Source organism: Pristiophorus japonicus, chromosome 1 (assembly GCF_044704955.1).
Source record: "Pristiophorus japonicus isolate sPriJap1 chromosome 1, sPriJap1.hap1, whole genome shotgun sequence".
Classification (NCBI taxonomy): Eukaryota; Metazoa; Chordata; class Chondrichthyes; family Pristiophoridae; genus Pristiophorus; species Pristiophorus japonicus.
The window spans coordinates 6170656-6242538 of NC_091977.1; the positions used below are offsets into that span (position 1 = coordinate 6170656).

At 48.7% G+C, this 71883-nt stretch overlaps 1 protein-coding gene across 3 annotated transcripts; it reads right to left on the reverse strand.

The window, feature by feature from the left end:
* Positions 1–4886: 4886 nt before the first annotated feature.
* On the reverse strand, positions 4887–56446 carry fbxo4 (F-box protein 4). Of its 3 annotated transcripts, none has more exons than XM_070877147.1 (7): positions 55686–56446; positions 46968–47194; positions 38824–39041; positions 37015–37090; positions 15609–15802; positions 11866–12041; positions 4887–8509 (listed from the first exon to the last, which is right to left on the reverse strand). In XM_070877147.1, the coding sequence occupies exons 1-7, from the start codon at positions 55860–55862 to the stop codon at positions 8429–8431; spliced, it is 1149 nt and encodes a 382-aa protein (XP_070733248.1). In that variant the 5' UTR covers positions 55863–56446; the 3' UTR covers positions 4887–8428. The 3 variants fall into 3 exon arrangements, 2 of the variants coding, with proteins under 2 accessions (XP_070733248.1, XP_070733257.1); XR_011592854.1 differs by lacking the exon at positions 4887–8509 and adding an exon at positions 14548–14703 and having other exon boundaries at positions 11966–12041; XM_070877156.1 differs by lacking the exons at positions 4887–8509; positions 37015–37090 and adding an exon at positions 14548–14703 and having other exon boundaries at positions 11906–12041.
* Between the last annotated feature and the right edge of the window lie 15437 nt (positions 56447–71883).

Below are 71883 nucleotides of genomic sequence, written 5' to 3' on the forward strand. Positions count from 1 at the left end.
GGGTTATGGGGAGCGGGCAGGGAAGTGGAGCTGAGTCCATGATCGGATCAGCCATGATTGTATTAAATGGTGGAGCAGGCTCGAGGGGCCTTATGGTCTACTCCTGCTCCGATTTCTTGTGTTGTTCCTCTCTGCTCTTGCACAGTGCGAACTGATATATTGTGCAAAACCAAGCTGGGCTTAACTCAAAGGATCAAGGAGCAAATTGCTGCAATGCCAGAAGTCACATGGCTTTGCCTCATCAATGCTCGGTGGCTAAATAGGGTTGTTATTTTGTTCCTTCTGCTGATTGCACTGAAAACCGACCGCATACTAAATCCCGCATCACCATCGTGTGGCCTGGCATGGTCATAACACACAACTGTGCACTGAGCTGAGTCTATTGACAATATCCTTCCTGATAGTAGTTTGAAAGCTGTATTGTTTCTGTCCTCCCATCAGGAAAGGGTATTTTGCATCTGAATGATTCAAAGTTTCCTCTCTCGCCTCCTTAACACGTTAAGAGGTGCCTGCGGCCTTTTCTCTGTAACATAGTAATTTAACTGTACTGTCAGCTCAGTAATCTCAAGGCCAGACTGGAGCAGTCTCCTGAAAGGAGACTGGGCAGCCACGTACGGGGCATGCCCTGAGGAATTTAAACTGTTTCATAGGCGCAAGGATGAACTCTCGATTCAGGCCGATTGCCTACTGTGGGGAAACCGCGTAGTCATGCCCCAGATGGGCAGAGAGGTGTTTATCAGAGAACTTCACAATGAGCACCCGAGCATTGTCATGATGAAGGCAATTGCCAGGTCACACGTTTGGTGGCCAAGGATAGGTGCAGACCTGGAACTTTGTGTTCGCAGATGCAACACGTGTGCTCAGCTGGGCAACGCACCCAGGGAAGCCCCCCTGGCCATGGCCCGCCAAGCCACGGTCACGCATCCATGTGAAATACGCAGGTCCTTTCATGGGAAAAATGTTTTTGGTTGTAGTAGACGCCTACTCCAAATAGATTGAGTGTGCCATTTTAAATTCAAGCACATCCTCTGCCACGATAGAAAGTCTACGGGCAATGTTCGCTGCCCATGGTCTACCGGATATCTTGGTCAGCGACAATGGCCCGTGCATTAATGATTTAGACGAGGGGATTAAATGCAGTATCTCCAAATTTGCGGATGATACTAAGTTGGGTGGCAGTGTGAGCTGCAAGGAGGATGCTATTAGGCTGCAGAGTGACTTGGATAGGTTAGGTGAGTGGGCAAATGCATGGCAGATGAAGTATAATGTGGATAAATGTGAGGCTATCCACTTTGGTGGTAAAAACAGAGAGACAGACTATTATCTGAATGGTGACAGATTAGGAAAAGGGAAGGTGCAACGAGACCTGGGTGTCATGGTACATCAGTCATTGAAGGTTAGCATGCAGGTTCAGCAGGCGGTTAAGAAAGCAAATGGCATGTTGGCCTTCATAGCGAGGGGATTTGAATACAGGGGCAGGGAGGTGTTGCTACAGTTGTACAGGGCCTTGGTGAGGCCACACCTGGAGTATTGTGTACAGTTTTGGTCTCCTAACTTGAGGAAGGACATTCTTGCTATTGAGGGAGTGCAGCGAAGATTCACCAGACTGATTCCCGGGATGGCGGGACTGACCTATCAAGAAAGACTGGATCAACTGGGCTTGTATTCACTGGAGTTCAGAAGAATGAGAGGGGACCTCATGGAAACGTTTAAAATTCTGACGGGTTTAGACAGGTTAGATGCAGGAAGAATGTTCCCAATGTTGGGGAAGTCCAGAACCAGGGGTCACAGTCTGAGGATAAGGGGTAAGCCATTTAGGACCGAGATGAGGAGAAACTTCTTCACCCAGAGAGTGGTGAACCTGTGGAATTCTCTACCACAGAATGTAGTTGAGGCCAATTCACTAAATATATTCAAAAGGGAGTTAGATGAAGTCCTTACTACTCGGGGGATCAAGGGTTATGGCGAGAAAGCAGGAATGGGGTACTGAAGTTTCATGTTCAGCCATGAACTCATTGAATGGCGGTGCAGGCTAGAAGGGCTGAATGGCCTGCTCCTGCACCTATTTTCTATGTTTCTATGTTTCTATGTTTCACAAGCACTGAATTCCAGAACTTCATGGCAGGCAATGGAATCAACCATGTTAGAACGACACCGTTCAAGCCGGCCTCAAACGACCAGGCTGAATGAGCAGTGCAGATAATCAAACAGGGGATGCTCAGATTCCAAGGGGGTTCCTTACAAAGCCGCTTATCACGCCTCCTGTCGACCAATAGATCCCGACCACACTTGCTCACAGGAGTTCCACCTGCAGAGCTGCTAATGAAAAGGACGCTCAAAACCAGGTTATCCCTTATAAACCCTACTATGAAAGAAATTGTTGAGAGCAGGCGTCAGTCACAATGTGACTACCATGACAGGAGTGCGAGGGCGCGATGTATTGATGTCAATGACTCTGTTTTTGTCCTTAATTATGTTGCAGGGCCCAAATGGCTTGCAGGCACTGTGGTTGCCAAAGAGGGGAATAGGGTTTTGGTAGTTAAACTTACCAATGGACAAATCTGCCGCAAACACGTGGATCAAACTAAAAGGAGGTTCAGCAACCCCATAGAAGAAGCAGAGGAAGAACACGATATAGAGTTTTCTCCACCACAGGTGACCGCACACCGGAACCAAAGGGAGGAGAGCCCAGTCACTGTGAGCAGTCCGGACAGGCGTGAGGCACCGCAAACAGCAGACACTCAAGCCAGCGCCCAACAATCGGAGCCCCAACTCAGGCGCTCTACAAGGGAGCGTAAACCACCAGAGAGACTCAACATGTGATCCCAATAAGACTTTGGGGGGAGGTGATGTCATGTATTCAACTATCATTGTAACCCATGTATAAGCTGACCTAAGTTGTCCACCTTAAGAACATTGACCACAAGGGGGTGAACTTGTGGGAGACACTCCTAACCTGGACTTTCAGGCATAAAAGTTACCTTCATCACTTGAGGTCTTGGTAATAAAGGTAACTGGTCACAGAGTGACCTTCTCTCAAGTATGGGCCTCGTGTGCATTTATAATGTATAGTAAGGACATATTAAGGTGGGCAGAGGAAACGTTACAAGGATACGCTCAAAGCCTCCCTGATAAAGTGCAACATCCCCACTGACACCTGGGCGTCCCTGGCCAAAGACCGCCCTAAGTGGAGGAACTCCATCCGGGAGGGCGCTGAGCACCTCGAGTCTCATCTCCGAGAGCATGCAGAAATCAAGCGCAGGCAGTGGAAGGAGCGTGCGGCAAACCTGTCCCACCCTCCCTTACCCTCAACGACTGTCTGTCCCACTTGTGACAGGGACTGTGGTTCTCGTATTGGACTGTTCATCCACCTAAGGACTCATTTTAAGAGTGGAAGCAAGTCTTCCTCGATTCCGAGGGACTGCCTATGATGATGATGATGATAACTAACAAGAAAATAATGACGAAAACTTTATTAGATAATTCTACAAACATTAGTGTTGGATCAGATCACTTCAGTTCAGTACAACACGCTGGGCCAGAAGTGTTGACTGGTGCTGCCCTGCCCGACACTGCAGGCGTCTCGATGTTCACATCAAGTGGAGATTAACATGTGACTGAGTCCTCGCGGCTTCACCCCGCTCTCGCTACATCACCGATGTCAATACTGTTTACCCTTAATCCCACCCTGTATGGACACCATTCTAGGCTGGGGCCCAGTGTGTCCGCACCATCTGGCCCCCCTCTTAATCCATCCCTGGGTGGGTAGTCCGTGATAGGGGAGGGAATAAATGGGCTGTGGGAGGGGATTAAATGGGTGGGTAGTCAGTGATAGGGGAGAGTGTACATGGGCTGTGGGAGGGGATTAAATGGGTGGGTAGTCAGTGATAGAGGAGTGTGTACATGGGCTGCGGGAGGGGATTAAATGGGTGGGTAGTCAGTGATAGGGGAGTGTGTACATGGGCTGTGGGAGGGGATTAAATGGGTGGGTAGTCAGTGATAGGGGAGAGTTTACATGGGCTGTGGGAGGGGATTAAATGGGTGGGTAGTCAGTGATAGGGGAGTGTGTACATGGGCTGTGGGAGGGATTAAATGGGTGGGTAGTCAGTGATAGGGGAGTGTGTACATGGGCTGTAGGAGGGGATTAAATGGGTAGGTAGTGTCAGTGATAGGGGAGTGTGTACATGGGCTGTGGGAGGGGATTAAATGGGTGGGTAGTCAGTGATAGGGGAGAGTGTACATGGGCTGTGGGAGGGGATTAATTGGGTGGGAAGTGATAGGGGAGTGTGTACATGGGCTGTGGGAGGGGATTAAATGGGTGGGTAGTCAGTGATAGGGGAGGGAGTAAATGGGCTGTGGGAGGGATTAAATGGGTGGGTAGTCAGTGATAGGGGAGAGTGTACATGGGCTGTGGGAGGGGTGGGTAGATGCCAGTAGCAAGTCTCCAAAATCAACTCAAAATGTCTACTGGAAAATCAAATCCAGAGCTTTCGACATTTGAGGTCCCAGGACTAATTTTCCGACACATGTCAGCCACTGTCACTCAGCCTCTGAAAATAAGGCTCTGTGCCTAAATGCAGGAATCTTTGTCTCCTGCATTCAAATAGTGATAGTCTTTCCAGGTGATCCCACCTCCAAGTTAACCCTTTCTGTGTTCCCACTTTCAGATAAACATGAATCAATAACACAGTCGATGCAAATGAATAAGAGACTTGTCATGTATGTACATGCTGTTTGTAGCCACCAGATGGTGTCATTATTGGAGGCCACTGAACAGCACACACATGGTGCTGCTCTGGTATAAAAGGCCAGCCATTTTATGAGTCAGGCACTTTGGGCCAAAATAAAACAGAAGCAAGGTCGTACCTTGCTTAGGTAAACAGTACTCAGTGTGAACCTTTATTGCATACATAACAAGACTCAACCACTCCAACCATATATTACAGAATAAACAAAGAATGCAAAGATTCAAATGCAGACTTTCACGGGCCATCACAGGACATGGGCATGATCCTGGAAGTACCAAGAGGATGCTGGGCACAGAGTAGGAAGCTGGATACAGAGAGGGTGGAGAGAGGGTGGGGGAAGAGGAGAAAGGGAAATCTGGCCGAGGATCCAGTGCAACAACAACCTGTGTTTATATAGCGCCTTTAACATAGAAAAATAGGTGCAGGAGTAGGCCATTTGGCCCTTCGAGCCTGCACCGCCATTCAATAAGATCATGGCTGATCATTCCTTCAGTACCCCTTTCTTGCTTTCTCTCCATACTCCTTAATCCTCTTAACCGCAAGAGCCATATCTAACTCCCTCTTGAATATGTCCAATGAACTGACATCAACAACTCTCTGCGGCAGCGAATTCCACAGGTTAACAACTCTCTGAGTGAAGAAGCTTCTCCTCATCTCAGTCCTAAATAGCCTACCCCTTATCCTAAGACTGTGTCCCCTGGTTCTGGACTTCCCCAACATCGGGAACATTCTTCCAGCATCTAACCTGTCCAGTCCCGTCCCGTCAGAATCTTATACATTTCTATGAGATCCCCTCTCATCCTTCTAAACTCCAGTGTATAAAGGCCCAGTTGATCCAGTCTCTCCTCATATGACAGTCCAGCCATCCCTGGAATCAGTCTGGTGAACCTTCGCTGCACTCCCTCAATAGCAAGAACGTCCTTCCTCAGACTAGGAGACCAAAACGGAACACAATATTCCAGGTGAGGCCTCACTAAGGCCCTGTACAACTGCAGTAAGACCTCCCTGCTTCGATATTCAAATCCCCTAGCTATGAAGGCCAACATATCATTTGCCTTCTTCACTGCCTGCTGTACCTGTGTGCCCACTTTCAGTGACTGATGAACCATGACACCCAGGTCTCGTTGCACCTCCCCTTTTCCTTGTCTGCCGCCATTCAGATAATATTCTGCCTTTGTGTTTTTGCCCCCAAAATGGATAACCTCACATTTATCCAATTATACTGCATCTGCCATGCGTTTGCCCACTCACCTAACCTGTCCAAGTCACCCTGCAGCTTCCTAGCGTCCTCCTCACAGCTCACATCGCCACCCAGTTTAGTGTCATCTGCAAACTTGGAGATATTACACTCAATTTCTTCATCTAAATCGTTAATGTATATTGTAAATAGCTGGGGTCCCAGCACTGAGCCCTGCGGTACCCCACTAGTCACTGCCTGCCATTCTGAAAAGGACCAGTTTATCCCGACTCTCTGCTTCCTGTCTGCCAACCAGTTCTCTATCCACATCAACACATTACCCCCAATACCATGTGCTTTAATTTTGCACAACAATCTCTTGTGCGGGACCTTGTCAAAAGCCTTCTGAAAGTCCAAATACACCACATCCACTGGTTCTCCCTTGTCCACTCTACCAGTTACATCCTCAAAAAATTCCAGAAGATTTGTCAAGCATGATTTCCCTTTCATAAATCCATGCTGACTTGATCTGATCCTGTCACCGCTTTCCAAATGCGCTGCTATTGCGTCCTTCATGATCGATGTTGTGTTCCCAGCCTTGGTCCCCCTGGAGCCATGTCTCCCTTATGTCAATCACATCGTATCCATTAACTGCTATCTGCGCAGTTAATTCATCCACCTTATTCTGAATACTCCTCGCATTGAGGCACAGAGCCTCCAGGCTTGTTTTTTTAACACACTTTGCCCTGTAGAATTATGCTGTAATGTGGCCCTTGGTGCGAGTTAAGATACGGGTCAGCGAGCACAGTGAGTGATGGGTGAGCCGGACTGGGTGCGAGTTAGGACACGGGTTAGTGAGCACAGGGGTGATGGGTGAGTGGGACTCGGTGCGAGTTAGGACACGGGTCAGTGAGCACAGGGGTGATGGGTGATCAGGACGCGGTGCGAGTTAGGACACGGGTCAGTGAGCACAGTGGGTGATGGATGAGCGGGACTCGGTGCGAGTTAGGACACGGGTCAGCGAGCACAGGGGGTGATGGGTGAGCAGGACTCGGTGCGAGTTAGGACACGGGTCAGCGAGCACAGGGGGTGATGGGTGAGCCGGACTGGGTGCGAGTTAGGACACGGGTCAGCGAGCACAGGGGGTGATGGGTGAGCGGGACGCGGTGCGAGTTAGGACACGGGTCAGCCGAGTTTTGGATGACCTCAAGTTTATGTAGGGTAGAATGTGGGAGGCCAGCCAGGAGTGTGTTGGAATAGTCAAGTCTAGAGGTAACAGAGGCATGGGTGAGAGCTTCAGCAGCGGGTGAGATACAGGGAGAAAAGGAAATTCAAGTTCTGCCTCTCGGCCACTGGTCAATAAACAACACAAATAGCAGACAAGTATCAAATGTAAAATATCGGGGAAAAAAGATTAAAGAATTGCTTCCTTCCGCAGTTCGTTTTAATGAAGACATTTCACCGGATAAACTCAAATAGAAATGTTCATAAGCCATTAGTATAGATTCTTAAGACAGTGTAAATTCTGTGGGGGCGGTGGGAGAGGAACACAATTATATTGCACAGCACTTTTGGTTTGAATTTGCAAATTCTCCTTTTTTTGTCCCTTGTTGTCAGTGGGTCACGATACTCTCCTGGGGCCAAGGTGACTACGCTCTGCCCAATGTTGGTGCATCCAGCCTCCAGCCATGGCCTGAGTCCTTACCAGAGCCACGGAGCACAGTGGGAAAGGAAAGGAAGGGGAAATCAAGCCCGTTTCCTATATTCCATGGCACCTCGACCAGGCCAACATCCGCAGCATTGAAGCACGGATCACGCTGGGCGGGCCACATTGTCCGCATGCCAGACACGAGACTCCCAAAGCAAGCGCTCCTCTGGGAACTCCTTCACGGCAAATGAGCCAAAGGTGGGCAGAGGAAACGTTACAAGGACCACCCTCAAAGCCTCCCTGATAAAGTGCAACATCCTCACCGACACCTGGGAGTCCCTGGCCAAAGACTAGTCCGCCCCAAGTGGAGGAAGTGCATCCGGGAGGGCACTGAGCACCTCGAGTCTCATCGCCGAGAGCAAACCTGTCCCACCCACCCTTTCCCTATGATGATGATGATGATGATGATGATGATGATGATGAAATGGTGCATTGTATTGGATTCACACTGCAAATAAATACTGCTCAAGGGAACAGTACAGAAGGCCAGCTAAACACACACCAGAAATATTCATCGATACTACTTCATAATCCAACATGGAAGGAAAATCAACACAGACACACAAGACTGATTGATGACCAGTGCATCAGTGAAGTGCACCATCACGCCAATACCCATCCACCTCGTTACGATATGATGCAGTGTCACGAACAGTTTGCCCTGACGGAGCTGGGGGATTCATTTTATATGAATATTTTTGGAAGAAAATAATTCAGGAGCTGCTTAGATCCAGGGTCGTTCCCCACTAAGGGGCTCTCCTTCTCCATCAACCTCCCAGCTGCCACACAAATGGTTCACAATCGACCAACGTCCCGAAGAATCCATTCGATGCCCTCGAGAAATCCGACAAGGGATTCTGCGTCAGTATCACGTGCCTAATCAAAGAGGTAACCGGGACACGGAGACAGCTGTTAGTGCACACACTCTGATGGCAAAGATACACTCTTTTAATCCCTTGACAATCAGCATCATTTGGAACCTGCCAGCAATAACTGTCTTTTTTCACCAAGGGGGACTTGACAAGGTGGATGCAGAGAGGATGTTTCCACTGATGGGGGAGACTAGAACTAGGGGACATAATCTTAGAATAAGGGGCCACCCATTTAAAACTGAGATGAGGAGAAATGTCTTCTCTCAGAGGGTTGTAAATCTGTGGAATTCGCTGCCTCAGAGAGCTGTGGAAGCTGGGACATTGAATAAATTTAAGACAGAGATAGACAGTTTCTTAACCGATAAGGGAATAAGGGGTTATGGGGAGCGGGCGGGGAAGTGGAGCTGAGTCCATGATGGGATCAGCCATGATCGTATTAAATGGCGGAGCAGGCTCGAGGGGCCGTATGGCCTACTCCTGCTCCTATTTCTTATGTTCTTAAAAGCAAATTACTGCAGATGCTGGAAATTTGAAATAAACACAGAAAATGCTGGAAATACTCAGCAGGTCAGGCAGCATCTGTGGAGAGAGAAACTGAGTTATGATCAGGACCCGCTGAGTATTTCCAGCATCTGCTGCCTTTATTTCTCCCCAGGTAACTGTAGTAAGACAGTTGCTTCATCCCTCATATAAAACACTAGTTTGTTCCAGCTGGAGTATTGTGTCCGATCCTGGGCTCCACGTTAGAAAGGATGTGAAGTGCTTTGGAGAGGGTACAGCAAAGATTTAGGAGAATGGTTCCCGGAATGAGGGATTACGTGGATAGACTGGAGAAGCTGGGGTTGTTCTCCTTGGAGCAGAGGAGGCTGAACAGAGATTTGATAGAGGTGTTCAAAACCATGAAGGATTTACATAGAGTAAACAAAGAGAAAGGTTTCCATTGGCTGAAGTGCCGATAACCAGAGGACACAGATTTAAGACGATTGGTAAAAGAGCCAGAGGTGACATGAGGGAAAACTGTTTTACGCAGCAAGTGGTTAGGATTTGGACTGCACGGCCTGATAGGGTGGGGGAGGCAGATTCAATAGTAGCCTTCAAAAGGGAATTGGGTAAATACTTAAAGGAGAAAAGAAATGCAGGTTTATGGGGAAAGAACTAGTGGGACTAACTGGATCGCTCTCCAAAAGAGCCGGTGCAGACTCGATGGGCCGAATGGCCTCCTTCTATGCTGTACTATTCTATCAAATCTCTGATCTCCGTAGAATTTTAAAAAATGTATTCTCAGGATGTGGGCATCGCTGGCAAGGCCGGCATTTATTGCCCATCCCTAACTGCCCCTTGAGAAGGTGGTGGTGAGCCGCCTTCTTGAACCGCTGCAGTCCGTGTGGTGAAGGTGCTCCCACAGTGCTGTTAGGGAGGGAGTTCCAGGATTGTGACCCAGCGACAATGAAGGAACGGCCGATATATTTCCAAGTGACTGGGAGGGGAACGTGGAGGTGATGGTGTTCCCATGCGCCTGCTGCCCTTGTCCTTCTAGGTGGTAGAGGTCGCGGGTTTGGGAGGTGCTGCCGAAGAAGCCTTGGCGAGTTGCTGCAGTGCATCTTGTAGATGGTACACACTGCAGCCACGGTGCGCCGGTGGTGGAGGGAGTGAGTGTTGAAGGTGGTGGATGGGGGGCCAATCAAGCGGGATGCTGTGTCCTGGATGGTGTCGAGCTTCTTGAGTGTTGTTGGAGCTGCGCTCATCCAGGCAAGTGGAGAGTATTCCATCACACTCCTGACTTGTGCCTTGTAGATGGTGGAAAGACTTTGGGGAGTCAGGAGATGAGACACTTGCCTCAGAATACCCAGCCTCTGACCTGCTCTTGTTGCCACAGTATTTATGTGGCTGGTCCAGTTAAATTTCTGGTCAATGGTGACCCCCAGGATGTTGACGGTGGGGGATTCGCCGATGGCAATGGCGTTGAATATCAAGGTGAGATGGTTCGACTCTCGCTTGGTGGAGAGAGTCATTGCCTGGCACTTATGTGGCGTGAATGTTACTTTCCACTTATCATCCCAAGCCTGAATGTTGTCCAGGTCTTGCTGCATGCGGGCATGGATTGATTCATTATCTGAGAAGTTGCGAATGGAACTGAACACTGTGCAGTCATCAGTGAACATCCCCACTTCTGACCTTATGATGGAGGGAAGTTCATTGATGAAGCAGCTGAAGATGTTTGGGCCGAGGACACTGCCCTGAGGAACTCCTGCAGCGATGTCCTGGGTCTGTGATGATTGACCTCCAACCACCACAACCATCTTCCTTTGTGCTAGGTATGACTCCAGCCAGTGGAGAGTTTCCCCGATTTCCATTGACCAGTTTTACTCGGGCTCCTTGATGCCACACTTGGTCAAATGCTGCCTTGATGTCGAGGGCAGTCACTCTCACCTCACCTCTGGAATTCAGCTCTTTTGTCCATGTTTGGACCAAGACTGTAATGAAGTCTGGAGCCGAGTGGTCCGGCTGGAACCCAAACTGAGCATCGGTGAGCAGGTTATTGGTGAGTAAGTGCCGCTTGATAACACTGTCGACGGCACCATCCATCACTTTGCTGAGGATTGAGAGTAGACTGATGGGGTGGTAATTGGCCGGATTGGATTTGTCCTGCTGTTTGTGGACAGGACATACCTGGGCAGTTCTCCACATTGTCGGGTAGATGCCAGTGTTGTAGCTGTACTGGGACAGCTTGGCTAGAGGCACGGCTAGTTCTAGACCATTACAGATACAGCTGTGACGTCCAAAATCCGGAAACCTCGGGACTGAGGCTGTTCCGGATATTTCCAGATTTCGGAACATCTTTGCCTGGGCCGAGGAAGGTAGGTAGGGGAGGTTGGTCGGGCCGAGGTGGGGGGAGGTCGGGCAGCTGGAGGCAGGGGAGTCTGGATTTCGGAACATTTTTCTGGATGACCCCGTCATAGATCGGCCCGGTGTCCGGATTCCGGAACTCTGGATTTTGGACGTCACACCTGTGCTCGCTTTGGTATTACAGATTTACTTAACTAACTGAACTTAAATTCCCCAGCTGCCCTGGTGGGATTTGAACCGACGTCTCTGGATCATTAGTCCACTCCTCTGGATTACTGGTCCAGTAACATAAGCACTGTGCTACCGTTCCATTAAAATCTCTGTAAAATGGAACAGTTCATTCTCCTGCAACAAGCAAAGGGACACCTCGGAACGTCCCTCTAACCCAGGACATGTCTCCCAGTGATGAACTCTCTGAGCATTGGTGCAGGAGTGTGGTACCAGAGCAGCTGGTCGTGTGATTTCGGTGTAATAGCTTGATTCAGGAACATCACAAGGGTAATGTGTACTTACCAGCCAAGGTCTGTCCAGCAGGCTTAACTGCAACTGGTGAGATACATAAACACAAGGTATCCGTTGGACATCAGGCTGGGAGATACAGCACAAGACCAGGAGTGGGCGGCTTGGAGAGCCCAGAGCTGGGTCCATCATAGCCTGAATCTGAGACAGCTCCTCTTGTCTCTTGTGCTCTGAGGGGGGGGGGGAAAGAGTACGAGATAAATACATCCCAATCAAAGAATGTTATGCTTTACATGGTATTGCACAAAGGCAGTTATGCTAAGATGCAGCATTGCCAGCTGAACCCCGGACACATATCATCATCACCATAGGCAGTCCCTCAGGATCGAGGAAGACTTGCTTCCACTCTAAAAATGAATCCTTAGGTGGCTGCACAGTCCAATACGAGAGCCACAGTCCCTGTCACAGGTGGGACAGACAGTGGTTGAGGGAAGGGGAGGGTGGGACAGGTTTGACGCACGCTCCTTCCGCTGCCTGCGCTTGGTTTCTGCATGCTCTCGGCGATGAGACTCGGGATGCTCAGCGCCCTCCCGGATGCACTTCCTCCACTTAGGGGCGGTCTTTGGCCAGGGACTCCCAGGTGTCGGTGGGGATGTTGCACTTTATCAGGGAGGCTTTGAGGGTGTCCCTTGTAACGTTTCCTCTGCCCACCTTTGGCTCATGACTCATCGACCTGGGAGTTAACGCCCAGACATTCATGCTCTGTGTAGTATGTCGCAAGACTGTCTTAATTCAAACCAAACTAATGCTGAGAACACTATGAAATGCTGTACTTTATAGATTAGAGACTTGATGCTCCAAGTTAAAACTATGCCAGGAAGAGCAACAATTACACAAGTTTGGTTCGAACGTTTGTTGGAGCGGTGCGGACTGCGAGGTGAGGAATGGGAGACTCATTTAATACTCAACCTCGCACTGCACCAGAAACGGTCCAGTGTCGGCAAATGTCAAGTGACACATGTACTCGTATAGAGCACTGCCTCAGTGTCAGCACGACCCAGCCCACACTGCGATATGTGTGCGCACTGGGTCCGTGCAGCAGAGCAGGTCTCCAGTCGTCCTGTGTTAACCCTTGCCACTGGACCAAGACCTCGCTCTGTCAAGCCCCGTGTGGTGGCTGGTGTGCAACGGTCACCCCACGTTAAAAACATCCACGCACAGGCATCTTCCACCCTTCAGGATGTAGTTCGGGATCTGGAATATTGGGTCCTTCATTGAAACACCTGGGAACTCATCCCTTTTTGGCGTGGAAGCAAGTCATCCTCGATACGAGGGACCGCCTATGAGGACAACGACTACCTGGGAATGACAAGGTGATCTCACCTGCCCGCTCAGGGTCAGGATCAGCAGGAGGCCAAATGTAGAGCTGGGCTGTCTGCTGCAGGGACATCCGCAGTTACCATGGAGACATGCAGGGGCTTGAGCAGACACTGGAACCTCAAACTAACAAACAGGCAGACGCTGCAATCTCACACTGGACTCAGAAAATGGACGTTGATTGCGTAATTGTCAAACTATCTAAAAAGCCGCTAGCGGACACGGAAGAATGTTGTTGATTCCCCGGTATTACGCGGCTTCTCTTGCAGTTGTTGCGCGGTGAAGATCATGTCTGTTGTACCCCGTGGTGGACGGAATCCCCACTGCGACTCCGGGAGGAGCTCTTCAGCCACAGGGAGAAGACAGTTGAGGAGGATTCTAGCGATTACTTTCCCAGTGGCCGACAGGGAGATTCCTCTGTAGTTGCCGCAGTCGGACTTGTCCCCCTTTTTAAAAAGATGGTCATGATTACGGCATCCCAGAGATCTCCAGGTATTGACGACTCCTTCCAGAATCCCCAACATCGAAGCACTGACCACCTCCGCTGGGCAGGGCCACATTGTCCGCATGCCCGACACAAGACTCCCAAAGCAAGCGTTCTACTCGGAACTCCTACATGGAAAGCGAGCCCCAGGTGGGCAGAGGAAACGTTTCAAGGACATCCTCAAAGCCTCCTTGATAAAAATGCAACATCCCCACCGACACCTGGGAGTCCCTGGCCAAAGACCGCCCTAAGTGGAGGAAGTGCATCCGGGAGGGCGCTGAGCACTTCGAGTCTCATCGTCGAGAGCATGCAGAAATCTAGCGCAGGCAGCGGAAGGAGCGTGCGGAAAACCAGTCCCACCCACCCTTTCCCTCAACGACTATCTGTCCCACCTGTGACAGGGACTGTGGCTCCCGTATTGGACTGTTCAGTCACTTTTAGAGTGGAAGCAAGTCTTCCTCGATTCTGAGGGACTGCCTATGATCATCATCATAGGTGCTCCCTCGATCGAGGATAACTTGCTCCCACGCGTTCACAGATGTTTCAATGAAGGACCCGATGTTCCGGTCCTGAACTCCCAATTGAAGGGTGGAAGATGCCTGTGCGTGGATTTTTTTAACGTGGGGTGATCGTTACACACCAGCCACCACACGGGCTTGACAGAGCTAGGTCTTGGTCCAGTGGCAAGGGTTAACCAAGACGACTGGAGACCTGCTCTGCTGCACGGACCTAGTGCGCACACATATCGCAGTGTGGTCTGACCCGTGCTGCCCCTGGGCCCTCGCCTCTTCTGGGCCCCACACCCTCATTCGCTGCTCCTCTGACACGATCTCTCGCCGCACATCCGCCCCGACCTTCCCGCTCCTTTGCTGTACCTGGGCCCCATCGATGTTCCTGCCCACACTCCAAACGGCGGCCTGGGTTTTAATGACGTCACCCACTCGCCCTCCTTGAAGCCATCGCGCACTTGTAGCAGTCTGCTCTTTTATCCTCACGCCCTGCAGTGGGGTCCTCTCGCAGGTCGGGGTGGCCTATGATGATGATATGATGATTACACGGCTGTGGCAAGGGTGCGCTGCATGTTCACATCCCGTCACTGCACCAAACACCCGCAGCAGCCACGTTCCCTCAGTGACAGGACACCAGCAACCCAATTTATTATTTAAATGGAGAAAGATTGCAAAGTGCTGCAGTACTGCGGGACCTGGGGGTACGTGTGCATGAAACACAAAAGGATAGTATGCAGATACAGCAAGTGATCAGGAAGGCCAATGGAATCTTGGCCTTTATTGCAAAGGGGATGGAGTATAAAAGCAGGGAAGTCTTGCTACAGCTATACAGGGTATTGGTGAGGCCACACCTGGAATACTACGTACAGTTTTGGTTTCCATATTTACGAAAGGATATACTTGCTTTGGAGGCAGTTCAGAGAAGGTTCACTCGGTTGATTCCGGAATGAGGGGGTTGACTTATGAGGAATGGTTGAGGAGGTTGGGCCTCTACTCATTGGAATTCAGAAGAATGAGAGGTGATCTTATCGAAATGTATAAGATTATGAGGGGGCTTGACAAGGTGGATGCAGAGAGGATGTTTCCACTGATGGGGGAGACTAGAACTCGAGGGCATAATCTCAGAATAAGGGGCCGCCCATTTAAACTGAGATGAGGAGGAATTTCTTCTCTCTGAGGTTGTAAATCTGTGGAATTCACTGCCTCAGAGAGCTGTGGAAGCCGGGACATTGAATAAATTTAAGACAGAGTTAGACAGTTTCTTAAACGATAAGGGGATAAGGGGTTATGGGGAGCGGGCGGGGAAGTGGAACTGAGTCCATGATCGGATCAGCCATGATCGTATTAAATGGCAGAGCAGGCTCGAGGGACCGTATGGCCTACTCCTGCTCCTATTTCTTCTGTTCTGATGAAAGAGACACACTAACTTCTCCTGGCTTCAGCATTTGCCACGTAGATGAAGCCATCCACCGCCCTGCAAACGTTCTGGACCTGAGGAATGATGCGGTAACGTGGCCCCTGCCTCTGTGCACCCTCTGGTTCCATATCAGCAACTCCTTCCTGCACAAAGAGCTTATTAATGGCTGCGCTCTCCTCCATTCTCGCGCTCTCTCTTTCCTTCCTGAAGGAGACGGAGATAAAAATAAAAGCTGTTAATGTATTTAGTATTACCCGATTTATTTACAGCACATGACCAGGCCATGCGGCCCAACAGGTCTATGCTCCACACATAAGAAATAAGAGGAGTAGGCCATGCGGCCCCTCGAGCCTGCTCCACCATTTAATACGATCATGGCTGATCTGATCATGGACTCAGCTCCACTTCCCTGCCCACTCCTCATAACCCCTTATCGGTTAAGAAACTGTCTATCTCTGTCTTAAGTTTATTCAATGTCCCGGCTTCCACAGCTCTCTGAGGCAGCAAATTCCACAGAGAAGAAATTTCTCCTCATCTCAGTTTTAAATGGGCGGCCCATTATTCTAAGATCAGGCCCCCTAGTTCTAGTCTCCCCCATCAGTGGAAACATCCTCCCTGCATCCACCTGGTCAAGCCCCCTCATAATCTTATACTTTTTGATAAGATCACCTCTCATTCTTCTGAATTCTAATGAGTAGAGGCCCAACCTCCTCAACCTTTCCTCATAAGTCACGAGCCTCGTCCCACATTACTTCATCTCACAATTAAGATTATTCAACGTTATCTATTTTTTTTTTTGTTGCAAGAACCATCTGACTTGCTGTGCCCGAGTGATGCCCATTACTGGGGTGATGAGATCCGAGCAGTCGTGCAGCCAATGCTGTCCTCCCAAAAGGGCTGTGAAAAAGGAAAATATACTGTCAGGGAGAATTAGCTCACAATTCCATTTCGCTGCGGCTGACTCCCAGGTAACCAGAGATAAAAAATCACCGGCTGACAGATTAAATGGCATCTGTCCGACGGACTGACAGCAGAAAATTGATCGCTGACACCAGAAGCATTATTTAGTCAGCAGTTGCTCCCAGGCGATGTTAAAGCCTGCTGATACACACATCTCAGTATTGGGCTGGCAATTCAAACGGCCAGGTTACACCATCGGGGCCTCCACAAAGACACAGGTGTGGATTCTAACCAACTGCACAAAAACTTCTTTTAAAAGGGAGATAGATAGATTTCTAGACAAAAAAAGACATCAAGGGGTATGGGGAAAAAGCAGGAATATGGCGTTGAGATAGAGGATTAGCCATGATCATACTGAATGGCGGTGCAGGCTCGAAGGGCCAAATAATAAAAACATAAGAAATAAGAGGAGTCAGCTATTTGACCCCTCGAGCCTGCTCTGCCATTCAATAAGATCATGGCTGATCTGATCATGGACTCAGCTCCACTTCCCTGCCCGCTCCCCATAACCCTTTACTCCCTTACCATTCAAAAATCTGTCGATCTCCACCTTAAATATATTCTATGTCCCAGCCTCCACAGCTCTCTGGGGCAGAGAATTCCACAGATTTACAACCCTCAGAGAGAAGAAATTCCTCCTCATCTCAGTTTTAAATGGGCGGCCCCTTATTCTTAAACCATGCCCCCTAGTTCTAGATTCCCTCACGAGGGGAAACATCCTCTCTGCATCCACCTTGTCGAGCCCCCTCAGTACCTTATATGTTTCAATAAGATCATCTCTCATTCTTCTGAACTCCAATGAGTATAGGTCCAACCTACTCAATCTTTCTTCATAAGTCAAGCCCCTCATCAACTACTGCTCCTATTTTATATGTTTCTCACCTACAATACCAATGTCTTTCCAGAGTGAAGTCAGACTGGAGCCAGTCTAGTATGAAAGAAGTTCTAAAGCAAAATACTGTGGATGCTGGAATCTGCAATAAAAACAGAAATTGCTGGAAATCTCAGCGGGTCAGGCAGCATCTGTGGAGAGAGAAGCAGAGTTAACGTTTCGGGTCGATGACCCTTGGTCAGAACTGGAGAGTGTTCGGAAAGAACGGATTCTTAACAAGCACTGAAAGGGGGAGGGGAAGGAAGAGCGAAAGGGAAGGTCTGTGATAGGGTGGAAGGCAGGAGAGATTAGAGAGACAAAGGGGATGATGGGCCGAATTCAAATGGTAATGCCAGGAGTTAGAAAAACATTAGTCGAGATAGGGTGTGAAGGGCGGGATAATGACCAACTGCCATAGAAACATAGAAAATAGGTGCAGGAGCAGGCCATTCGGCCCTTCGAGCCTGCACCGCCATTCAATGAGTTCATGGCTGAATATGCAACTTCAGTACCCCCTTCCTGCTTTCTCGCCATACCCCTTGATGCTCCTAGTAGTAAGGACTACATCTAACTCCTTTTTGAATATATTTTGTGAATTAGCCTCAACAACTTTCTGTGGTAGAGAATTCCCAGGTTCACCACTCTCTGGGTGAAGAAGTTTCTCCTCATCTCGCTCCTAAATGGCTTACCCCTTATCCTTAGACTGTGACCTCTGGTTCTGGACTTCCCCAACATTGGGAACATTCTTCCTGCATCTAACCTGTCTAACCCCGTCAGAATTTTAAACTTTTCTATGAGGTCCCCTCTCATTCTTCTGAACTCCAGTGAATACAAGCCCAGTTGATCCAGTCTTTCTTGATAGGTCAGTCCCGCCATCCCGGGAATCAGTCTGGTGAACCTTCGCTGCACTCCCTCAATAGCAAGAATGTCCTTCCTCAGGTTAGGAGACCAAAACTGTACACAATACTCCAGGTGTGGCCTCACCAAGGCCCTGTACAATTGTCGCAACACCTCCCTGCCCTTGTACTCAAATCTCCTTGCTATGAAGGCCAACATGCCATTTGCTTTCTTAACCGCCTGCTGTACCTGCATGCCAACCTTCAATGACTGATGTACCATGACACCCAGGTCTCGTTGCACCTCTCCTTTTCCTAATCTGTCACCATTCAGATAGAAACATAGAAACATAGAAAATAGGTGCAGGAGCAGGCCATTCAGCCCTTCTAGCCTGCACCGCCATTCAATGAGTTCATGGCTGAACATGAAACTTCAGTACCCCCTTCCTGCTTTCTCGCCATAACCCTTGATCCCCCGAGTAGTAAGGACTTCATCTAACTCCCTTTTGAATATATTTAGTGAATTGGCCTCAACTACTTTCTGTGGTAGAGAATTCCACAGGTTCACCACTCTCTGGGTGAAGAAGTTTCTCCTCATCTCGGTCCTAAATGGCTTACCCCTTATCCTCAGACTGTGACCCCTGGTTCTGGACCTCCCCAACATTGGGAACATTCTTTCTGCATCTAACCTGTCTAAACCCGTCAGAATTTTAAACGTTTCTATGAGGTCCCCTCTCATTCTTCTGAACTCCAGTGAATACAAGCCCAATTGATCCAATCTTTCTTGATAGGTCAGTCCCGCCATCCCGGGAATCAGTCTGGTGAACCTTCGCTGCACTCCCTCAATAGCAAGAATGTCCTTCCTCAAGTTAGGAGACCAAAACTGTACACAATACTCCAGGTGTGGCCTCACCAAGGCCCTGTACAACTGTAGCAACACCTCCCTGCCCCTGTATTCAAATCCCCTCGCTATGAAGGCCAACATGCCATTTGCTTTCTTAACCGCCTGCTGTACCTGCATGCCAACCTTCAATGACTGATGTACCATGACACCCAGGTCTCGTTGCACCTTCCCTTTTCCTAATCTGTCACCATTCAGATAATAGTCTGTCTCTCTGTTTTTACCACCAAAGTGGATAACCTCACATTTATCCACATTATACTTCATCTGCCATGCATTTGCCCACTCACCTAACCTATCCAAGTCACTCTGCAGCCTAATAGCATCCTCCTCGCAGCTCACACTGCCACCCAACTTAGTATCATCCGCAATTTGGAGATACTGCATTTAATCCCCTCGTCTAAATCATTAATGTACAATGTAAACAGCTGGGGCCCCAGCACAGAACCTTGCGGTACCCCACTAGTCACTGCCTGCCATTCTGAAAAGTCCCCATTTACTCCTACTCTTTGCTTTCTGTCTGACAACCAGTTCTCAATCCATGTCAGCACACTATCCCCAATCCCATGTGCTTTAACTTTGCACATTAATCTCTTGTGTGGGACCTTGTCGAAAGCCTTCTGAAAGTCCAAATATACCACATCGACTGGTTCTCCCTTGTCCACTCTACTGGAAACATCCTCAAAAAATTCCAGAAGATTTGTCAAGCATGATTTCCCTTTCACAAATCCATGCTGACTTGGACCTATCATATCACCTCTTTCCAAATGTGCTGCTATGACATCCTTAATAATTGATTCCATCATTTTACCCACTACTGAGGTCAGGCTGACCGGTCTATAATTCCCTGTTTTCTCTCTCCCTCCTTTTTTAAAAAGTGGGGTTACATTGGCTACCCTCCACTCCATAGGAACTGATCCAGAGTCTATGGAATGTTGGAAAATGACTGTCAATGCATCCGCTATTTCCAAGGCCACCTCCTTAAGTACTCTGGGATGTAGACCATCAGGCCCTGGGGATTTATCGGCCTTCAATCCCATCAATTTCCCCAACACAATTTCCCGACTAATAAGGATTTCCCTCAGTTCCTCCTTCTTACTAGACCCTCTGACCCCTTTTATATCGTAAGGTTGTTTGTGTCCTCCTTAGTGAATACCGAACCAAAGTACTTGTTCAAACTGGTCCGCCATTTCTTTGTTCCCCGTTATGACTTCCCCTGATTCTGACTGCAGGGGACCTACGTTTGTCTTTACTAACCTTTCTCTTTACATATGTATAGAAGCTTTTGCAATCCGTCTTAATGTTCCCTGCAAGCTTCCTCTCGTACTCTATTTTCCCTGTACAAATCAAACCCTTTGTCCTCCTCTGCTGAGTTCTAAATTTCTCCCAGTCCCCGGGTTGCTGCTATTTCTGGCCAATTTGTATGCCACTTCCTTGGCTTTAATACTATCCCTGATTTCCCTAGATAGCCACGGTTGGCCACCTTCCCTTTTTTATTTTTACGCCAGACAGGGATGTACAATTGTTGTAGTTCCTCCATGCGGTCTCTAAATGTCTGCCATTGCCCATCCATTTCCCTGCCCACTCCCCATATCATTTGCTTCCTTATCGCTCAATAATCTGTCGATCTGTGCCTTAAATATATTCAATGGCCCAGCCTCCACAACTCTCTGGTGCAGGGAACTCCACAGATTTATAACCCTCAGAAGAAATTTCTCCTCAGCTCAGTTTTAAATGGGTAGCTCTTTATTCTGAGAGTATGCCCCCTCGTTTTAGTTTCCCCTATGAGTGGAAATATCCTCTCTGCATCCAACTTATCAAGCCCCCTCATTATCTTATATGTTTCAATAAGATCACCTCTCATTCTTCTGAACTCCAATGTGTATAGGCCCAATCTACTCAACCTATCCTCATAAGTCAACCCCCTCATCTCCTGAATCAACCTAGTGAACCTTCTCTGAACAGCCACCAATATCCTTCCTTAAATACGGAGACCAAAACTGTACGCAGTACTCCAGATGTGGCCTCACCAATACTCTGTACAGTTGTAGCAGGACTTCTCTGCTTTTATACTCTATCCCCCTTGCAATAAAGGCCAACATTCCATTGGCCTTCCTGATCACTTGCTGTACCTGCATACTAACTTTTTGTGTTTCATGCACGAGTACCCCCAGGTCTCTCTGTACTGCAGCACTTGGTCATTTTTCTCCATTTAAATTATAATTTGCTTTTCTATTATTTATGTAGGTAGAATGTGGGAGGTCAGCCAGGAGTGCGTTGGAGTAGTCAAGTTTAGAAGTAACAAAGGCATGGACGAGGGTTTCAGCAGCAGAAGAGCTGAGGCAGGGGCGGATGGAGGCGATGTTATGGAGGTGGAAATAGGCGGTTTTAGTTATGCCGCGGATGTGTGGCCGGAAGCTCATTTCAGGGTCAAATATGACACCTAGGTTGCAAACAGTCTGGTTCAGCAGTAACAGATGCTCGGGAGAGGGATGGAGTCAGTGGCTAGGGAACACAGATTGTCGAGGTAAAAAGGAGGCTTCTCTCCTTCAAGGTGGACTAACTGATATAGTTAATCGACACTTTGAAGGAGAGAAACCTCCTTTTTGCCCCAACATTTGGCGTCACAAGCAGGATGCAGGCCCTCTGACCTGGGCTATGTGAGAGCTGAATGGCAGTATGTTTTGTACCACCTGCAGCTGTAACATTGACGGGGAAGGAGGTAATCTGTACAAAAGAATTAGAAAGGGTAATGTGTAGAAAAAAGTTATAGCAAACCACGGGAGGACGAAAACCAAGGTTGGGGATAGGTGCATTGCCTGAAAAAGAAGGAACACAACCTAAGGGGGGGAGGACCCAGCGATCGTTAGAGGAAAACTAAGGTGTATGTCTCGAAGCGTGACACGGTAATAACACGGAGAAGCCTTTATTGATCGTGCGTAGCGCAAACAGAGAAGGAATACAACCTAAACAGTGGGGTGGAACCCCAGGATCCTAGGAAAACTGGCCAGTGGGATAAAATGCTAGCTGAGATAAATGGAAAATTAATACAAAGAAAAATGCTGGAAAAACACATTGAATTTACAAAGGACAGCGTGTTTTTATCAAAAGATAAAAATGCGACCTTGAAAGCTGCAGCTGCTAGGAAGAGAAACAAAGATGTTTAGGAAAATGGACTGGAGGAAGATCATCGAAATACAAAACCTAATTTGAAGAAAGGAGATTTAAATTGGCTGTGAAAAAGATATTGGTTCAAATATAAAAACTTACGAGTTAAACCCTACACAGAAGTTTTGTGCTGAGAAAGAGAAACGAAGATGTTTAACTATGGAATAGGGGAAGGTCATAAAAAAAAAAAATTACGTAGTTTGGATTCAAAAGGGGAAAAAAATCTCAGGTATGTGAACTCAAAAGGAAGGAAAAAACTGGGATTAGAGAATTCTTTAAAAAGGTGGAACTGGCACGGAAGTTTAGATTTTGTGCCAAGAGAAATAAAACACAAGATTTGCCCAGTGAACGGGACCATAAAAAACAAAATGCTGGAATGTATACAGCTTGTGTGAAAATTGAATTTCCGTAAACAAAATAGCTATTAAAAATGTGTTGTCTCGTTTTAAATCAATTAAAAAATCTTTGGCAAGTGTTTGAATTGGAAGTTTAGAAAATTGGAGTTTAATCTAAAATGCTGTCTTTCCCAATGAGAAGGTTTTATGATGACAACTTTACTAATGATTTCTGCTGTTTTAACGGATTCCTAATTTCTAAGCAAGTTTTGAAAGCACAAAGACTTGGGAAAAATTTTTCGGATGATTACGCAAAGTCACGTAATGACGTCAGGCCTTACAAACCTGTAAAGGAGTTAAGCTGTTCCATTGACAGCTGTTTCATACTGGACATTATTAATTTGGATTTCTTAATAAAAGAAAGACGACTCACCTGACAGACAGAGGAAATGGTGGGATAGTCAGAATAAAAATAAAACAAACCAAGCCTCTTTAATATTACTCGCCTGCTACAGAGGACAGACAGATACTCAAACAAAACAAATTCAAGAGTTAGAAGCCAAGATAAATAAGCTGGAAGAGATAAAGACAGGACCATCAACTATGGTAATAGAGCCAATGTACCCCACGGTGGGTAAGTGTACTCCACAAACCCAACCTAACAGTAAACCAGACTGGGCTAATGAGTGCGGAGTAGAATGGCCCCCGGCACATGATAATGACTACTTATCAGCGGCACCAATACACACGACCACCATTCCCACCAACGGATGTAGAGCAGCCCACATTACCATACAGGAGGTACCCCTCAGCCCACAGGAGACACAAAAATTCTATTGAATAAGTTACCAACCCCGAAAGCAAAACAGTAGAAATACAGGTAGAAATACAGAATTCTGACAAAAGATTGGAGTAGAATACTGAATGTGACTCAAAAGGCAGGTGAAAGGGTAGGGGAGTACGGGGAACGAAAGTGGATGGAATACAAAGACCACCCTGGGGCCGATGACCCCAACAAAAGTTATACAGCATTCTTGAAAATGTTTAAGGACAGGCTAGGAGAGGCACATCAAAAAATAATTAAGTTAGGATTTAAGATAGGTAGTGGTTACGATGAAGCTTTGGAATGTCAAAGAATTAAAGTCAGAACAAAGGGAGAAGAATAGCAGCAGAGACGAAGGGGGAGGAGACACACCCCTGCGCAGCTCGCCTGATGTTTTAGCTGCAATAAGGGAGGAGGCACAGGAAGGCGAGGCCCACAACAGGCAAAGAAGGGAACACCCTTTTGCAGTATGTGGATGATATCCTTATTGCCTCCAGCACAGAACAACACGCACTAGCTTCAAGTGCAGTGCTAGGAACTCTAGAGTGCAGGATTAAAAATAAATCCTCGGAAGGTGCAGATGGGAAGGAACGAAGTTATATCTAGGATACATGGCAGATGCCGAAGGCAGAAAGGAAGCAATGCAATAAATGCCCAGGCCAGGAACTGTGAAAGGTGTCAGGCAGGTACTAGGGCTATTCAACTATTGCAGAAACGTCGAGATCAGAAAATTGTGGTTGTAAGGTTGAAACAAGCTCTCACAAGTGCTCCAGCCCTGGGATTACCCGACCAGAATAGGCCTTTCCACATCGATACCCACCACAGTAAAGATCATTACATGGGGACAGGCCTAGGCCAGTGGCATAGTAATGTCGGGACACATACCCAGCATACTGTTGTAGAATTGCTTAACACAGGAAGGCTAAAAACGGTATCCGACGCGCAAAGGGCTAGGTGGGAAGCAAGGCTCTTATCCGCCCTGGCCCCCCCCCTCCCCCACAACGGGACGGTAACAATAAAAGACAACTGTAACAACCCTGCAGGTCATTACGCAGGGAAAGGAGCATCAGTGTAGCCTGACAGGAGAAGACGAGGGGAAGTAGTCAGGCTTGAAGAGGCAGACATGGATCTATATGTAGATGGGTCTCGGTGCTATACCAACGGGACACCACGGACGGGATAGGCCGTGGTAGATAGCAACGGACAGGTCAAAAGGGAAGGACGGTTAGAAGGGGGTCCATCAGCTCAAGAGGCTGAATTAGTGGCTCTCACCGAGGCTCTGAGGCTGGCTAGAGGAAAAAGAGTAAACATCTATACAGACAGACAATATGCTTTTGGAGTAGCGCATGACTCTATGATAGCCTGGAGCAGACAGGAATACATGACCTCAGGAGGAGGGCCGATTAAACATGAGGAGATTGTTAAAAGATTAGTGGAAGCCACCTTCCTACCCCAAGAGGCTGAGATCAATGTCAACAGGGGAATGCACGGGCAGATAAAGCAGCCAAGCGAGTGGCAGAGACAGGTACACTGGCCGGTGAAGCCCAAGTCAGAGCATGTACAATCGGGCCTGAGGGAGGAAACATGCTTAACATAGAAACATAGAAAAATTGGTGCAGGAGTAGGCCATTCGGTCCTGTGAGCCTGCACCACCATTCAATAAGATCATGGCTGATCATTCACCTCAGTACCCCTTTCCTGCTTTCTCTCCATACCCCTTGATCCCTTTAGCCGTAAGGGCCACATCTAACTCCCTCTTGAATATATCCAATGAACTGGCATCAACAACTCTCTGCGGCAGGGAATTCCACAGGTTAACAATTCTCTGAGTGAAGAGGTTCCTCCTCATCTCGGTCCTAAATGGCCTACCCCTTATCCTTAAGACTGTGTCCCCTGGTTCTGGACTTCCCCAACATCGGGAACATTCTTCCCGCATCTAACCTGTCCAGTCCCGTACAGGGAGAAGCCACTCCACAGGCAAAGGAGGGGTGGAAGCAGAGGGGGGCCTCAGCAGGATATGGAGGAAAGACGGGAATATGGTGGCCCCGGAATGCATCCAGGGGAGCCCATTAAATTTATACCACGGGAATGTCCAACATGATAAGCTCGATGTCCAGATGCTGGTGGTGGAAGGGAATGGGCAGAGATAGAGGACCACTGTAGAAGGTGCGTGACATGCGCAAAATACAACTTGGGGGGGGGGGAAAGTAAAGATCAGAATGGGATATCATCCCTGACCGAAAGGACCCTGGGAAAACTTAGATAGATTTTACTGGACTGTTACCCAGCAACAAGTGGAAGACATTCTGCCTAGTTATAATAGACTAGTTTAATAGACTAGTAGACTAGTGGGTAGAAGCTTTCGCCACTAGAAATTGTTCAGCAGAAACCGTGGACAGGATCCTAGCAGAATAATGGCACTACAGCTGAACTCAGATCAAGGTACACACTTCACAGGGAAGATAATGAAACAGGCCTGCGCTTTACTAGGGATCAGGCAAAAATATCCCATATCAAAGAGACTGGAAAGGGATGGGTAGACAGGATACCCCGAGTACTAATGAAGCTCAAGGCAACCCCTTGTCAGACGACAGGACTGACACCCTTTGAACTGAAAAAAAGACAGGATACAGAAATGTGTAATGGAACTCTGTCAGCAGTTACATGATTTAAAGACACAGGCTAGAGATTAGCAAATCAAGGACTTCGAGAACGACACTAAAGGAACAGAAGGTCCAAACACCCCAAATAAGCAGTTAGGTGATTACCCCAGAGAGGTCCAGACTGGCACCCAAACAGACTGGACCCTATCAGGTAATAATGGTAAGTTATGGTAGTAGAGTGGACAAGGGAGAACCAGTGGATGTGGTGTATTTGGACTTTCAAAAGGCCTTTGACAAGGTCCCACATAAGAGATTGGTGTGCAAAATCAAAGCACATGGTATTGGGGGTAATGTACTGGCGTGGATAGAGAATTGGTTGGCAGCAGGAAGCAGAGAGTCGGGATAAACGGGTCCTTTTCGGAATGGGAGGCAGTGACTAGTGGAGTGCCGCAGGGCTCAGTGCTGGGACTCCAGCTCTTTACATTATACATTAATGATTTAAATGAAGAAATTGAGTGTAAAATCTCCAAGTTCGCAGATGACACTAAACTGAGTGGCGGTGTGAGCTGTGAGGAGGATGCTAAGAGGCTGCAGAGTGACTTGGACAGGTTAGGTGAGTGGGTAAATGCATGGCAGATGCAGTATAATGTGGATAAATGTGAGGTTATCCACTTTGGTGGTAAAAACACGAAGGCAGAATATTATCTGAATGGCGGCAGATTAGGAAAAGGGGAGGTGCAACGAGACCTGGGTGTCATGGTTCATCAGTCATTGAAAGTTGGCATGCAGGTACAGCAGGCGGTGAAGGCGGCAAATGGCATGTTGGCCTTCATAGCGAGAGGATTTGAGTATAGGAGCAGGGAGGTCTTACTGCAATTGTACAGGGCCTTGGTGAGGCCTCACCTGGAATATTGTGTTCAGTTTTGGTCTCCTAATCTGAGGAAGGATGTTCTTGCTATTGAGGGAGTGCAGCGAAGGTTCGCCAGACTGATTCCCGGGATGGCAGGACTGACATATGAGGAGAGACTGAATCAACTGGGCCTTTATTCACTGGAGTTTAGAAGGATGAGAGGGGATCTCATAGAAATGTATAAGATTCTGACGGGACGGGACAGGTTAGATGCGGGAAGAATGTTCCCGATGTTGGGGAAATCCAGAACCAGGGGACACTGTCTTAGGATAAGGGGTAAGCCATTTAGGACTGAGATGAGGAGAAACTTCTTCACTCAGAGAGTTGTTAACCTGTGGAATTCTCTGCCGCAGAGAGTTGTTGATGCCAGTTCATTGGATATATTCAAGAGGGAGTTAGATATGACCCTTATGGCTAAAGGGATCAAGGGGTATGGAGAGAAAGCAGGAAAGGGGTACTGAGGTGAATGATCAGCCATGATCTTATTGAATGGTGGTGCAGGTTCGAGGGGCCGAATGGCCTACTCCTGCACCTATTTTCTATGTTATCAGGGGCATCAGCAAGTGGAAACACCAGACCAGTTAAATAAGCATGGTCACTAACTAACCGGTGACGACTGGGAAATATTGTTTTTTGCAGGACTAGTGCTCGTGGAAACAACGTGGGGTAACACAGCCTCATATCAAGGACAACAGGCTGAGGGACGGCAAGGCCTGTATTACAGGGACTCGGGCGACATTAGTTTAATACAGAATCAAAAACACTGATGGTGACAGACGGAGCAACAGTAGACTTAAATAACGGGCATAAAACAACGTAACGAGGAAACAACATTGGGGATGGGCCAGTAATACGGGACCAATAATTAGTGTGAATAAGACCACGGTGTGTTTTATAATCAGGAAGGACAGAGATGCTGTACCCAGGGGAAAGGGGTACAGATTTCACTCAACATCTAGGAATAGTGGTGGGGGGAATATCTCCCGAGATAGACCCACCAACATGGCCCCACCCACTCCTTTAACAACAGTGAGCACTAATTTAGCCCTTGAAGTCCGGGTATCATTCTGGTAAACCTAGGCTGCACTCTCTCCAAAGGCCAATATATCCTCCCGAAGGTGTGGTGCCCAGAACTGCTCTCAGTGCTCCAGGTGTGGGCTAACTAAGGCTTTGTACAGCTGCAGCATAACTTCTACCCCCTTGTATTCTAGTCCTCTAGATGTAAAGACCAGCATTCCATCAGCCTCTTTGATTATTTCCTGTACCTGTTCCTGACATTTTAACGATCGATGTACCTGGACATCCCAAGTCTCTTTGGACCTCGATAGTTTCTAGCCTTTCACCATTTAGAAAGTACCCTCGCTGTTGGGAAAATTATTGGAGAAAATTCTGAGACACAGGATAAATCTTCATTTAGAAAGACATGGATTAATCAAGGACAGTCAGCACGGATTTCTGATTAACTTGATTGAATTATTTGAGGAGGTAACAAGGAGGGTCGATGAGGGCAGTGCGTATAATGTAGTATATACGGACTTTAGCAAGGCTTTTGATAATATCCCACATAGCAGACTGGTCACGAAGGTTAAAGCCCGTGGGATCTAGGGCAAAGTGGCAAGTTGGATCCAAAATTGGCTCGAAGGCAGGATGCAAAGGGTAATGGTTGATGGGTGTTTTTGTGACTGGAAGGATGTTTTTGTGACTGGAAGGATGTTTTTGTGACTGGAAGGATGTTTTCAGTGGGGTTCCTCAGGGCTCAGTACTTGTTCCCTTGCTTTTTGTGGTATACATCAAATGATTTAGACTTGAATATAGGGGGTATGATTAAGAAGTTTGCAGATGATACAAAATTTGGCTGTGTGGTTGATAGCAAAGAAGAAAGCTATCAATGAACTGGTCAGATGGGCAGAACAGTGGCAAATGGAATTATTTCCGGAGAAGTGTGAGATAATGCATTTGGGGAGGGCTAACAAGGTAAGCGAATACACATTAAATGGTAGGACACTGAGAAGTGTAGAGGAACAAAGGGACCTGGGAGTGCATGTCCACAGATCCCTGAAGGTAGCAGACCAGGTAGATAAGGTGGTTAAGAAGGCATACGGGATGCTTGCCTTTTTTAGTCGAGGCATAGAATACAAGAGCAGGGAAATTATGCTTCAATTGTATAAAACACTGGTCAGGCTACAGCTGGAGTACTGCGTGCAGTTCTGGTCACCACATTACAGGAAAGATGTGATTGCACTACAGAGGTTACAGAGGAGATTTACGAGGATGTTTCCTCGACTGGAGAATTTGAGCTATGAGGAAAGATTGGATAGACTGGGTTTGTTTTCTTTGGAACAGAGGAGGCTGAGGGGAGACCTGATTAAGGTGTATAAAATTATGAGGGTCTTGGATAGAGTGGATAGGAAGGACCTGTTTTCCTTAGCAGAGGGGTCAACAACCAGGAGGCATAGATTTAAAGTAATTGGGGGGAGGTTTAGAGGGGATTCGAGGGGAAACTTCTTCATGCAGAGGTGGTGGGGGTCTGGAACTCACGGCCTGAAAGGGTGATAAAGGCAGAAACTTTCACCACATTTAAAAAGTACCTGGATGTGCACCTGAAGTGCCATAACCTACCGAGAGCTGGAAAGTGGGATTAGGCTGGATTGCCATTTATTGGCCGGCACAGACATGATGGGCCGAAATGGCCTCCTTCCGTGTTATAAATGTCTATGATTCTTTGATGCCCTGTTCTATCCTTTGTAGGTCCAAAGTGGATGACCTCACATTTGCCGACATTGAAATCCATTTGCCACAGTTTTGCCCATTTACTTAATCTGTTGATATCCCTTTGTAATGTCATGCTTTCATCTACATTGCCTACAGTGTTGGAGTTCCTTATTAAAGAAGCAGGACATTTGGAAAAACATAATGTCAGGCAGAGTCAGCATGGATTTATAAAGGGGAAGTCATATTTGACAAATTTGCTGGAATTCTTTGAGGATGTAATGAACAGGCTAGATAAAGGGGAACCAGTGGATGTGGTGTATTTGGACTTCCAGAAGGCATTTGACAAGGTGCCACATAAAAGGTTACTGCACAAGATAAAAGTTCACAGGGTTGTGGGTAATATATTAGCATGGATAGAGGATTGGTTAACTAACAGAAAACAGAGAGTCGTGATAAATGGGTCATTCTCGGGTTGGCAATCGGTAACTAGTGGGGTACCCCAGGGATCAGTGCTGGGACCCCAACTACTTGCAAGAAGGGACTGAGTGTAACGTAGCCAAGTTTGCTGATGATACAAAGATGGGAGGAAAAGCAATGCGTGAGGAAGACACAAAAAATCTGCAAAAGGACAGAGACAGGCTAAGTGAGTGGGCAAAAATTTGGCAGATGGAGTATAATGTTGGAAAGTGTGAGGTTCTGCACTTTGGCACAAAAAAATCAAAGAGCAAGTTATTATTGAAATGGAGAAAGATTGCAAAGTGCTGCCATTCAGAGGAACCTGGGGGAACTTGGGCATGAAACACAAAAGGATAGTATGCAGGTACAGCAAGTGATCAGGAAGGCCAATGGAATCTTGACCTTTATTGCAAATTGGATGGAGTATAAAAGCAGGGAAGTCTTAGAACATAAGAACATAAGAATTAGGAACAGGAGTAGGCCATCTCGCCCCTCGAGCCTGCTCCGCCATTCAACAAGATCATGGCTGATCTGGCCGTGGACTCAGCTCCACTTACCCGCCCGTTCCCCATAACCCTTATTGGTTAAAAATCTATCTATCTGTGATTTGAATACATTCAATGAGCTAGCCTCAACTGCTTCCTCCACAGATTCACAATCCTCTGGGAGAAGAAATTCCTTCTCAACTCGGTTTTAAATTGGCTCCACCGTATTTTGAGGCTATGCCCCCTAGTTCTAGTCTCCCCTACCAGTGGAAACAACCTCTCTGCCTCTATCTTGTCTATCCCTTTCATTATTTTAAATGTTTCTATAAGATCACCCCTCATCCTTCTGAAATCCAACGAATAAAGACCCAGTCTACTCAATCTATCATCATAAGGTAACCCCCTCATCTCCGGAATCAGCCTAGTGAATCGTCTCTGTACCCCCTCCAAAGCTAGTATATCCTTCCTTAAGTAAGGTGACCAAAACTGCACGCAGTACTCCAGGTGCGGCCTCACCAATACCCTGTACAGTTGCAACAGGATCTCCCTGCTTTTGTACTCCATCCCTCTCGCAATGAAGGCCAACATTCCATTTGCCTTCCTGATTACCTGCTGTACCTGCAAACTAACTTTTTGGGATTCATGCACAAGGAACCAACGGTTTCTGTAGTGTCGTGGTTATCACGTTTGCTTTACACGGGAAAGGTCCCTGGTTCAATCCCGAGTTTAGAAAAATCTGGAAGCTCCGCTAAGCCTGGCGGAGCTGACCGGTGCCCTCGACCGGCTCTCGAGGGGAAAATCCCCGGGGCTGGACGGGCTGACCGTGGAGTTCCACAGGGCGTTCTGGGACGTCCTGGGGAGCGACTACGCGCGGGTCCTGGGGGAAAAGTCTGGCGACCGGGGAGATGCCCCTCTCTTGGCGCAGGGCAGTCATCGTCCTGCTGCCTAAGAAGGGCGGTCTCCCTCCTCAGCACGGACTACAAAATCTTCGCCAGGGCGATATCTGCTCGCCTTGGTGCCGTGCTGGACCACATGATCCACCCCGACCAGTCCTACACGGTCCCGGGCCGGACAATCCACGATAACATCCATCTGGTCCGGGACCTCATCCATTGTTCCCAGGAGGCTGGTCTGTCGGTCGCCTTCCTATCCCTCAACCAAGAGAAGGCGTTCGACAGGGTGGATCACGACTATCTGCTCGGAACTCTGCGCGCTTTCGGGTTCGGGACGCATTTCGTCGCCCGGATCCAACTTTTGTACGCCGCCGCGGAGTGTCTGATTAAGGTTAACGGGTCCTTGTCGGCGCCCCTTCGCTTTAGGAGAGGGGTGCACCAGGGATGCCCCATGTCTGGCCAGTTATACGCCGTTTGTGTGGAGCCTTTCCTGCGCCTCTTGCGGACGAGGTTGACGGGACTGGCTCTGCAAGGGCCGGGCGTGGAGGTCGTCCTCTCGGCTTACGCCGATGACGTGCTCCTCGCGGTAGAGGATCCCGCTGACCTGCGGAGGATGCGTGAGTGCCAGGAGATTTACTCGGCCGCGTCCTCCGCCAGGATCAACTGGGAGAAATGTTCCGGACTCCTGGTGGGTCAGTGGCGGGTGGACTCCCTGCCGGAGGAGCTCAGGCCTTTTGCCTGGAGCACGACCCATCTCCTCTATCTGGGAGTCTACCTTAGCCCCGACGAGGGAGCCTGGCCAGCGAACTGGCAGGAGCTGGAGGCCAAGGTCGCCGCTCGCCTAGGGCGCTGGACAGGACTGCTCCGAGTGCTGTCCTACAGGGGTCGAGCGCTAGTCATAAACCAGCTGGTGGCCGCAATGTTGTGGTACCGGCTGGTCACTTTGACCCCTCCCCCTGCGTTTGTCGCCAAGATACAGAAGAAGCTGGTCTCTGCTGTGGTCTTGAGTCTCCCGCTTGAGGAAGGCGGTCAGTCGTTGGTGTGCGTCAGCGCCCAGCTCGCGACTTTCCGTCTTCAGACCCTGCAGAGATACCTTTACGTCGAGCCCCCTCCTAGGTGGTGTGCTCTGGCGACGTATTTCTTCCGCCAGCAGCGCGACCTCAACTCCGACACGCAGCTCCTGTTTGTGAACTTGGGGGTGCCAGGACCGCCCTCCGGGAGCTGCCTGTCTTTTACAAGGAACTCATCAGGGTCTGGAACAAAGTCTCCACCAAGTGCAGCTCTCCGCCGGCTGGAGTGGCGGCCGCCTGCAGGAGCCGCTGCTCGGGAATCCGTACCTCCACGACCGAGGTTTTATGTGGCGGTCGGAAGAGAGGGCTGTGGCTGGTGAGGTGACCAGGGTCAGGGACCTGCTCGATGGCGGAGGAGCGGGCTGGATGGCGCCAGACACGCTGGCGCGGCGCCTAAATTCTGCCAACGTCCGCCACGCGGCCGATGCCATCGAGTCGCTAAAAACAGCTCTGGGCCCTGACTCCGTTAGGTGCATCGAGGAGGCTCAAGCACGTGGGGAGATCCCGTCCGAACTGACCCCCGTCCGGACGGAATTCCTCATCGGCGCCAAACCCCGGAACCTCCCTCGGGGGCCGGCGCCTCACAACTTGAGCCGCCTCGGGGAAATCCCCTCCGTGCCTTTCAGTTCCGCGCGGAGGGGTTTCCTGTACGGGCTGCTCCTGCACACTCTCAACTTTGCCATCCTCGCCTGCCGTCCGGACACGCCATGGCGTACCATCTTGCCGTCCGGAGGAGGCGGGGGTCCCCGATGGAGGGCACTCTACGCAGGGGTCCTCCCACTATTCATCGGGGACTTGGCCTGGAGGGTGGTGCACAGAGCAGTGCCGTGCAATAAATTTTTAAGCCGGTTCACGGACTCCCAGGCCGCCTGCAATTTCTGCGGTCTGGAGGAGTCCGTGTTCCATGTTTTTATTGAGTGCACGAGGTTGCAGCCCCTGTTCCATTATTTGAAGGGGCTGCTCCTGAAATTCTGGCTGCACTTCAGTCCCACTCTCCTGATCTTTGGGCACCCTGTGCGGAGGGGAGCGGGTAGGTCCGAAGGCCTCCTTGTAGGACTGCTCCTGGGCACGGCCAAGGGTGCCATCAGCCGGTCCAGGCAGCGGGCGGTCGAGGGGGTCGTTCAACCTGACTGCCTGCCTCTCTTCCGCTCTTACATCCGGTCCAGGGTGTCCTTGGAGATGGAGCACGCGGTGTCCACCGGTACGCTCGCGGCCTTCCGCGAGAGGTGGGCACCGGAGGGACTGGAGTGCATCATCACGCCCGACAACCAAATTTTAATTTGATTTTACGTTTTAATGTTTAATTTGTTTTAATTGCCGGTGCTTTTAGTGTCCCCCTTCCCTTTTATAGGGGGCACTGGAAAAAATTTGATTTTAGCGCCCCCCCAAAAAAAAAAGAAAAAAAAAAGAAAAAAAAAAGGGGCCTTGTAAATGTCTGGTGTGTCACCCAGGTCGGGTGGCACGGTTTAATGTTTTTTTGTTTTGCAGATAAACTCCAAAAGAGTTTCATGCACAAGAACCCCCAGGTCCCTCTGCACCTCAGCATGTTGTAATTTCTCCCCATTCAAATAATATTCCCTTTTACTGTTTTTTTTCCCTCAAGGTGGATGACCTCACACTTTCCGACATTGTATTCCATCTGCCAAACCTTAGCCCATTGGCTTAACCTATCTAAATCTCTTTGCAGCCTCTCTGTGTCCTCTGCACAACCCGCTTTCCCACTAATCTTTGTGTCATCTGAAAATTTTGTTACACTGCAACTCTGTCCCCTCTTCCAGGTCATCTATGTATATTGTAAACAGTTGTGGTCCCAGCACCGATCTCTGTGGCACACCACTAACCACCGATTTCCAACCCGAAAAGGACCCATTTATCCCAACTCTCTGCTTTCTGTTAGCCAGCCAATTCTCGATCCATGCTAATACATTTGTTCTGACTCTGCGTACCTTTATCTTCTGCAGTAAACTTGTGTGTGGCACCTTATCGAATGCCTTTTGGAAATCTAAATACACCACATCCATCGGTACACCTCTATCCACCATGCTCATTATATCCTCAAAGAATTCCAGTAAATTAGTTAAACATAATTTCCCCTTCATGAATCCATGTTGCGTCTGCTTGATTGCACTATTCCTATCTAGATGACCCGCTATTTCTTCCTTAATGATAGCTTCAAACATTTTCCCCACTACAGATGTTAAACTAACCGGCCTATAGTTTTGTCTGCCCCCTTTTTTAAACAAAGAAGTTACATTAGCTGCTTTCCAATCCGCTGGTACCTCTCCAGAGTCCAGAGAATTTTGGTAGATTATAACGAATGCATCTGTTATAACTTCCGCCATCTCTTTTAATACCCTGGGATGCATTTCATCCAGACCAGGGGACTTGTCTACCTCGATTCCCATTAGCCTGTCCAGCACTACCCCCCTAGTGATAATGATTATCTCAAGGTCCTCCCTTCCCACATTCCCGTGACCAGCAATTTTTGGCATGGTTTTTGTGTCTTCCATTGTGAAGACCGAAGCAAAATAATGTTTACGGTCTTAGCCATTTCCATATTTCCTATTATTAAATCCCCCTTCTCATCTTCTAAGGGACCAACATTTACTTTAGTCACACTTTTCCGTTTTATATATCTGTAAAAGCTTTTACTATCTGTTTTTATGTTTTGCGCAAGTTTACTTTCGTAATCTATCTTTCCTTTCTTTATTGCTTTCTTAGTCATTCTTTGCTGTCGTTTAAAATTTTCCCAATCTTCTAGTTTCCCACTAACCTTGGTCACCTCATACGCATTGATTTTTAATTTGATACTCTCCCTTATTTCCTTGGTTATCCACGGCTGGTTATCCCTTCTCTTACCGCCCTTCTTTTTCACTGGAATATATTTTTGTTGAGCACTATGAAAGAGCTCCTTAAAAGTCCTCCACTGTTGATCAATTGTGCCACCGTTTAGTCTGCGTTTCCAGTCTACTTTAGCCAACTCTGCCCTCATCCCACTGTAGTCCCCTTTGTTTAAGCATAGTACGCTTGTTTGAGCCACTACTTCCTCACCCTCAATCTGTATTACAAATTCAACCATACTGTGATCACTCATTCCGAGAGGATCTTTTACGAGGAGATCGTTTATTATTCCTGTCTCATTACACAGGACCAGATCGAAGATAGCTTGCTCCCTTGTAGGTTCTGCAACATACTGTTCTAAGAAACAATCCCGTATGCATTTTATGAATTCCTCCTCAAGGCTACCCCGTGCGATTTGATTTGACCAATCGATATGTAGGTTAAAATCCCCCATGATTACTGCCGTTCCTTTTTCACATGCCTCCATTATTCCCTTGATTATTGGCCGCCCCACCGTGAAGTTATTATTTGGGGGCCTATAAACTATGCCCACCAGTGACTTTTTCCCCTTACTATCTCTAATCTCCACCCACAATGATTCAACATTTTGTTCATTAGAGCCAATATCGTCTCTCACAACTGCCCTGATATCATCCCTTATTAACAGAGCTACCCCACCTCCTTTCCCTTCTTGTCTATCTTTCCGAATTGTCAGATACCCCTGTATGTTTAATTCCCAGTCTTGGCCCCCATGCATCCACGTTTCTGCTACAGTTACACAGGGTATTGGTGAGTCCACACTTGGAATACTGCGTGCAGTTTTGGTTTCCACATTTACGAAAGGATATACTTGGAGGCAGTTGAGAGAAGGTTCACTAGGTTGATTCCAGAGATGAGGGGGTTGACTTATGAGGAAAGGTTGTGTAGGTTGGACCTCTACTCATTGGAATTCAGCAGAATGAGAGATGATCTTATCGAAACGTATAAGGTTATGAGGGGGTTTGACAGGGTGGATGCAGAGAGGATGTTTCCACTGAGAGGGGAGATGAGAACTAGGAGGAGACTAGAATGAAGAGGCATAATCTTAGAATAAGGGGCCGCCCATTTAAAACTGAGATGAGAAGAAATTTCTTCACTGAGGGTTGTAAATCTGCAAATTCACTGCCTCAGAGAGCTGTGGAAGCTGGGACATTGAATAAATTTAAGACAGAGAGAGACAGTTTCTTAACCGAAAAGGGAATAAGGGGTTATGGGGAGCGGGCAGGGAAGTGGACCTGAGTCCATGATCGGATCAGCCATGATCGTATTAAATGGTAGAGCAGGCTTGAGGGGCCGTATGGCCTACTCCTGCTCCTATTTCTTATGTTCTTACACAAAGGGCAATGGAAATCTGGAACTCTCTCCCTCAAAAAGCTGTTGAAGTTGGGGCTCAATGGAGTTAAGGTACAGATCAGCCCTGATCGAATTAAATGGTGGAACAGGCTCAAGGGGCTCAACGGCCTCCTCCAGTCCTTTGCCAGGTCGCTGCTTTCCACACTCAATAATTACTTACCAGGTTGTGGAATATAAAGTCAGGATGTTAAACTTGTGCTCATTGTTGAATAAGAAGCTGATTCCTGATCCAATTCCTGAAACAGGAAATATTAGGAGAGCGATTTCAGCATGTAACACGGCCCAACAGAAAACATTCGTCGGTTCTGGATATTGCAAACACATGGACCCGAAGGCGGCAAACTCCTTTCTACTCCTCTCCTTCACCTAGATTTTATTCCTGTTTCTTCCTCTCATGAAGGGACTTATCCTCTCTGGGTAAAGTTCGACCGTCATCGAGTGCCCTCCCGTACATTACCCCAGGGAACCTGGGTTAGACACATAGTAAAGCCCTCTCTGCAGTGTCCCATCAAACACTCCCAGAGCAGGTACAGCACGGGTTAGATACACAGTAAAGCTCCCTCTACATTGATGCTATATCGTGCACTTGGCCCAACGAAGATTAAGACACCCAGATGGTGTCAGATTTCAAGTTTTCACATCAGCCCATCTTGGAGAATTACTGTCCATTCCACCTGAATTGACCATGTTGAAACTGCGTCAAAGTTTGGAGCTCAACTTGGCCTGGAGAGGATGGATTAGTCTAGCCACAGCTTTGTTAAAAACAAAAAGTGTATAATATAGGTGGGCCTGCAGTTTCTCGTAACCAACAGCAAATAACTGTTCAGTAAAGTTAGAGCACTGTAAATGTTATCATTTATTAATATGGAGCACACATGCAGCATGGGAAAGATTGAACTTCAGCCTATGATTATTGTGATTGACGTCTAAACCAGCGGACTCATTTCCACAGGTATGCACCTCATTGTTTTGCCTGCAGCTGTTGGCAGCACTCTCACCTCAGTCAGAAGGTTGCGTATTCGTGTCCCACTCCAGAGACTTGAGCACAAACTCTCGGCTGACACTCAGAGGGACAGTACTGATGGAGTGCCGCACTGTCGGAGGGGCAGTACTGAGGGAGCGCTGCACTGTTGGAGGGTCAGTACTGAGGGAGTGCTGCACGGTCAGAGGGGCAGTACTGAGGGAGCGCCGCACTGTCGGAGGGGCAGTACTGAGGGAGCGCCGCACTGTCGGAGGGGCAGTACTGAGGGAGCGCCGCACTGTCGGAGGGGCAGTACTGAGGGAGCGCATATTTATAAGAACATAAGAATTAGGAACAGGAGTAGGCCATCTAGCCCCTTGAGCCTGCTCCGCCATTCAACAAGATCATGGCTGATCTGGCCGTGGACTCAACTCCACTTACCCGCCCGCTCCCCATAACCCTCAATTCCCTTATTGGTTAAAAATCGATCTATCTGTGACTTGAATACATTCAAAGAGCTAGCCTCAACTGCTTCCTTGGGCAGAGAATTCCACAGATTCACAACCCTCTGGGAGAAGAAATTCCTTCTCAACTCGGTTTTAAATTGGCTCCCCCGTATTTTGAGGCTGTGCCCCCTAGTTCTAGTCTCCCCGACCAGTGGAAACAACCTCTCTGCCTCTATCTTGTCTATCCCTTTCATTATTTCAAATGTTTCTATTCCAATCCCTCCCTGGCCCTGCCCTTCCTTATGCCTGTAACCTCTTCCAGCCCCACATCCCTCCCCAGATCTCAGCACTACGCCAATTCTGCCTTCTTGCGCATCACCGATTTTCATCACCACCATCAGCGACCGTTGCCGAGGCCCTAAGCTCTGAAATTGTCTCCATAAAACTCTCCGCCTCTCTACCTCCTTTAAGACGCTCCTTAAATCTAATCTCTTTGACCCGGGGGTGGGCTTATACCCTCACAAAGAAAGCGATGGCTGCCATTCGGGTCCAGGGGACGTACCGTCAATCTGTCGCTGCGGTAAACTGGCGACAAGCCGCAGGCTCGGTGAACTAATCATCTTTCTGACCAGGGAGCTGTCCAATTGCTCGAGGCCAGGCCCAAACATGGCAAACCGTGGTTCCGCCCGCGACACCAGGAAGTGGAGGAAGGAAGTCACCGGGCTGTAGGGATGGCTCAGTTTCCAGTGCTTTCTGCCCTCAGGAGAGCTCTTCAAATACCTGCCCCCAAAAAAAGACCCAAGCGGTTATGGTTTACTGATGATATCAACTTGTTTTATTGAGAAGCCTAGCTGAAGGGCCAAAAGCCCAGCGTGTAGGATATCAAAGAAGGTAAATTAAGAAATCGTCACTCGGTGCAACAAGCTTGAATATTAAAAGGCCATCGATTGTCGAACATAGGAAAAGGAGGAGGCCATTCAGCTCCTCGAGCCGGTTCTGCTATTGAATGAGATCATGGCTGAACTGTATCCACCCGCTTTAATAACTTTTTGGCTAGCAAAAATCTAGCGATCTCAGATATAAAATTATTAATTGAGTTAGCATCTACTGCTTTTATTGCGGGAGAGAGTTCCACGCTTCTAGAATGACAGGCGCACCAAGGTTAGCATCCTCGACCAGGCCAACATCCCCAGCATTGAAGCACTGACCACACTCGACCAGCTCCGCTGGGCAGGCCACATCGTTCGCATGCCTGACACGAGACTCCCAAAGCAAGCGCTCTACTCGGAACTCCTACACAGCAAACGAGCCAAAGGTGGGCAGAGGAAATGTTACAAGGACACCCTCAAAGCCTCCCTGATAAAGTGCAACATCCCCACCGACACCTGGGAGTCCCTGGCCAAAGACTGTCCTAAGTGGAGGAAGTGCATCTGGGAGGGCGCGTGCAGAAATCAAGTGCAGTCAGCGGAAGGAGCGTGCGGCAAACCAGTCCCACCCACCCCTTCCCTCAACGACGATCTGTCCCACCTGTGACAGGGACTGTGGCTCTCGGATTGGACTGTTCAGCCACCTGAGAACACACTTTTAGAGTGGAAGCAAGTCTTCCTCGATTCCGAGGGACTGCTTATGATGATGACTGCTTTTATTGCGGGAGAGAGTTCCACATTTCTACCTCCCTTTGCGTGAAGAAGTGTTTTAAGGTTAAACCCCCTTGTCCTTGACTCCCCCACCAGCGGAAAATGTTGTTCTCTGTCTACCCTATCAATTCCTTTCAAAATCCTAAAATCTTCAATCATAACACCTCTTCCCCTTCTCTATTCCAGGAAATATAAGCCTAGTTCATGCAATCTCGCAATTTAATTCTTGGAGCTCTGGTAAATGTAACCCCCCTATTTAAGAAATGAGGGTGACAGAAAGCAGGAAACTATAGACCAGTTAGCCTGACATCTATCATTGGGAAAATGTTGTGTCCATCATTAAGGAAGTAATAACAGGACATTTAGAGAATCATAATGCAGTGAGGCAGAGTCAGTATGGTTTTATGAAAGGGAAATCATGTTTGACAAATTTGCTGGAGTTCTTTGAGGATATAACGAGCAGGGTGGATAAAGGGGAACCAGTAGATGTCGTGCAGAAAGCATTCGATATGGTGCCACATAAAAGGTTACTGCACAAGAGCTCACGGGGTTGGGGGTAATATATTAGCATTGGCTAACAGAAAACAGAGAGTCGGGATAAATGGGTAATTTTCAGGTTGGCAAACAGCAACTAGTGGGATCCAATAGGGATCAGTGCTGGGGCCTCAGCTATTTACAATTTATATTAATGATTTGAATGAAGGGACCAAATGTAATGTAGCCAAGTTTGCTGATGATACAAAGATAGATTCTGAGGGGGCTTGACAGGGTAGATGCAGAGAGGATCTTTCCCCGTGTGGGTGAATCGAGAACTAGGGGGCATAGTTTCAGAATAAGGGGTCGCCCATTTAAAACAGAGACAAGGAGGAATTTCTTCTCTGAGGGTTGAGAATCTTTGGAATCCCCTGCCTCAGAGAGCTGTGGAGGCTGGGTCATTGAATATATTTAAGGCGGAGATACACAGATTTTTGAAAGATAAGGGAGTGAAGGGTTATGGGGAGTGGGCAGGGAAGTGGACCCGAGTCCATGATCGGATGAGCCCTGATCTTATTAAATGGCAGAGCAGGTTCGAGGGGCCGCATGGCTCACTCCTGCTCCTATTTACGTCCTTATGAAACACCTGTGAACTCATCCCATTTTGGTGTGGAAGCAGGTCACCCGTGATACGCAGGACTGCCGAATACTAATGTACTAAATTTTACTCTGTAGATCAGACCCACGATCGCCTCGTCAGATCAGGAATTCCCACCCACATCATACAGCGTAGCTCGACCCCACAGCAGCAAGTAGGGGCAGGAGTTGGCGGTGACAAGCAAGTTGGTGAAAGAAAATCAGAAGTATGGAGAAATGTACAAGTCATTGGTTTGGCAACAGACACAATACTGTGCGTAATTATGGGTCTCTCATTATAGACAGGATAGAAAGGGCAACAGACAGGAAGGTGGAGTTGGAACCTGTACAAGCCGGACGGGTTGCACCTCATCAGAGCCGGGTTCAGTATCCTCGCGGGAGTGTTTGCTAGTGCTGCTGGGGAAGGCTTAATCTAGATAGGCAGGGGGACGGGAACCGATTCAGTGGGGATTGGGCAGCAGGAAAGTAGAAAGTGAATTTGGAAGAGAGAGAAAACAAGGACAGGAAAATAGACAACAAGGGAGTTTGGCACCACTAAATGTTATATACTTCAATGCAAGGGGTATAGGGAATAAGGCAGATGAGCCGAGAGCACAGATGGACACTTGGCAGTACGATATTATAGCCATTACTGAGACATGGAGGAAAGAAGGGCAGGTATGGCAGCTCAACATTCCTGGTTACATGGTTTTCAGACGGGATAGAGAGGGGGGGTAAAAAAAAAGGAGGGGGGGGTCGCAGTATTAATTAAAGAACTATTACAGCTGTGATAAGGGACGATATGTTAGAGGGGTCAGCAAACGAGGCCATATGGGTTGAATTGAAGAACAAAAATGGAGCAATCACACCACTGGGAGTGCACTACAGACCCCCAAACAGTTAAAGAGAGATAGAAGAACAAATATGTGGGCACATTGATGCAAAGTGCAAAATCTATAGGGCTGTAACAGTGGGGGATTTCAACTACCCTAATATTAATTGGGGAAAAAGTAGTGAGAATGGTACAGTGGGTGTAGAATTCCTAAAATGCATCCAGGAGAACTTCTTTAGTCAGAATGTAACAAGCCCAACACGGGAGGGGGTGGTTCTGGACTTGGTTTTGGGAAACGAAGAGGGACAGGTGGAAGGGGCATCAGTGGGAGAGCATTTAGGTGCTGGTGATCATAATTCAGTAAGAGTTAGGGTAGTTATGGAAAAGGACAAAGCTGGACCAGGAAATAAAGTTCTCAATTGAGTAAAGCCAATTTTGTTGAGCTAAGATGGGATTTGGCCAAAGTGGGCTGGAAATGGCTACTTGATGGTAAATCAGTGACAGAGCAGTGGGAGGCATTCAAGGAGGAGATCCTGAGGGTTCAGAGCAAGTATGTTCCCTTAAAAAAAAAGGGTGGGACGAACAAATCTAGAGCCCCCTGGATATCAGGGGACATACAGGGTAAGATAAAGAAAAATAGGGAGGCTTATAACAGATACCGGGAACTCAACACCGTAGAAACTCTAGAAGAGTATAAGCAGCGCAGGGGTGTAATTAAAAAAGGAAAGCAAAGAGAGAGCATGAAAGAATGTTGGCAAGTAAAATTAGGGAAAATTAAAGATGTTTTATCAATAAATTAAGAGCAAGAGGGTATCTAGAGAAAGAGTGGGGCCTATTAGAGAATCTGTGTGTGGAGGCTGAAGATGTGGATATGATTTCACAAAAGAGAGGGGTGATGCAGGCTTTGCAATGAGGGAGTGTGAAATATTAGATGAGATAAACATAGTGAGAGAGGAAGTATTAAGGGGCTTAGCAGCTTTGAAAGTGGATAAATCCCCAGGCCCGGATTAAATGTATCCCAGGCTAAGAGAAGCAAAAGAGGAAATAGCAGAGGCTCTGACCATCTTTTTCCAAACCTCTCTGGCTACAGGTGTGGTGCCAGAGGACTGGAGGACTGCTAATGTGGTACCTTTGTTTAAAAAGGGAGAACGGGATAGACCGAACCTGGGAAAATTGTTGGAAAAATTCCTGAGCGACAGGATAAATCTTCATTTGGAAAGACGGGTTAATCAAGGACAGTCAGCATGGATTTGTTAAGGGAAGGTCGTGTCTGACGAACTTGATTGAATTTTTCGAGGAGGTAACCAGGAGGGTCGATGAGGGCAGTGCTTTTGATGTAGTGTATGTGGATTTTAGCAAAGCTTTTGAAAAGGTCCCACATGGCAGACTGGTCACAAAAGTAAAAGCCCCTGGGATCCAGGGCAAAGTGGCAAGTTGGATCCAAAATTGGCTCAGAGGCAGGAAGCAAAGGGTAATGGTTGATGGGTGTTTGTGTGACTGGAAGGCTGTATCCAGTGGGGCTCCACAGGGCTCAGTCCCTTGCTTTTTGTAGTATATATCAATGACTTGGACTTAAATGTTGGGGGTATGATTAAGAAGTTTACAGATGACACTAAAATAGACTGTGTGGTTGATAATGAAGGCGGTGGCTGCGGATTGCAGGACTGGTCAGGTGGGCAGAACAGTGGCAAATGGAATTCAATCCGGATAAGTGTGAGGTAATGCATTTGGGGAGGGCTGACAAGGAAAGGGAATACACATTAAATGAAAGGACACTGAAAAGTGTGGAGGAACAAAGGGACCTGGGAGTGCAGGTCCACAGATCCCTGAAGGTAGCAGACCAGGTAGATAAGGTGGTTAAGGAGGCATACGGGATACTTGCCTTTATAAGTCGAGACATGGAATACAAGAGCAAGGAGGTTGTGATTGAACTGTATAAAACACTGGTTAGGCCACAGCTGGAGTACTGCGTGCAGTTCTGGTCACCGCATTACAGGAAAGATGTGATTGCACTCGGGAGGGTACAGAGGAGATTTACAAGAATGTTGCCTGGACTGGAGAATTTTGGCTATGAGGACAGATTGGATAGGCTGGGTCTGTTTTCTTTGGAACAGAGGATGCTGAGGGAAGACCTGATTGAAGTGTATAAAATTATGAGGGGCCTAGATAAGTGGATAGGAAGGACCGGTTTCCCTTGGCAGAGCGGTCAACAACCAGGGGGCGTAGATTTAAAGTAATTGAGGGGGGGGGGGGGGAGGTTTAGAGGAGATATGAGGGGAAATCTCTTCACCCAGAGGGTAGTGGGGGTCTGGAACTCACTGCCTGAAAGGGTGGTAGAGGCAGAAACCCTCACCACATTTAAAAAGTACTTGAATGTGCACCTGAAGTGCTGTAACTTACAGGGCTACGGACCTAGAGCTGGAAAGTGGGATTAGGCCGGATAGCTCTTGGTCGGTCGGCGCGGGCATGATGGGCCGAAATCGCTCCTTCCGTGCTGTAAATTTCTCTGATTCGATGATCAGCCATGATCTTATTGAATGGCGGAGCTCCTAATACTTATGTTCTTATGAACCCATTAAGAGTATACAGCATAAATTTACCACGGTGATGCCAGGGATGGGAAACTACAGTTCTGAGGGACTTGAGATATGGGAACTATTTGTATTGTCCTACCCGATTCCCTTTTAAAATAATTTACCGATTCCACTTCAGCAATGGTTTGTGGCACATAAATACACCTTTTAACCTCCCTCTGTAAAGGCATTTCTTTTAACCTCCTTTAATTATTTTTGTAATTATTGTAAATCTGTGACTCCTACAGCCCTCCTTTGGTATACAATATAATCCGTTAGACATTGAAAAAAATGTTCACCCATCTACCGGGTAGCTATTCACAGAGATATAAGATGGACAGTAATGTTCCACAAGGATCAGTTCTGGGACCACTGTTGTTCACAATTTATATTAACGATTTAGACTTTGGAATCAAAAGCACAATTTCTAAATTTGCGGATGACACCGCAAATTGGGGCGATAGTCAATACTGAGGAGGACTGCAACAAATTACAGGGGAACATTAATAAACTTGCAGAATGGGCAAATAATTGGCAAATGAAGTTCAACACAGATAAATGTGAGTCATTACATTTTGGTAAGAAAATTAGCGAGGTCACTTATTACTTGGAAAATAAGAATCTGGGTGGGTAGAGGAACAAAGGGATCTCGGAGTACACATACACAAATCGCTAAAAGTTGTGACACAGGTTAGCAAGGCCATAAAAAAGCAAACCAAGCACTAGGGATTATCTCTAGAGGTATAGAATTGAAAAGTAGGGAAGTTATGCTAAACCTGTATCGAATCTTGGTTAGACCACACTTGGAGCACTGCGTACAGTTCTGGTCGCCATTATAAAAAGGATATAGAGGCATTGGAGAGGGTGCAGAGAAGATTGACAAGGATGATACCAGAAATGCGATGGTATACATATCAAGAAAGGATGAACAGGTTGGGTCTCTTTTCTCCTGAAAAAAGACTGAGGGGTGACCTAATAGAGGTCTTTAAAATGATGAAAGGTTTTGATAGAGTGAATACAGAGAGAGTGTTTCCACTTGTGGGGAAGAGCATAACTAGAGGCCATCAATATAAGATAGTCACCAAGAAATCCAACAGGCAATTCAGAAGAAACTTCTTTACCCAGAGAGTGGTGAGAATGTGGAACTCACTGCCACAGGGAGTGGTTGAGGCGAATAGTAGAGATGCATTTAAGAGGAGGCTAGACAATCATGAGGGAGAAGGGACTAGAGGGTTATGCTGATAAGAGTTAGATGAGGAAAGATGGGAGGAGGCTCAAGTGGAGCATAAACACGACATGGACTGGTTGGGCCGAATGGCCTGTTTCTGTGTCGTACAGCCTCTGTAATCCTATGCAAATACAGTAAATTCAGCAGCACTGATTACAGATAGCACTTTACAGGACAGTGGATAGTAAGTAGACATATATCGTAGCTTTGAGCCCAGCGGTGATGGCCTCATGGATGACTTGGCTCACATATGAGTAATGGTCAGCTCGAAGAGGTCACGGAGAACTGCCAGTGCCCACAGAACTAGACCCAAGAGAGTCAGTGGGAGGCAAGGAAATTGGATATAGTTTTTAAAGCAACCGTGCCTTACCAAATGTAATATTTCCAAGTTTGCTGACGACACAAAACTAGGTGGGATTGTGAGTTGCGAGAAGGATGCACAGATGCTGCAAGGCAATTTAGATAGGTTGAGTGAGTGGGCAAACACATGGCAGATGCAGTACAACGTGGATAAATGTGAAGTTATCCATTTTGGTAGGAAAAACATATGGACAAAGTATTATTTAAATGATGATGGCTTGGGAAGTGTCGATGTATAGAGGGACCTGTGTGTCCTTGTACACCAGTCATTGAACGCAATCATGCCGGTGCAGCAAGCAGTTAGGAAGGCAAATGGTATGTTGGCCTTCATTGCAAGAGGATTTGAGTACAGGAGCAAGGATGTCTTACTCCAGTTATACAGGGCCTTGGTGAGACCACACCTGGAGTATTGTGTGCAGTTTTGGTTTCCTTACCCAAGAAAGGATACACTTGCCACAGAGGGAGTGCAGTGAAGGTTCACCAGACTGATTCCTGGGATGGCGGGACTGTCGTATGAGGAGAGATTGGGTCGACTAGGCCTGTATTCACTAGAGTTTAGAAGAATGAGAGGGGATCTCATTGAAACGTATAAAATTCTGACGGGATTGGACAGACTGGATGCGGGGAGGATGTTTCCCCGGGGCTGGGAAGTCTAGAACAAGGAGTCACAGTCTCAGGATACGGGGTAGGAAATTTAGGACCGAGATGAGGAGAAATGTTTTCACTCGGAGGGTGGTGAACCTGTGGAATTCTCTACCACAGAAGGCTGTGGAGGCCAAGTCACTGAATATATTTAAGAGTGAGATAGATAGATTTCTAGACACAAAAGGCATCAAGGGGCATGGGGAAAAAGCGGGAATATGGTGTTGAGATAGAGGATCAGCCATGATCATACTGAATGGCGGTGCAGAATGTGGAAGGGCCGAATGGCCTACTACTGCTCCTATTTTCTATGTTTCTACTTACGCTGCCATGTAGTCGTGCTCTGCACTGTCTGTAAGTGATTTGCTCAGTAACGTAGCATCCGGCAGCGAGAGATGGTCCACAGAATTCCAGTGAGGGAGATCCCGTAGTAGGAAGTAGCGCCACAAGAGTGGGTCGCGGACCATGGCATTCCAATAACAATTCGTGCTCCCCAGTCGGCACAGATCCCGCGGAGACAGCAAGGCCACGATGTGCAGCTGCACCTCCACCTGGAACAGCACGAGAGAGAGAGATTGCAACCCGCTAAATCCCTGGATGTTAAACTTCAACAGTTGAGGGCAGGAGACATTAGCAGTCTTGTTTGGGTCCCCATTAAAGAAAAGTTCAGGAATGAAGAAGCAATTGTTAACGCACGGTTGGAAATGCAGGATATTAGTTGAGGTGCCAAAGTATCAAAGCAAAGTTGGTGCTCGAGAAAGACGCTTCTGGCTCTCAAGCTCGCGTGCTTTCCTACATGACTGGGATGCTGGGGTTTAAATACGGTCCTTTCCCCACTGGGACCTGGTGTGAGTCTAACCCACACTAATGCAATGAAAGTCTCCCCTTTCTGCTGGCTGTAAAAATTGCCACTAATTTTTCAGGAATGCCACAGAAGTACAGAAATCGGAGAGATCAGATAGGAGCGTTGGCACAGTGGTTATGTTAACGGACTAGTAATCCAGAGGAGTGGACTAATGATCCAGAGACAGGAGTTCAAATCCCACCACAGCAGCTGGGGAATTTAAATTTGGTTAATTAAATAAATTTGGAATAAAAAGCTGTTATCAGTAATGGTGACCATGACACGGCTGAATTTTCGTAAAAACCCATCTGGTTCACTAATGTCCTTTAGGGAAGGAAATAGAAACATACAAATCGACAGCACAGAAGGAGGCCATTTTGGCCCATCGTGTCCGCACCGGCCGACAAAGAGCCGCACGGCCCTCGGTCAGCAGCCCTGAAGGTTACATATAAACCTATGAACAATGAACAATGGCGGAAAGGTAAAGAGCACCCAGCCCAACCAGTCCACCCCACACAACTGCAACACCCCTAACACTGAAACATTCTACACTCCACCCCAACCGGAGCCATGTGATCTCCTGGGAGAGGCAAAAACCAGATAATAACTCAGGCCAATGTAGGGGAAATAAAATCTGGGAAAATTCCTCTCCAACCCATCCAGGCGATCAAAACTAGTCCAGGAGATCACCCTGGCTGTCCTTAGCTCTTCCTTCCTTACCCGATCTGGCCCATATGTGACTCCAGACACACAGCAATGTGGTTGACTCTTAACTGCCCTCTGAAATGGCCCAGCGAGACACTCCGTTGTAACAAACCGCTACAAGAAACAATAAGAATAAAACTGAGCAGACCACCCGGCATCAACCTCGGCACCTGCTATGGACACGACAACGGCACATGCAGCCCAGTCGACCCAGCAAGGTCCTCCTCACTAACATCTAGGGATGAGGCAAAATTGGGAGAGCTGTCCCACAGACTAGTCAAGCAACAGCCTGACATGGTCATACTCACAGAACCATACCTTTCAGACAATGTCCCAGATTCCACAGATTCTGCTTGACCTGCTGAGATTTCTAGCATTTTCTGTTTTTATCCCAGACTCCTCTATCACCACCCCTGGGTATGTCCTGTCCCACCGGCAGGATAGACCCACCCGAGGTGGCAGCACAGTGGTATACAGTCGGGAGGGAGAGGCCCTGGGAGTCCTCAACATTGACTCTGGACACCATGAAGTTTCATGGCTTCAGGTCAAGCATGGGCAAGGAAACCTCCTGCTGATTCCCACCTACAGCCCTCCCTCAGCTGATGAATCAGTACTCCTCCATGTTGACCACCACTTGGAAGAAGCACTGAGGGTAGCAAGGGCACAGAATGTACTCTGGGTGGGGGACTTCAATGTCCATCACCAAGAGTGGCTCGGTAGCACCACTACTGACTGAGCTGGCCGAGTCCTGTAGGACATAGCTGCCTGACTGGGCCTGCGGCAGGTGGTGAGAGAACCAACACACGAAGGGAAACCCTACTTGACCTCGTGCTCACCAATCGACCTGTCGCAGATGTATCTGTCCATGACAGCATTGGTAGCAGTGACCACCGCACAGTCATTGTGGAGACAAAGTCCTGTCTTGTTGTGTGGAACTACCACTGTGCTAAATGGGATAGCTTCAGAACAGATCTAGCAGCTCAAAACTGGTCATCCCCGAGGCACTGTGGGCCATCAGCAGCAGCAGAATTGTATTCCACCACAATCTGTAACCTCATGGCCCGGCATATCCCTCACTGTACCATTACCATCGAGCCAGCGGACCAACCCTGGTTCAATGAGGAGTGCAGAAGAGCATGCCAGAAGCAGCACCAGGCGTAACTAAAAATGAGGTACCAACCTGGGGAAGCTGCAACACAGAACTACATGCATGCTAAGCAGCGGAAGCAGCTGCTATAAACAGAGCTAAGCGATCCCACAACCGACGGATCAGAGCAAAGCTGTGCAGTCCTACCAGTCGTGAATGGTGGTGGACAATTAAACAGCTAACAGGAGGAGGAGGCTCCATGAATATCCCCATCCTCAATGATACGGAGCCCAGCACGTGAGTGCAAAAGACAAGGCTGAAGCGTTTGCAACCATCTTCAGCCAGAAGTGCCGAGTGGATGATCCATCTCAGCCTCCCCCTGAGGTCCCCACCATCACAGAAGCCAGTCTTCAGCCAATTCGATTCACTCCACGTGATATCAAGAAACAGCTGAGCGCACTGGACACAGCAAAGGCTATGGGCCCTGACAACATCCTGACTGTTGTGCTGAAGACCTGTGCTCCAGAACTAGCCGTGCCTCTAGCCAAGCTGTCCCAGTACTGACATCTACCCGACAATGTGGAAAACTGCCCAGGTATGTCCTGTCCACAAACAGCAGGACAAATCCAATCCGGCCAATTACCACCCCATCAGTCTACTCTCAATCCTCAGCAAAGCGATGGATGGTGTTCATCGACAGTGCTATCAGTGACACTTACTCACCAATAACTTGGTCACCGATGCTCAGTTTGTGTTCCGCCTGGACCACTCGGCTCCAGACCTCATTACAGCCTTGGTCCAAACATGGACAAAAGAGCTGAATTCCAGGAGGTGAGGTGAGAGTGACTGCCCTTGATATCAAGGTAGCATTTGACCAAGTGTGGCAAAAAGGAGCCCCGGTAAAACTGAAGTCAATGGGAATCAGGGGGAAAACTCTCCACTGGCTGGAGTCATACACAGCACAAAGGAAGATGGTTGTGGTGGTTGGAGGTCAATCATCACAGCCCCAGGACATCGCTGCAGGAGTTCCTCAGGGCAGTGTCCTAGGCCCAACCATCTTCAGCTGCTTCATCAATGACCTTCCCTCCATCATAAGGTCAGAAGTGGGGATGTTCGCTGATGACTGCACAGTGTTCAGTGCCATTCGCAACTCCTCAGATAATGAATCAGTCTGTGCCCGCATGCAGCAAGACCTGGACAACATTCAGGCTTGGGCTGATAAAAACACAAGCGAGAGTCTAACCACCGTCCCTTCACATTCAACGGCATTACCATTGCCGAATTCCCCACCATCATCATCATCATAGGCAGTCCCTCGGAATAGAGGAAGACTTGCTTCCACTCTAAAAGTGAGTTCTCAGGTGACTGAACAGTCCAATACGGGAATTACAGTCTGTGTCACGGGTGGGACAGACAGTGGTTGAGGGAAGGGGTGGGTGGGGAGTTTGGTTTGCCGCACGTTCCTTCTGCTGCCTGCGCTTGATTTCCGTATGCTCTTGGCGATGAGACTCGAGGTGCTCAGCGCCCTCCCGGATGCTCTTCCTCCACTTAGGGTGGTCTTTGGCCAGGGACTCCCAGGTGTCAGTGGGAATGTCGCATTTTATCAGGGAGGCTTTGAGGGCGTCCTTGAAATGTTTCCTCTGCCAAGCTTGGACTTGCTTGCCGTGCAGGAGTTCCGAGTAGAGCGCTTGCTTTGGGAGTCTCGTGTCAGGCATGCAAACAATGTGGCCCGCCCAACAGAGCTGGTCGAGTGTGGTCAGTGCTTCAATGCTGGGGATGTTGGCTTGATCGAGGACGCTAACGTTGGTGCATCTGTCCACCCAGGGGATTTTCAGGATCTTGCGGAGGTAGTTTTGGTGATATTTCTCCAGCGACCTGAGGTGTCTACTGTACATGGTCCATGTCTCTGAGCCATACAGGAGGGCAGGTATTACTACAGCCCTGTAGACCATGAGCTTAGTGCCAGATTTGAGGGCTTGATCTTCAAACACTCTCTTCCTCACGATCGAAGGCTGTGCTGGCGCACTGGAGGCGGTATTGGAGCTCATCATCGATGTCTGCCCTTGCTGATAATAGACTCCTGAGGTATGGGAAATGGTCCACGTTGTCCAAGGCCGCGCCATGGATCTTGATGACTGGGGGGCAGTGCTGTGTTGGGGGGGGGGGGTCAGGTTGGCGGAGGCCCTTTGTCTTACGGATGTTTAGTGTAAGATCCATGCTTTCGTACGCCTCGATGAGGATATTGACGATGGTTTGGAGTTCAGCCTCTGAATGTGCGCAGACGCAAGCGTCGTCTGCGTACGGTAGCTCGACGATGGAGGATGGGACAACCTTGGATCTAGCCTGGAGGCGACGACGGTTGAACAGATTCTCACTGGTTCTATAGTTTAGTTCCACTCCAGCAGGGAGCTTGTTGAGTGCGAGGTGGAGCATTGCAGCGAGGAAGATCGAGAAGAGGGTTGGGGCGATGATGCAGCCCTGCTTGACCCCAGTCTGGATGTGGATTGGGTCTGTAATGGATCCATCGGTCAGGATCGCGGCCTGCATGTCATCGTGGAGCAGGCGGAGGATGGCGACAAACCTTTGGGGGCAGCTGAAATGGAGGACGCTCCATGGCCCGTCATGTTTGACAGTGTCAAAGGCCTTTGTGAGTTCAAAGGTGGCCATGTACAAGGGTTGGTGCTGTTCCCTGCATTTCTCTTGCAGTTGTCGCGCCGTGAAGATCATGTCCATTGTACTCCGTAGTGGATGGAATCTGCATTGCGACTCTGGGAGGAGCTCTTCAGCCACAGGGATAAGACCATTGAGGAGGATTCTAGCGATGACTTTCCCAGTGGCCAACAGCAGTGAGATTCCTCTGTAGTTGCCGCAGTCGGACTGGTTTCCGATGGTCATGATTACTGCACCTCAGATCTCCCGACATGCTCTCTCCTTCCAGATGAGAGAGATCAGGTCATGCATTTGTGCCAATAGTGCTTCTCTGCCATACTTTAGTGCCTCAGCAGGGATTCCATCTACTCCCATAGCCTTGTTGTTCTTGAGCTGATTGATGGCCTTTTCTACCTTGTGCCGGGCCGGGATTTTGCTGAGATGGTGGCGGGTAGCATGCTGTGGGATGGAGTCGAGGACACTCGAGTCAAAGGCAGAGTCTCGATTAAGGAGATCTTCGAAGTGCTCCTTCCAGCTTGCCCTGACTGCCACGGTGACCTTGATGAGTGCCTCTCCGTTCTTGGCCAGCAGTGGGGTGGGGTCTTGGGCCGTAGGTGGACTTGACTGCGGTGAAGAATCCTCGCACGTCATGGCTGTCGGCCAGCTGCTGGATCTCCTGTGCTTAATTTACCATCAACATGCTGGGTTCACCATTGATCAAAAACTTAACTGGACCAGCCACATAAATACTGTGGTAACAAGAGCGGGTCAGAGGCTGGGTATTCTGCGGCGAGTGCCTCACCTCCTGACTCCCCAAAGCCTTTCCACCATCTACAAGGCACAAGTCAGGAGTGTGATGGAACACTCTCCACTTGCCTGGATGAGTGCAGCTCCAACAACACTCAAGAAGCTCGACACCATCCAGGACAAAGCAGCCCGCTTGATTGGCACCCCATCCACCACCTTCAACATTCACTCCCTCCACCACCGGCGCACCGTGGCTGCAGTGTGTACCATCTACAAGATGCACTGCAGCAACTCGCCAAGGCTTCTTCGGCAGCACCTCCCAAACCCATGACCTCTACCACCTAGGACAAGGGCAGCAGGCGCATGGGAACACCACCATCTCCACGTTCCCCTCCAAGTCACACACCATCCTGACTTGGGAATATATCGGCCGTTCCTTCACTGTCACTGGGTCAAAATCATGGAACTCCCTCCCTAACAGCACTGTGGGAGCACCTTCACCACACGGACTGCAGCGGTTCAAGAAGGGGGCTCACCACCACCTTCTCGAGGGCCAATTAGGGACAGGCAATAAATGCGGGCCTTGGCAGCGACACTGATATTCCAGGAACAAATTTCCCAAGCATCGGTATTAGAACCACTACTTTTTGTGATATTATTGACCTGGGCTTAGGTACAGAGGGCATAATTTCAAAGTTTGCAGATGTTGCAAAGCTTGGCAATGTAGTAGTGAAGATAGATTATGAAAGTAAACTAGCACGATACATAAAAACAGATAGTAAGAGTTTCTACAGATATCTAAAAAGGAAAAAAGAGTGGCTAAAGTAACTATTGGTCCCTTGGCGGATGAGACTGGGAAATTAATAATGGAGAACAGGGAATTGGCAGAGACGTTGAACAAATATTTTGTATCGGTCCACAGGTACAGCAAGTAATCAGGAAGGCAAATGGAATGTTGGCCTTTACTGGAAGGGGGATAGAGTATAAAAGCAGAGAAGTCCTGCGACAACTGTGCAGGGTATTGGTGAGGCCACACCTGGAGTACTGCGTACAGTTTTGGTCTCCGTATTTAAGGAAGGATATACTTTCATTGGAGGCTGTTCAGAGAAGGTTCACGAGGTTGATTCTGGAGATGAGGGGATTGACTTATGAGGAAAGGTTGAGTAGGTTGGGCCTATATACATTGGAGTTCAGAAGAATGAGAGGTGATCTTCTGAACTGATAAGGTTATGACGGGGCTTGACAAAGTGGATGCAGAGAGGATATCTCCACTCATAGGGGAAACTAAAACTAGGGGACATAGTCTCAGACTAAGGGGCCACCCATTTAAAACTGAGATGAGGAGGAATTTCTTCTCTGAGGGTTGTAAATCTGTGGAATTCTCTGCCCCAGAGAGCTGTGGAGGATATATTTAGAGACAGATTTTTGAGTGATAAGGGGTTATGGGGAGCGGGCAGGGAAGTGGAGCTGAGTCCATGATCGGATCAGCCTTGATCTTATTAAATGGCGGAGCAGGCTCGAGGGGCCAAATGGCCGACTCCTGCTCCTATTTCTTATGTTCTTATGTAGTAAACAGTGAGGAGGATAGTAACCGACTTCAGGACAGAGACCGACTGATGGAATTTGCAGACATGTTGCAGTTGGAATTTAATGCAAAGAAGTGTGAAGTGAAGTATTTTGGAAGGAACAGAGACACCTGGGGGTATATGTGCACAAATCTTTGAAGGTGATAGGCCAAGTTGATAAAGCTGTTAAACAAACCTTTGGCATTCCTGGCTTTATCAGAGGCGCAGAGTACAAAAGCAAGGAAGTCAGCGCAAATCTTTATAAATCACTGGTAAGGCCTCAGCTGGAATATTGAGCCGAAATTCCCTAGCGACCCGGTTGAGGGCGGTAACCTCTTTGGTGCCGTACATTCTGCCTCGGAAGTGAAACTGGGGTTACCGCTCCTCACAGGACGTGGAGCAGTGTTGTGCTCCCCTTGACGTTTCGGCTCGTCTGCAACCTGCACGGCTGGCGTGAGCATCGCCCACAGTGGCCTCACAGCGTGCTGCCCAATTTCCCCCATGGGGCGAAAAGGGGTCACCCGCACATGGCGAAGACGTCATCGTCGGAGGCGCCCAACCAGCGGGGCGGGGCGCCTCCGCTAACTCCCCCGCAATTTCACAGGAGCTGGTATCTAACTAGTGCTGTACCTGCCCTGGGAGTGTTTGATGGGATAGTGCAGAGGGAGCTATACTCTGTATCTAACCCGTGCTGTACCTGCCCTGAGAGTGTTTGATGGGACAGTGTAGAGGGAGCTTTACTCTGTATCTAACCCCCTGTACCTGCCCTGGGAGTGTTTGATGGGACAGTGTAGAGGGAGCTTTACTCTGTATCTAACCCCGTGCTGTACCTGCCCTGGGAGTGTTTGATGGGACAGTGTAGAGGGAGCTTTACTCTGTATCTAACCCGTGCTGTACCTGCCCTGGGAATGTTTGATGGGACAGTGTAGAGGGAGCTTTACTCTGTATCTAACCCCGTGCTGTACCTGCCCTGGGAGTGTTTGATGGGACAGTGTAGAGGGAGCTTTACTCTGTATCTAACCCCCTGTACCTGCCCTGGGAGTGTTTGATGGGACAGTGTAGAGGGAGCTTTACTCTGTATCTAATCCCCTTTACCTGCCCTGGGAGTGTTTGATGAGACAGTGTAGAGGGAGCTTTACTCTGTATCTAACCCCGTGCTGTATCTGCCCTGGGAGTGTTTGATGGGATAGTGTAGAGGGAGCTTTACTCTGTATCGAACCCAGAGATGGATTGAAGTTCCCTATCCCAGATGGTGGATTGCTAACATCCTGCTCAGCGATTAAGACAACTCACTCACTGAATGTAGAAGAAATCTTTATTTTAAATTAGAAACCACTAAGAGGTCAGTTACAGACAGGGGGTTCACATTGTACAAGTACACCGAGGAAGTCCCTGCACCAGGAGGACAGAAGGTGAGACAGAGGGTTTGTACAATCAGTCCTTACCGGCAACCTCTGTAAGGGCGTCGCTTCTAACTGCTCGGACTGTCCGCCGAAAGGTGTCCTGTCTTGTGTCAGGTGCCTGTTCAATCCGACATACCTGTCCCGTATGTGCCTTAAACTCGTCCGGATTGCCTTCTCAATCCTGCTCCACTCATTCTCCGGCGTCTCATGACTCGCCATTTCTAAATTGTAACCCTCCTTCTGTGTCCCAGTCCCTCACCTGCCTTGCTCAACTTGCCTTCTCCTCTGTTGGTTCGGAGTGCAGCACCAGCAGGAACCCGCTTCAACGTTGGCCCACGAACAAAATAAGTAATTGTACAATTTTTGAAACTTTTAAAAACTAATACCCCGGAAAGTTCAGACTGATGGTGCAATCACAGCACCAATTAGTCCTGAACTCTGCTGGTGTGAGATTTAAGCAGCAACATTAATCTGCAGGAGAGGCACCAGTTCATTAACCCTGCCCTTGACTTACCTTTTCAAAATTCAGCCAAAAAAAAAGCAAATCTTACAAACTGCAATGCAAGCAAGTGAACTGCACCCACTGCCTCCAGTCCTTGGCTCTCATCTCTCTCAAGTCTTTCTCTCTTGTCGTCCCTCTGTCTGTCAGTCACCCTTCGTCCTTTATTTCCTCTTTCGCCCCTTCTCTGTGTCTCTCCCTTTCTCAGTCTCTTCCTCTCTCGGGTGCTGTGTTTGTCCGACTTGCAGTGTTGCAATTTCACGCCTCTCGGTTGCGAAAGGGAAACACACACAACATTATTGGAGGTGCAGTTCAGGAAAGGTTGGGACGTTGCAGGAAATTGCACAGCATTGTTGGAGATGTAGTTCAGGAAGTGACATAGGTAGAAAGAGGGATGAGGTCCTGCAGGCAGAGTTCAAGGAGCTAGGACAGAGGTTAAAAAGCAGGACCTCAAAGCAGTAATCTCCGGATTACCAGGCCCTCAAAACTGCCACCAAGCTCATGGTCTACAGGGCTGTAGTAATACCCGCCCTCCTGTATGGCTCAGAGACATGGACCATGTACAGTAGACACCTCAAGTCGCTGGAGAAATACCACCAACGATGTCTCCGCAAGATCCTGCAAATCCCCTGGGAGGACAGACGCACCAATGTTAGCGTCCTCGACCAGGCCAACATCTCCAGCATTGAAGCACTGACCACACTCGATCAGCTCCGCTGGGCAGGCCACATTGTTCGCATGCCAGACACGAGACTCCCAAAGCAAGTGCTCTACTCAAAACTTCTACACGGCAAATGAGTCAATGGTGGGCAGAAGAAACGTTTCAAGGACACCCTCAAAGCCTCCTTGATAAAGTGCAACATCCCCACCGACACCTGGGAGTCCCTGGCCAAAGACCGCTCTAAATGGAGGAAGTGCGTCCAGGAGAGCGCTGAGCACCTCGAGTCTCATCGCTGAGAGCATGCAGAAACCAAGCGCAGGCAGCGGAAGGAACGTGCAGCAAAACTGTCCCACCCACCCCTTCCCTCAACGACAATCTGTCCCACCTGTGACAGGGACTGTGGTTCTCGTATTGGACTGTTCAGCCACCTAAGGACTCATTAAAAGAGTGGAAGCAAGTCTTCCTCGATTCCGAGTGACTGCCTATGATGGTGATGATGATGACCCCCGGTGCCACGAGATAGTGAGTATAGAAATAGCAGGATAGAGCAGATCTGGAGAGATGGTGCAGGAGGGAGGGCTTTAGATTCCTGAGTTATTGGGACCGCTTCAGGGGGAGGTGGGAACCAGTACAAGCCGGACGGGTTGCACCTCAACAGAGCCTGGACTGATATCCTCGCGGGGTGGGGTGGCTTTGCTAGTGCTGTTGGGGAGGGTTTAAATTAGCTTGGCAGGGGGATGAGAACCTGAAAATAGATTCAGTAGGAAGGGGAGTAAAGCTGGAATTGGAAAGCAAAAATGTAGAAAGTGAATGTGAAAGACAGAGGAAACGAGGGCTAGAAACCAGGCAACAAAGAGGTCTGGCTGTAGTAAATGGTATATACTTCAATGCAAGGAGTATAGCGAATAAGGCAGACGATCTGAGAGCACAGGTAGACACTTGGGAATATGAGATAGTTATTACAGAGACATGGCTAAAAGAGGGGCAGGTATGGCAGCTCAATATTCCTAGTTACAGGATTTTCAGACGGGATAGAGAGGGGGGTAAAAAGGGAGGGGGGGTCGCGGTATTGATTAAAGAATCTATTACAACTATGAGGAGGTTTAAAGGGATCATCAAGCGAGGCCATATGGCTGGGAGTGTACTATCGACCTTCAAACAGTGAGAGAGAGAGATAGAAGAGCAAATATGTAGGCAAATTTCTGAGAAGTGCAAAAACTACAGGGCAGTAATAGTAGGGGATTTTAACTATCCTGATATTAACTGGGACAACATTAGTGTGAAGGGTATAGAGGGTGCGGAATTCCTAAAATGAATTCAGGAGAACTTCTTTAGCCAGGATGTACAAGCCCAACACGGGAGGGAGCGGTTCTGGATTTTGTTTTTGGGAATGAAGCTGGGCAGGTGGAAGGGGTATCATTACTAGGTGCTAGCGATATCATTGAATTAGATTTAGGGTAGTTATGGAAAAGGACAAGGTTAGACCAGGAATAAAAGTTCTAAATTGGGGAAAAGCCAACTTTGCTAAACTGAAAGGTGATTTAGCCAAAGTGGACTGGAATCAGCTACTTGTGGGTACATCAGTGGGAGGCATTCAAGGAGGAGAACCGGAAGGCTCAGGCCAATCATGTTCCCTTAAAGAAAAAGGGTGGGGCTAACAAATCTGGAGCCTCCGGATGTCTAGGGACATACAGGGTAGGATAAAGAAAAAAAGGGAGGCTTATGACAGACACCGAGGGCTAAATATTGCAGAATCTCTAGAGGAATATAGAACGACCAGGGGTGAGATCCAAAGGGATATTAGGAAAGCAAAGAGAGAGCATGAAAATTTCTTGCCAAGTAAAATCAAGGAAACCCCAAAGATGTTTTATAAATATATTAAGAGCAAGAGGGTAACTAAAGAAAGGGTGGGGCCTATTAGAGACCATGAGGGTAATCTGTGTGTGGAGGCGGGAGACGTGGGTATGGTTCTTAATGAATACTTTGCATCTGTTTTCACAAAGGAGAGGGGCGATACAGACACTGCTATCGGGGACGAGGAGTGTGAAATATTAGATGAAATAAACATAGTGAGAGAGGCGGTATCAAGGGGTTTAGCAGCTTTGAAAGTGGATAAATCCCTAGGCCCGGATGAAATGCATTCCAGGCTATTAAGCGAAGCAAAAGAGGAAATAGCAGAGGCTTTGACCATCAATTTCCAAACCTCTCTGGCTACAGGTGTGGTGCCGGAGGACTGGAGGACTGCTAATGTTGTACCTTTGTTTAAAAGGGAGAACGGGATAGGCCGATTAATTACAGGCCAGTCAGCCTAACCTCAGTGGTGGGAAAATTATTGGAAAAAATCTTGAATGACGAAATATATCTACATTTAGAAAGACATGGATTAATCAGGGACAGTCAGCATGGATTTGTTACGGGAAGGTCGTGTCTGACTAACTTGATTGAATTTTTTGAGGAGGTAACCAGGAGGGTCGATGAGGGCAGTGCGTTTGATGTAGTGTATATGGATTTTAGCAAAGCTTTTGATAAGGTCCCACATGGCCGACTGGTCATGAAAGTAAAAGCCCATGGGATCCAGGGCAAAGTGGCAAATTGGATCCAAAATTGGCTCAGAGGCAGGAACCAAAGGGTGATGGTTGATGGGTGTTTTTGTGACTGGAAGGCCATATCCAGTGGGGTTCCACAGGGCTCAGTACTGGATCCCTTGCTTTTTGTGGTATATATCGATGATCTAGACTTGAATATGGGGGGAATGATTAAGACGTTTTCAGATGATACTAAAATCGGCTGTGTGGTTGATAATGAAGAAGAAAGCTGTAGACTGCAGGAAGATATCAATCAACTGGTCAGGTGGGCAGAACAGTGGCAAATGGAATTTAATCCAGAGAAGTGTGAGGTAATGCATTTGGGGAGGGCTAACAAGGAAAGGGAATACACATTAAATGGAAGGACACTGAGAAGTGTAGAGAAACAAAGGGACCTGAGAGTGCAGGTCCACAGATCCCTGAAGGTAGCAGGCCAGGTAGATAAGGTGGTTAATAAGGCATATGGTATACTTGCCTTTATTAGTCGAGGCATAGAATACAAGAGCAGGGGGGGTTATGCTTGAACTGTATAAAACACAAGTTAGGCTACAGCTAGAGTACTGCGTGCAGTTCTGGTCACCGCATTACAGAAAGACATGATTGCATTGGAGAGGGTACAGAGGAGATTTACGAAGATGTTGCCGGGAGTAGAGAATCTTAGCCATGAGGAAAGATTGGATAGGCTGGGTTTGTTTTCCTTGGAACAGAGGAGGCTGAGGGGGAGACCTGATTGAGGTGTATAAAATTATGAGGGGCCTAGATATAGTGGATAGAAAGGGCCTAATTCCCTTAACAGAGGGGTCAACAACCAGGGGGCATACATTGAAAGTAATTGGGGGAAGGTTTAGAGGGGATTTGAGGGGCAAATTTTTTACCCAGAGGGTGGTGAGGGCCTGGAACTCACTGCCTGAAAGGGTGGTAGAGGCAGAAACCCTCAACACATTTAAAAAGTACCTGGATGTGCACCTGAAGTGCAGTAACCTGCAGGGCTATGTGGAAAAGCGGTGCAGATGTGATGGACCAGGTGGCCTCATTCTGTGCCGTTATTGTCTGTGGTTTTATTAACAACCCAAAGGGAACTCTTCATGTCGAGGCAGTGGATGTGGGTAAAGTGTTAAACTTTACATCTGTCTTCGTAAAGGCAGCGGAGGATGTGGAGGTTACTCTAAAAGAGGAGAGGGAAGTTAGGGATCGGAGAGTAATAGCTGGAGTAGACCGAATAAAAAGATCAGCATTACTGAAAGTTGGTAAGTCACCTGATCCAGATGGAATGCATTCTAGGTTACTGGAAGAAGCAAAGCTAGAAATAGCCGAGGCATTGATCACAATCTTTCAATGTGGATTGGACACAGGAGTAGTGCTGGAGGACTGAAGGGTAACTGATGTTATACCACTATCACACTAAACCCTCCCCACATTTAAACAGTACTTGGATGTGCACTTGAAGTGCCGTAACCTACAGGGCTACGGGCTAAGAGCTGGGAAGTGGGATTAGGCTGGGTAGCTCTATTTCAGTCGGCCAGTGCAGACGTGATGGGCCAAACGGCCTCCTTCTGTAAATTTCTATGATTCTATGGGGGGTTAAATTCCCCTGTTGTGCGCCTCCTGTTAACACCTTCGGAGGGGTGTGTAGGGGGGGAGGCGGTAATAGGGTGTGACCGTGTTTTCGCTGGGGAAGGGGTGCGCTACCGGCTCCCGCGAAATTGCACAGGGTTAGCGGAGGCGCGACTGCATTAGTGACGCTGCCCACTGTTCGATTCGCCCCACGGCGGGAGTTGCCCAGCGCCTCGTGAGTCTGCCGCAGGCAATTCCCGAGCCCGGCATCGCGGGTCGCGAACCGCACCGCACATTACCGCACGGGCCGCAGTGGGAGGCTGTTGCGGTATCCGGGCCGCGGTCGTGCAGCCCGGCACTCCATTTCAGTGCCAGGCTGGGATCACGGCACCTCTGGTGGGCCAGTGAAGGCCAACAAAGCTCACAGCATTCCCCCCCCCCCCCCCACCCCCTTAACGGAAGAGGAGGGGCATTTAAACGTGTCAGCACCACGCGGAGAGGCCGCGGAGCGCTCTGCGATACCCCCCAGTAGCCCCCCCCCCCAATCCTGCCCCCAGAGGAATTGGCACGTGCCACGTTGCACACCACTCCCTGTGAGGGGCGGTGACCCAGAATTCTCGCCGGCCACAGAATATCCAGCTCCGGAGAGGTTTCCGCCACAAACCGGGGCGGTAGGGAATTTCACCCCCGGTGATTCTCAGCTTTTTTTTTGAACGTAATGTAGTGGTTAGGAACACACTGCCTGATGGTGTGTGCTCCACTGCCCCTCGGGGACGTAACCCGAATTTAGGTCGCGGGGCGGGGCTTGCTCGCCTGGCACAGGAACTCCCGCCTCGCGGTAATTACCGCCCCGAATTACACCCCTTAAAGGTCAATCTGGTTCGTCTTCTGTGCCACGCGATGCAACGATAATGGAGTTGTTGCCAAGTCAGAGCAATCCATCGCGATCAATTAGTCGAACACAGACCCAGACATATGTTTATCCAACTGCGTTAACTAGATTCCAGTCAGTCTGGGCCCGTTGCCATTGAAATTATTTCCTTGTATGTTCCCGCTAACTTTCAAATGTTGTATGGAACCTAATTATGTTCTGGTCGCTGTTTCTTAGTTTTTCCCTGCCCTTACATTGCCTACTTGCCCTGTCTGCTCTCTCAGGTGGACGTGAAGATCCCACGGCATTATTTCGAAGAAGAGCAGGGGAGTTCTCCCCGGTGTCCTGGGGCCAATATTTATCCTTCAATCAACATAACAAAAAACGATTATCTGGTCATTATCACACTGCTGTGTGTGGGAGCTTGCTGTGCACAAATTAACTGCCATGTTTCCCACATTACAACAGTGACTACACTCCAAAGTACTTCATTGGCTGTAAAGCGCTTTGAGACATCGTGAAAGGCGCGGTATAAATGTAAGTCTTTTTTCTCTGTCCTTTGATCTTATCGCTGCTCCATTTTGCTATTTCCCCCTGCCAAATGAGTGTAAAACCCTCCCGAACAGTACTATTTAACCTCTCAGTGAGAACATTGGTCCTGGATCTGTCCGGGTGCAATCCGTCCATCTTGTACAGCTGCCCCTATCCCAATGCCCCAAGAATCTCATACCCTCCCCACTGCACCATTTCTCCAGCCATGCATTTACCTGCACACTACCTGTTTCTTGGTGGCAGATTTGAGGGCCTGGTCTTCGAACACTCTTTTCCTCAGGCAGCCGAAGGCTGCACTGGCGCACTGGAGGCAGTGTTGGATCTCGCCATCATTGTCTGCTCTTGTTGATAAGAGACTCCCGAGGTATGGGAGATGGTCCACGTTGTCGAGGGCTGCGCCGTGGATCTTGATGTCTGGGGGTGCAGTGCTGTGCGGCGAGGACAGGCTGGTGTAGGACCTTTGTCTCACCGATGTTTAGCGTAAGGCCCATGCTTTCATATGCCTCAGTGAATACGTCGACTATGTCCTGGAGTTCAGCCTCTGTATGTGCGCAGACGCAGGCGTCGTCCGCGTACTGTAGCTCGACGACAGAGGTTGGGGTGGTCTTAGATCTGGCCCAGAGACGACGAAGGTTGAACAGGTTCCCACTGGTTCTGTAGTTTAGTTCCACTCCAGCCGGGAGCTTGTTGAGTGTGAGGTGGAGCATGGCAGCGAGGAAGAGTGATTTCCCTCAACGACTATCTGTCCCACCTGCGACAGGGACTGTGGCTCCCGTATTGGGCTGTTCAGTCACCAAGGACTCGTTGTTAGAGTGGAAGCAAGTCTTCCTCGATTCCGAGGGACTGCCTGTGATGCTGCCCTGTTTCTATACTAATTAGCACATGGCTCTGGAAGTAGACCTTTGAGGTCCTGTTGCTTAATCTTTTTTTCCTAGCTCCTGGAACTCTGCCTGAAGGACCTCAACACTTTTTCTACTTCTGTCATTGTTTCCAACATGGACCACGACTTCTGGCAACTGCTCTTCCCCTCCCAGAATGTTCTGCACCCACTCGATAATATCCTTTACCCTGGCACCAGGGAAGCAACATGCCAGATTTATTCCTAGGATGGGAGGGTTGTCCTGTGAGGCGAGATTAAGTAAATTGGGCCTATACTGTCTGGAGTTTAGAAGAATGAGAGGTGATCTCATTGAAGTAGACAAGCTTCTGAGGGGGATTGACAGGGTAGATGCTGAGAGGTCGTTTCCCCCTGGCTGGAGTGTCCAGAACCAGGGGGCACAGTCTCAGGATAAGGGGTCGGCCATTTAGGACTGAGATGAGGAGAAATTTCTTCACTCGGAGGGTGGTGAATCTTTGGAATTCTCTGCTCCAGAGAGCTGTGGAGGCTCAAGACTGAGATAGATATATTTTTGGACTCTCAGGGAATCAAGGGATATGGGGATCGGGCGGGAAAGTGGAGTTGAGGTAGAAGATCAGCCGCGATCTCATTGAATGGCGGAGCAGGCTCGAGGGGCCGAATGGCCTACTCCTGCTCGAGGGGCCGAATGGCCTACTCCTGCTCCTATTTCTAATGTTATACCATTCAGGAATCATGTTTGCGGTTACAGAAACGCCTGTCTATGCCCCTAACTATCGAATCCCCGACGACTACTGCATTTCTACTCTTTCTTTCCCCCCCCGCTGTGTGCAGTCAAATCTCCTGCGGTGCTAGGGATTTGATTCTTGCTACATTCCTCCCAAGGAGTTGTCACTCTCCCCCGGGTATTCAAAGCTGAAAACCGTCTAGCGAGTGACACTGGCTTGTGGGGGGGGAGGGGGGGTGCGGGGGGGATTCCTTTCCCACCTGAGTCTTCCTCTGACCCTGTCTGATGGTCACCCACTCCCTCGCCACCTGCACCGGGAAGGTACGATCCAGGAAACCACCCGCCCCCCCCCCCCCAGACTCCAAAAACCCGGAGCTTGAGCTCCAGCAACTGACAGCACTTCCTGCACACATTGTTATTCAGGGCATGTAAGGGGGTAAAAAGTACAGATAGATGGTCACCAAAGTGGGTACTGAAGGCAGTGAATTGATCTGACACGTAACATGGTCCGGATTAAAGGGCTTATCAATATTAGGGGGTTGTGAGGGGTCAGAAGTTTCTCCACGTGAAGGTAGGAATTGTAAGATTGTATGTAAAACTTGCTTATAAATGATAGAAAATAGCCGTACAATGAAAAATGAAAATTTTACATATTCAAGACCCAAATAAGAGAATGGCATGGAATCAGATTGAAGGGAATAGCTTTGCTTGTGTGTTCATCTTTAAAAACTGCAGACCAAGCTGGAAACACCGGAGCAAGGTTGAGACTGTGGAATAACACATTCCAAAAGACTGAGATGGCCCGAGAGATGGAGAGGTTGCGAAACCACTCAGCAGCCAGGGTAATATATTAGCATGGAGAGAGGATTGGCTAACTAACAGAGAACAGAAAGTCAGGAAAAATGGGTCATTCTCTGGTTGGCAACCAGTAACTTGTCAGGTGGCGCAGGGATCAGTGCTGGGACCCCAACTATTTACAATCTATATTAATGACTTGGAAGAAGGGACTGAGTGTAACGTAGCCAAGTTTGCTGACGATACAAAGATGGGAGGAAAAGCAATGTGTGAGGAGGGCACAAAAAATCTGCAAAAGGACATAGACAGGCTAAAATTTGGCAGATGGAGTATAATGTTGGAAAGTGTGAGGTCGTGCACTTTGGCAGAAAAAAATCAAAGAGCAAGTTATTATTTAAATGGGGAAAGATTGCAAAGTGCTGCAGTACAGCGGGATTTGGGGGTACTTGTGCATGAAACACAAAAGGATAGTATGCAGGTACAGCAAGTGATCAGGAAGGCCAATGGAATCTTGGCCTTTATTGCAAAGGGGATGAGTATAAAAGCAGGAAAGTCTTGCTACAGTTATACAGGGTATTGGTGAGGCCACACCTGGAATACTGCGTGCAGTTTTGGTTTCCATATTTACGAAAGGATATACTTGCTTTGGAGGCTGTTCAGAGAAGATTCACTCGGTTGATTCCGGAGATGAAGGGGTTGACTTATGAGGAAAGGTTGAGGAGGTTGGGCCTCTACTCATTGGAATTCAGAAGAATGAGAGGTGATCTTACGGAAACGTATAAGATTATAAGGGGGCTTGACAAGGTGGATGCAGAGAGAATGTTTCCACTGATGGGGGAGACTAGAACTAGGGGGCATAATCTTAGAATAAGGGGCCGCCCATTTAAAACTTAGATGAGGAGGAATTTCTTCTCTCAGAGGGTTGTAAATCTGTGGAATTCGCTGCCTCAGAGAGCTGTGGAAGCTGGAACATTGAATAAATTTAAAACAGAAATAGACAGTTTCTTAAACGATAAGGGGTTATGGGGAGCGGGGGCGGGGGGAGGGAGGGAAGTGGAGCTGAGTCCATGATCAGATCAGCCATGATTAGTGTGAAAAATTAAGGCACATGGTATTGGCGGTAATGTATTGACGTGGATAGAGAACAGGTTGGCAGACAGGAAGCAAAGAGTGGGAATAAATGGGTCCTTTTTGGAATGGCAGGCAGTGACTAGTGGGGTACCCCAAGGTTCAGTGCTGGGACCCCAGCTCTTTACAATATACATAAATGATTTAGACGATGGAATTGAGTGTAATATCTCCAAATTTGCAGATGACACTAAGCTGGGTAGCGGTGTGAGCTGCGAGGAGGATGCTAAGAGGCTGCAGGGTGATTTGGACAGTTTAGGCGAGTGGGCAAATGCATGGCAGATGAAGTATAATGTGGATAAATGTGAGGTTATCCACTTTGGTGGCAAAAACAGGAAGGCAGATTATTATCTGAATGGTGACAGATTAGTAAAAGGGGAGGTGCAACGGAGACCTGGGTGTCATGGTACATCAGTCACTGAAAGTAGGCATGCAGGAACAGCAGGCAGTTAAGAAAGCAAATGGCATGTTAGCCTTCATTGCGAGGGGATTTGAGTATAGGAGCAGAGAGGTCTTGCTGCAGTTGTACAGGGCCTTGGTGAGACCACACCTTGAGTATTGTGTGCAGTTTTGGTCTCTTAATCTGAGGAAGGACATTCTTGCTATTGAGGGAGTGCAGCAAATTGATTCCTGGGATGGCAGGACTGACATATGAGGAGAGACTGGATCGACTAGGCTTAAATTCACTGGAATTTAGAAGAATGAGAGGGGATCTCATAGAAACCTATAAAATTCTGATGGGATGGGACAGGTTAGATGCAGGTAGAATGTTCCCGATGTTGGGGAAGTCCAGAACCAGGGGTCACACTCTAAGGATAAGGGGTAAGTCATTTCGGACTGAGATGAGGAGAAACTACCACAGAAAGTTGTTGAGTCCAGTTCGTTGGATATATTCAAAAAGGAGTTAGATGTGGCCCTTATGGCTAAAGGGATCAGGGGGTATGGAGAGAAATCAGGAATGGGGTACTGAAGTTGCATGATCAGCCATGATCATATTGAATGGTGGTGCAGGCTCAAAGGGCCGAATGGCCTACTCCTGCACCTATTTTCTATGTTTCTATGATCGTATTGAATGGCAGAGCAGGCTCGAGGGGACGTATGGCCTACTCCTGTTACTATTTGTTATGTTCTTATGTTCAAAAAAGGGTTATCGAATCAATATAGCTTCGTAAATCAGCTGTAAACCAACCGGTGGTCATAGAAGGTTTTGCAGTCGGATCGCACACCTCGGAAACTGTATGACTGTGGGTGAAACCATTGTTCTTTGAAGGTTCATCGGAACTCTTCCCCTGCATATGCTTGAATAAAGATCGGAGTATTGAACCAAGGTTTTGTCTGAGTGATTCCGGCGTTGCTATACGGGCGGGGATACGGGTGGGTGTCGGTTCCTTATTTCAGGGGATCCACCTTGAAGAAGAGAAGTCTTCTTTTTACCCCAACAGGATGCAGGAAGTGTCCTGGAGTTCCCGCATGGCGCAGGATGCGCATTCAGTGGGACCCCGGTGGTTTGCCCTGACCTCTAAATCACAGAGACCCTGACCACCAAAACACTTGTATGGTGTTTGTTTTACACTCTCTAACTTGATTCGTAGACCTCGGGAATTACAGGGAAGGACGACACGTGATGCCAAGCTTAGGTTTAACCCAATTGTCAGTTTTATTACATAAAAGCTAACTAAAAACTACAGAACAAGACGTCTGAGAGAATTGACCGAAAACATACAATCACTCGTCCAGTTAGTTGCTGTAACCGTAGATTGTAGGTTCGTGGTCGTTGATTCCGTGACCGGTTGTTCCTCTTCAATGTTCACTCTTCTGGTCATTCTCTTCTCTTCCGTTTCTTCCGTGTTCGTTCTGTTCCTTTCCATTCGCTCCGAGCTGCTCCCAGCTGTGTGTGTATATATATCTCCTTTTTATGAATAAATGTCCTGCTGGGCTGGGTTTTCCGTTAATGCGTCTGGATCGATACGTTGTTTGTGGCGATCCGTTTGACTGACTGCGATGATGGACCTGGATGTCCCCAATTTGCACACTGTCTATGAGGCAAAAGATAACTCCTCATCTTTAGTGCCCCGTTCTCCAAAAATGCACGCCTTGTGGGATCCTTTGTTGTCCTGGTTTCTCACAGACTTGTAGTCTCTCGAGGGAACTGTTTACCCCTCCGGCCAATCAATCCAGGGGCTCCTCGGTGGGATTGTATCAATCCCTTTGCTTTGATGCATAAACCGGTCTGGCTCTTGACCGCGGAGGTTGTTTTTAATTGGTGGTCAGTCACCACCTGCTCCAGGTTGGCGCCTTTTCCTCCCTTTGTCCAGTCAACCCCAAAAGCTTGCGTTAAATCATTTTTAGTTTGTGGCCTCTTCCTTTGCCTTTTGTGAAAGTGTGTAAACACTTGACACTGAACTCGAAAATCTGTGTCGTCGAAGAAACTGAGCTTTAAAAGACCGAGAGGGAGAAATTCGGGCGCTAATGTTTTCTAACTTTAAAAAAAAAATGCGGCACTCGCGCAGCAGGAAGGAAGTGGTGTGCGATATCAGGAGCTGCACTCACTTCCTGCAACGCAGGAGGTCGCAGGCGGGCGGGGTGGTGGGTGTGCAGTGTTGCATGGGCCATGCAGCGCTGTCCCGTTGGAAGGCACCTTCCCTCCCTTAAAGGGAAAGGCCATCGCTGCAGGCTCGACATTGGAGAAACTTCCCTGGGTCCTGACGGCAGCCGTGATCCAGCTTGATCAAGCCCGATGCGCTGCAGCAGAGTGCCGGGCTGATCGATCGCGGCCAGAGAAGATCTGAAAAAAAATCAAACATAGTGTGACATTTTTTTCTTACTTACCTGGACCACCTCGCCTTTAAGCATCGCCCCCCCCCTCCCTCAAATCTGCCACCAAGCTCATGGTCTACAGGGCTGTAGTGATACCCGCCCTCCTGTATGGCTCAGAGACGTGGACCATGTACAGTAGACACCTCAAGGCGCTGGAGAAATACCACCAACGATGTCTCCACAAGATCCTGCAAATCCCCTGGGAGGACAGACGCACCAACGTTAGCGTCCTCGACCAGGCCAACATCCCCAGCATTGAAGCACAGACCACACTCGATCAGCTCCGCTGGGCAGGCCACATTGTTCACATGCCAGACATGGGACTCCCAAAGCAGGTGCTCCACTCGGAACTCCTTCACGGCAAACGAGCCAAAGGTGGGCAGAGGAAACGTTACAGGGACACCCTCAAAGCCTCCCTGATAAAGTGCAACATCCCCACCGACACCTGGGAGTCCCTGGCCAAAGACCGCCCTAAGTGGAGGAAGAGCATCCGGGAGGGCGCTGAGCACCTCGAGTCTCGCCGCCGAGAGCATGCAGAAACCAAGCGCAGGCAGCGGAAGGAGCGTGCGGCAAACCAGTCCCACCCTCCCTTTCCCTCAACGACTGTCTGTCCCACCTGTGACAGGGACTGTGGTTCTCCTATTGGACTGTTCAGTCACCTGAGAACTCATTTTTAGAGTGGAAGCAAGTCTTCCTCGATTCCGAGGGACTGCCTATGACGATGATGACTTAACTTGGCCAGCTCGCCTTTGAGCCCCTGAAGCGCCCGGCCGCCTGATTCACCCCTCCTGCAGCTGTCGGTGTTTGCGCCCAGCGATGCTGCAGGGGGCGGATTCGAAGTTCGGGTCCCGGGCGTTACCGGGGCAGTGCGCACGGCGATGACGTCGCGATATCCGGGCGAAGGTGATCGGGGCGCAATGCCACAAACCTCCCGCCGAATATGGCATTCGTCGATCTTCTCGCCGCGCCTGATCTGTGCGTGCTTAGCACCCCATTATCGGCCCCCGCCTCCCCCCCCCCGGCCCCCGGAAGCACTAACGGGAGATGCTGAGGGGGCCAATTTCTGGGCCTGAGATACTAAAATAGTAAAAAAGTTAACTTAAAAAGCACTGGAAGTGATATGGATCGATCTAAAACACAATGGAAACTTCCATCACTCAAATTATCAACAGTGAAAAAACTAAGGGCTAGACTTTCCCTAAAGGCCCTCAACAGCCGATTGCCCGCTGAGAATCACCACTAACACTCGGCCAGAAAAGCGGGCGAGAATTTCCATTTTTCTGTTTAGAGTAAGTAAAAACTACTCGCCCGGTGAGAAAATGGGCGCGGCTCTCTCATTGTCGGTGGTTTTCTCGCCGGGGAAGTGGAAAGTTAGCAAGGTGGGCGGTCGTTACCGGAATGGACGGGAAGGAGTCAAATTTAGTCCGAGGCTGCGGTTGGGCCTAGGGAAGGGGGGGGGGGGGGAAACTTCTAAAAGAAATTTCAGTAAAGAAAAATAAAAACGTACAAAGCATTCCCAAGACAGTTTTAAACCTAATCGCCATTTTAAAATTAAAAATAAATAAAGAACCGTTCACTGACCTTTTGTTTGCAGGCCCCGCTCCCCCTCCTTACCGCCCGGTTTAAGCAGCGTTTACAGGGCGGGCCTCTCGCCGATCGGAATGTCGGCGGTTGTTCTCGGCGTTGCCCGTGGGCGGTTTGGTCCTGGCGGGCGACTCCAGATGTGGGCGATACCGTGAAAAAACTTAATTGGGAACTTTCGCCGGGCGGAAAAACAGGGAAAACCGGCACCAATGCAGGTGAAAGTCTGGCCCGAGCAAACTAACACTAACCTGTTACTCGCCTAACCCGCCAAATTTCTTTTAAAAGTTCCCCCCCCCCCCCCCCCCCCTCCCTTCCCTAGGCCCAACCGCAGCCTCGGACTAAATTTGACTCCTTCCCGTCCATTCCGGTAACCACCGCCCATCTTGCTAACTTTCCACTTCCCCGACGAGAAAACCACCGACAATGAGAGAGCCGCGCCCATTTTCTCGCCGGGCGAGTAGTTTTTACTTACTCTAAACAGAAAAAAATGGAAATTCTCGCCCGCTTTTCTCGCCGAGTGTTAGCGGTGATTCTCAGCGGGCAGTAGCATCACTTTTTGAATTTCTGCCTCAATGTTCCGGGGTCAGCTCGCGCTCTGACTCCGACTTCCCGCTCGCGCTGACTCTCTGCCGGCGATTCTCCCGGCGTAGGCCTCTCGCGCTGTTTCCCCTCAGGCTTGCTCTTCATAAATACAGGCACAGAGTACAAAAGCCCCTGCCTTCTTCAGCAGTCCCTCGAAGCGAGGATGGCTTGCTTCCACACCAAAAAGGGATGAGCTCACAGGTGTTTCAATGAATGACCCAATATTCCAGATCCCGAACTACATCCTGAAGGGTGGAAGATGCCTGTGGGTGGATTTTTTTAACGTGGGGTGGCCGTTGCACACCAGCCACCACACGGGCTTGACAGAGCGAGGTCTTGGTCCAGTGGCAAGGATTAACCAGGACGACTGGAGACCTGCTCTGCTGCACGGACCCAGTGCGCACACACATATCGCAGTGTGGGCTGGGCCCGTGCTGCCCCTGGGGCCCTCGCCTCTCCTGGGCCCCAAACTCACGCCTCTCCTGGGCCCCGGTCACGTCGCTCCACGGACTCTCGCCGCTCCTTCGCCCCGACCTCGCCGCTCCTGCTGTACCCACCCCGCGCCCCAATCACCGACCTGGATTGGGGTGACGTCCAATCCCGTCGCCCTTGTCACAGCCGTCGCCCTCCTGCAGCAGCACGCGCTGCTCCCTGCACTGGTATGCCGACGCGCGCTGCATCCCTCCAATGGGCCCGGCGCTGCTGATGGCCAGTACAAAAGCAAGCAAGTTATGGCAAGCGTCTACAAATCACTGCTTAGGCCCCCAGCTGCAGCGCGGTGTGTAACTCTGGGCACCGCACTTTCGGGAGGATGTGGAGGCTCGGGAGAGGGCGCAGAAGTGACTTACTGGGAAGGTTCCAGGGTTGAGGGGCTTGAGTTACGTGGAGAGACCGGAGAAGCCGGGGCTGTTCTCCTTGGAGCAGAGACATTTAAGGAAAGATTTAAAAGAGGTGTTCAAAATCATGGGTTTGATTGATGGCAGGAAACCTTTTCCACTGGCAGAGAACAGTCAGTAGCCAGAGGATAAT

What these genes read in the sequence shown, in the direction of transcription:
- fbxo4 (XM_070877147.1), bottom strand. Translation starts at nt 55,862, where the DNA reads ATGGCGAGTCATGAGACGCCGGAGAATGAGTGGAGCAGGATTGAGAAG. An exon ending in CGCCCTTACAGAGGTTGCCG is followed by an intron (nt 47,195 to 55,685) that starts GTAAGGACTGAT and finishes GTGCTGTTCCAG; the next exon opens with GTGGAGGTGCAGCTGCACAT. An exon ending in TGCTGGACAGACCTTGGCTG is followed by an intron (nt 8,510 to 11,865) that starts GTAAGTACACAT and finishes CTCTTTGATTAG; the next exon opens with GCACGTGATACTGACGCAGA.